This window comes from Bemisia tabaci, chromosome 10, assembly GCF_918797505.1.
Source record: "Bemisia tabaci chromosome 10, PGI_BMITA_v3".
Taxonomy (NCBI): domain Eukaryota; kingdom Metazoa; phylum Arthropoda; class Insecta; order Hemiptera; family Aleyrodidae; genus Bemisia; species Bemisia tabaci.
The window spans coordinates 9,601,044-9,657,304 of NC_092802.1; the positions used below are offsets into that span (position 1 = coordinate 9,601,044).

At 39.6% G+C, this 56,261-nt stretch overlaps 2 protein-coding genes and 1 long non-coding RNA gene across 3 annotated transcripts; 2 read left to right on the forward strand and 1 right to left on the reverse strand.

Annotated features, from left to right (window-relative positions):
* The first annotated feature begins 1,156 nt into the window (after window positions 1-1,156).
* Window positions 1,157-13,957, forward strand: LOC109038420 (uncharacterized). The gene is made up of 3 exons (XR_011900629.1): window positions 1,157-1,480; window positions 2,991-3,220; window positions 12,182-13,957. It is a non-coding gene; the product is annotated as an uncharacterized lncRNA (long non-coding RNA).
* Window positions 13,958-17,352: 3,395 nt separating this feature from the next.
* LOC109038421 (uncharacterized) lies at window positions 17,353-25,208 on the forward strand. Its single transcript, XM_019053461.2, has 3 exons — window positions 17,353-18,818; window positions 22,160-22,462; window positions 24,816-25,208. Exons 1-3 carry the CDS (start codon window positions 18,708-18,710, stop codon window positions 25,131-25,133), a joined length of 732 nt encoding a protein of 243 aa, XP_018909006.2. The 5' UTR covers window positions 17,353-18,707; the 3' UTR covers window positions 25,134-25,208.
* An 11,937-nt stretch (window positions 25,209-37,145) lies between these two features.
* LOC109038423 (uncharacterized) lies at window positions 37,146-44,461 on the reverse strand. The gene is made up of 4 exons (XM_019053463.2): window positions 44,147-44,461; window positions 41,893-42,347; window positions 39,713-40,174; window positions 37,146-38,172 (listed from the first exon to the last, which is right to left on the reverse strand). The coding sequence occupies exons 1-4, from the start codon at window positions 44,198-44,200 to the stop codon at window positions 37,692-37,694; spliced, it is 1,452 nt and encodes a 483-aa protein (XP_018909008.2). The 5' UTR covers window positions 44,201-44,461; the 3' UTR covers window positions 37,146-37,691.
* Window positions 44,462-56,261: the final 11,800 nt, after the last annotated feature.

Genomic DNA, 56,261 nt, shown 5'->3' on the forward strand with positions numbered 1-56,261 from the left:
GGCAAATTAATCGATTCTTCGCAAAATCGTGGTAAGCCCTCGGCTACGTCTTCAACTCATACCTACTGGCCTGAAAACGAAACGGTACAAACGCCTTCAATTCCGAGCGTATGCAAAGCAGACATCCATGGAGCCCGAATAGGTGCATCCGGGTGTTTTAATGGAATGTGCTCAGTTTCTATCGCATTTGACAATAATTGAATATTAAACGACGGATTATTCAACAAGCGAATTTTTTATTTCATTTTGAAGGTCCCACATTACTTACATTGTGATTAAGAGAGGTTGAAGAAGCCTTGAACTTCACGGAGAAGACAATTTTGCCGAATCTGGAGGAAAATTTGAGAGTATAACCTTAGAAATAGATCCTTGCAAGGTATCAGGATGGTTTGTAACTAAAAAATCTCAAAGTGCAAGGAAAGAAGACCATTGGGGATTTTTCAAATATTATAGTCTTACTAATTACGTTTGTAAAAATTCTGGAAGTAGCATACAGTGGCGAATCTTTTAATTCCCTTGTGAAAATCTACTTTTAAAGATAGACGCTTTAATCTAACTCCAATTTCGGGTAAATTGTCTTTTCATGATACTAGGTTAAAGCCGCCTTTTAACTTCTGATCACCATTTGGGGCCTTTTTAAGGAAATGTTCTCGGACGATTATGAATTATGGTGCCTCAAAACTTTCACATAAAAATTTAAGGTGTTGCATCTCGAAGACACAGACTGCGCAGCATCACAACGTAGTACGCTTTTATTAGTACAGCACTTAAATTTTATTAACTATATTATTCTATCTCTTCTTCTCTATTACTAATGATTACTATATGTATGTATACATTATTCTATCTCTTCTTCTCTATTACTAATGATTGTTAAATATTTTCGCCCGTAGATCCCTTTTCATTAGGTTTATCCTCATGACGTCCAGATTTTTCGTGGAGTCTGCAGAGCCGATGAGTCATTCAAGCGTCATGCACGGTTTGACGTGCCAGCTCTGAGGTTTTTTCACCCCTTTTTTGCACATAGTTGAGCTGTATTACTTACTCTATGCTATCGATACCGAATTCTGAATGGCGAGGTTTGCCTGGGTGAAAAACTCCTATTCGATCTCTGTCGTCAAAATGTAGGTAAAAAAGTCACTGCATGGTTGGTGCGTGTTACACAGATTCCTTCTAATGACGGAGGTAAAAAGATAAAAACTGTTATTGATTGTTTGCTCAGATGCATTAGTCACCCAAAGGTCAGGCTATCACGAGAAGCGTTTCCACGGTTCCTTGAATCTTCACAATCTTTTAGGTTCTAGCTCAAGAAGTGTAATTGGTTGGTGGCTGCAAAAGTGTACGTTTCGTATATTTCGTGTGTACTGCCTCTCTCCCAGTTTATTTTCTCAGTGATATGAGTAATTTTTGGCCAAATACGTTTGTGATGATTGCCTTGGTTTTAATAAGTACAGCACGATCAATTTCTCTGGGAAAATTGGTCAGAATTTTACTCTTTTTTTTGTTCATTATGCTCTTCACTGTGTTAACTTGATACTGTTAGTCGAATATTTAAGAAATAACATTTTTGGTTGAAAAATTACAATTCCATTAATTATTATGCAAAAAAAAAAAAAAAAAAAAAATCATAAAAATAATGCAGCTGCGTTCTATTCTTCCACCATGCGGATTTGACTCTTCTCTTAGTCCGATTCAGAATTGGACTACATTTTGTAATAAGGAACTAATATTTATTGCTTTTTTAAGAAACAACACTTGTGTCATTAGATTTCCTATGCAAATAGGTGGTTTTATGTATATGAGCCAGAAATAATAATTCCTTATTGCAAAATGTCGTCCAATTTACTATTAGCCTCTAGACGGAGTATGAATTTTATCAGATCTAAACGCACCATGTTTTCTCTTCGAAATTTCACTAGGAAAACGTATCACACAATATTGGTAGTCAAGCAATCAGCATCAGCTCTTAAATAGGATAATGTTGTTTCTTATTAATACATGATGCATGACAAAAATACGAGTAAAATGAAATAATTTATTTATTCTAACTTCCATTTAATGGGTCAGTTGCGCTGGTCACAGAATCGTGTTTCAATGCTTGATTCCTATGGATCAGCTAAAAATAATAAGATCCGTCCAAACAACGCAACTTTCTACCTTCAATATTAAGGGAGATATTGCGCTTTGAAACATTCGTTTTATGACGTTTTCGATGTTATGTTTATGACGGTTATTCCATATGGTAGGTCAGTTGAGTTGGTCACAGAATCGTGTTTCGATGCTTGATTCCTATGGATCAGCTAAAAATGATAAGATCCGACCAAACAGTAATTCTCTACGATCAATATTAACCGCGATATCGCCTTCGAAACATTCGGTTTATCCATCGTGCTTGGTTTCTTCCATCTTGCTTTCAACCGAGTTTTATGTTGAGTAACCATTATAAATTGCGTCTTCTAGACTGATAAAAGCAAAGTGGAAGAAACCAAGGATGTCACTACCGCGATGGACGACGACATAAACCGAATTTTTCAAAGCGCGATATCTCGACGTTGAAAGCTGCTGTTTGGACAGATCTTATTATTTTCAGCTGATCTACAAGAATCAAGCATCAAAACAAGATTCTGTGACCAGCGCAACTGACCCATTGGTGTTAGAAGGTGATAATATCTTGATTAGGAGTTGAAATCCAAGCTTCTAGCTGTGTGAATCGCTTTCTACATGAGATTATAAAGAGAGAATTTGGGACTTTTTTTCTGGATCAGACCTTATCCAGTGGCTCATTAAAACTTGGAAGGTTTTTCATTTTTCCTATTTAAATATTCATTCATGTTTCATTTTTTTTCATTCGCACCCTCTTTTTTTCATGCCGGATTTTTCATTTTGTAATTTCTACTTTGTCATGTTTTATTCTGCTTATCATTTTCATTCATTTGTTATATTTTTGGTCTTGTTTAGTTTTTTCAATTTATTGTTTATAATTATTTCAGTTTCGTCTGTCGAAAGATGTGGATGCACTGGTACAATCGCTGCTGAAGGCAGATGGTAAAGATCCTTGTATGAAATTGAGCAAGTTTTCATCAAACAAAGATTGGCAACGTAGCAATAGATGGTGCAGGAAGATGTTTTCAAAATTTGTGCAGTTACCGGAACATTTACAGTTCAACTGCCAAAATCCATCTATGCCGGCAGAGTGTAGGAAAGTCGGCAAACATAGCAGGTTTTGTTCATATTTCATAGCCATGAAATAATATCTAGCCTTAGAACAGAGGAACATTCAGTAGGTACCTACTATGTTCTGTTAAGAAATGAAAACATGTTCTTTTATTAAGTCAAAGAGAGTCTTTTCTAAATTACAAAATTGATAAAGATACATTCACGATGCAAGATTTAACAAAGAAGAAGAAAACAGCTTAGTAGAGGGGAAATGCCGATCTTAAAACACCTGAGATGTCGAAATGTAACCTAACCTAAGTTCAGCGTTGCCGTGTGACCTAACCTAAGTATAGCGTTGCCGTGTGACCTAACCTAACCTAACCTAACCCAACCTAACCTAACCTAACCTAACCTAACCAAACCTAACCTAACCTAACCTAAGTCCATTTCAGTCGCGGGTTGCGTGCCTCGCCGACGCAAGGTGCAGATATGCGGGTTGCATACCTTACGGACGGGAGGCGTCCTATGTTGGTCGCGCACCTCGCCGACGATCAGCGATAATTTGTGATGTGCATTCCTCACGAACCCATGAAATGCGGGTTGCATACCTTACGGACTGGAGGCGTTCTCATGTTGGTCGCGCACCTCGCCGGTGGTCAGGGATAATTTGTGAATCGCATTCCTTACGATCCTCCTGAAATGCGGGTTGCATACCTTACGGGAGTAAGGCGTTAACATGCGGGTTGCATACCTTACGGACTGGAGGCGTTCTCATGTTGGTCGCGCACCTCGCCGGTGGTCAGGGATAATTTGTGAATCGCATTCCTTACGATCCTCCTGAAATGCGGGTTGCATACCTTACGGGAGTAAGGCGTTAACATGCGGGTTGCATACCTTACGGAAGTAAGGCGCTAATACGCGGGTTGCATACCTTACGAGAGTACGGCGTTTACCTAGCCTAACCTCTACACCCCCCTCAAATGGATGACGTCATCCCACCCGCACTTTGATGTTCCCGCGCCGATTCAGGTGATCCTCTGTCAACTCCTCCTCCGGCCGCCGTTCAGGGTGCGACCAAGTTTAAACCGGCGTGGCCCGCTTCGCGATTTATCGATTGATCTGTCATTTAAACCTATGAAAAAAGATCGATTATCAGGGTGCTCGCAGCGAACACCTTAATAATCGATTCTTTACCATAGCTTCAAATGGCGAGATATCGACAATCGATCATTCACGCCACGCCACCGGTTTAAACCTGCATCAAAGGCGCAGAGCCGCGCTCGGATCGAACGCTGCCCGAACGAGTCTGAGCCTGCCGGGACAAGTCTGAACCGGTTCGGGTCTCTTTTCCTTCGAGCGACCGGGAACAAGTTCCGAACCTGCCCGACGTTGCCACCTCGTGACTCCTTCATCTCTGCGACGTTGCCGCTCCGTTCAGCCCCCCGGGTGTAATTTCACGGTTTTCCTAAATAAATAAAAATGAAGAAAATAGGAAATGAATAAAAAATAAATACAAATAATAAACAAGCAGAAAAATCCAACATGAATATGTTGGAAAAGCGTGCCGAATAACTAAAATGTTGGACACAAACCTACTATTTTCACGTTTTGTCATTTGCATCAATTGGTACTTTTTGCTAAATTTGGGAGAAAATATTGATTCATGAACGTTGAATGTAAATTGATTTTAAAGATTCCGTCCAATTATCTTGATTTTAAGCTGATATGCGGCATTTCGCACGACCGTGATTTGGGCGAACTGCCGTGCATCGAAATCGCGTTGAGTTAATCTCTTTGGATTTCGAACTGTAACTTCTCTCCTATTCGGCCGATTTTTACAAATGAGGTCTCTTTTTATTTGTACTTTAACGGAAAGTAAGGAAAAACTCGCTAAATAGACGGAAAACAATTTTTGTGAAAATTTGGTGGATCCTGGCGTCACGGTGAATGGTTAATCGGGCGTGGAAGATAATAGGTTCGACGAGGCGACCCTCTCCTCGCCGTCTTTTATTGCCTTGCTCGAAACCTGACACCCAAAGCTATATCGGGAGATAACTGCAGTGGTTTGAGTGGATTTCTGCAGGGGCCACGGTTAGTACATGGTATAAAGAGTCACGAGGCTCATCACAGATTGCACTTGCAGTGCAAGACGCTCATTGGCTAAACAGTTTTGGCGGGAAAGAAGGTTCTAGAGTTGAGTCCTCCGAGCGTAAGAAAGCTTCTATGAGGTTTTTGTCAAATGAAATAATACGGTTTTGACAGGAAAATGTTCTCAAGGGTTCCCAATTAGCAGTTCATTCGGTTTTTTGGTAAGAGACCATCAGGGCTTGACAGTATAATGGTTCGAAGACAAGAAAACGGGTCCGAGGAAAAAAATATTTGGACGGCCCGTTGAATAGCATTGGTTGATCGGTGTGCTGTACCATGGTACATCCGAGTGATTTCAAAAAGCGAGCCCTACTGGCACGCTTGATAGATAAAATGAAAAAAAAGAGAAAATAAACTTTTGTGTCTTAATGGACGAGACGCCGTTAAAATTCATGAATAAAATTTCAAAAACTTAAAGATAGACTCGCCCGTCTTAAGAATCGAACCCGGACCGTTCTGATAAGAACTCGATTAGAAATCCGGGCTTCTACCGACCGAGCAAGTCTATCTTCGGAAACGTAACGGTGAAAATACTCCTACAAATAATTTCCTACCCACCGGTGTTGGAGCTTTAGACACCACCCCTAACCTTATATCGACCCAGTTGAACAGATAAATAAACGTAAAAACAAAGTGTTCCGTTTGCAATTTTTATTTCTAAAACAAAAAAGATTACATGGATTTAGCTAAAAGTAAATAATAAACATTTTAAATTCTTGAAAATTATAAACTTACATTCGTTAACGTATTGAAGTCGTGAAATTATAAACTTACATTCATTAACTTATTAAAGTCTCGAAAATTATAAATTTACATTCATTAACGTATTAAAATGATAGGTACAATTGAAGATGTTATAGGTTACACGAATCCAAATAATAGTCTTTACATCAGATCTGGGAGGGATGAGAGTGACAGAGAGAGCGGTGGAGTGGAACAGCATCGTCCTACAGGAGGCTCGCGGTATAATTGTTCAGCAGCCGGTCAAATTTTACATGAATCGGGAAACCCAAGTTTAAAACCACTGAAACCAGGTTTAAAACCAATGAAACCAGGTTTTAAACCACAAAACACATTTAGGAACCACCATATTTTAGTTTAAAACCCCAAAAACTGAGTCTAAAACCGATATAACCACATTCCAAACCGGAGAATCTCTGTTCAGAACCAGGAAACTCGAGGTTAAAACCATTAAACACAATTGTCATCTCCGGAACCTTGTTAAAAACCAAACCGGGAAACCCAAGTTTAAAACCACTGAAACCAAGTTTAAAACCACTGAAACCAGGTTTAAAACCAATGAAACCAGGTTTTAAACCACAAAACACATTTAGGAACCGCCATATTTCAGTTTAAAACCCCAAAAACTGAGTCTAAAACCGATATAACCACATTCCAAACCGGAGAATCTCTGTTCAGAACCAGGAAACTCGAGGGTAAAACCCTTAAACACAATTGTCATCTCCGGAACCTTGTTAAAAACCAGAATAACCACATTGAAAATAACCAAATTTGAAACCGAAGGAACCCTGTTTCAAACCAGGAAAACCACATTGAAAACCGGGAAACCCAAGTTTAAAACCACTGAAACCAAGTTTAAAACCACTGAAACCAGGTTTAAAACCAATGAAACCAGGTTTTAAACCACAAAACACATTTAGGAACCACCATATTTCAGTTTAAAACCCAAAAAACTGAGTCTAAAACCGATATAACCACATTCCAAACCGGAGAATCTCTGTTCAGAACCAGGAAACTCGAGGGTAAAACCCTTAAACACAATTGTCATCTCCGGAACCTTGTTAAAAACCAGAATAACCACATTGAAAACCGACAAACTCCAGTTCAGAACCGAGAATACCCCCTTTGGAACCACTTTTATCCAGTTTAATCTCCAAAAACCGGGTCAAGGAGGCAAAATAACCACATTTGAAACCGAAGGAACCCTGATTCAAACCAGAAAAACCACAATTATAACCGGTAGAACTTTGTTCAAAACGAACTCAGTTTTGGGGTTTTAAACTGAAATATGGTGGTTCCTAAATGTGTTTTGTGGTTTAAAACCTGGTTTCATTGGTTTTAAACCTGGTTTCAGTGGTTTTAAACTTGGTTTCAGTGGTTTTAAACTTGGTTTCAGTGGTTTTAAACTTGGGTTTCCCGGTTTTCAATGTGGTTTTCCTGGTTTGAAACAGGGTTCCTTCGGTTTCAAATTTGGTTATTTTCAATGTGGTTATTCTGGTTTTTAACAAGGTTCCGGAGATGACAATTGTGTTTAAGGGTTTTACCCTCGAGTTTCCTGGTTCTGAACAGAGATTCTCCGGTTTGGAATGTGGTTATATCGGTTTTAGACTCAGTTTTTTGGGTTTTAAACTGAAATATGGTGGTTCCTAAATGTGTTTTGTGGTTTAAAACCTGGTTTCATTGGTTTTAAACCTGGTTTCAGTGGTTTTAAACTTGGTTTCAGTGGTTTTAAACTTGGGTTTCCCGGTTTTCAATGTGGTTTTCCTGGTTTGAAACAGGGTTCCTTCGGTTTCAAATTTGGTTATTTTCAATGTGGTTATTCTGGTTTTTAACAAGGTTCCGGAGATGACAATTGTGTTTAAGGGTTTTACCCTCGAGTTTCCTGGTTCTGAACAGAGATTCTCCGGTTTGGAATGTGGTTATATCGGTTTTAGACTCAGTTTTTGGGGTTTTAAACTGAAATATGGCGGTTCCTAAATGTGTTTTGTGGTTTAAAACCTGGTTTCATTGGTTTTAAACCTGGTTTCAGTGGTTTTAAACTTGGTTTCAGTGGTTTTAAACTTGGGTTTCCCGGTTTGGTTTTTAACAAGGTTCCGGAGATGACAATTGTGTTTAATGGTTTTAACCTCGAGTTTCCTGGTTCTGAACAGAGATTCTCCGGTTTGGAATGTGGTTATATCGGTTTTAGACTCAGTTTTTGGGGTTTTAAACTAAAATATGGTGGTTCCTAAATGTGTTTTGTGGTTTAAAACCTGGTTTCATTGGTTTTAAACCTGGTTTCAGTGGTTTTAAACTTGGGTTTCCCGATTCATGTAAAATTTGACCGGCTGCTGAACAATTATACCGCGAGCCTCCTGTAGGACGATGCTGTTCCACTCCACCGCTCTCTCTGTCACTCTCATCCCTCCCAGATCTGATGTAAAGACTATTATTTGGATTCGTGTAACCTATAACATCTTCAATTGTACCTATCATTTTAATACGTTAATGAATGTAAATTTATAATTTTCGAGACTTTAATAAGTTAATGAATGTAAGTTTATAATTTCACGACTTCAATACGTTAACGAATGTAAGTTTATAATTTTCAAGAATTTAAAATGTTTATTATTTACTTTTAGCTAAATCCATGTAATCTTTTTTGTTTTAGAAATAAAAATTGCAAACGGAACACTTTGTTTTTACGTTTATTTATCTGTTCAACTGGGTCGATATAAGGTTAGGGGTGGTGTCTAAAGCTCCAACACCGGTGGGTAGGAAATTATTTGTAGGAGTATTTTCACCGTTACGTTTCCGAAGATAGACTTGCTCGGTCGGTAGAAGCCCGGATTTCTAATCGAGTTCTTATCAGAACGGTCCGGGTTCGATTCTTAAGACGGGCGAGTCTATCTTTAAGTTTTTGAAATTTTATTCATGAATTTTAACGGCGTCTCGTCCATTAAGACACAAAAGTTTATTTTCTCTTTTTTTTCATTTTATCTATCAAGCGTGCCAGTAGGGCTCGCTTTTTGAAATCACTCGGATGTACCATGGTACAGCACACCGATCAACCAATGCTATTCAACGGGCCGTCCAAATATTTTTTTCCTCGGACCCGTTTTCTTGTCTTCGAACCATTATACTGTCAAGCCCTGATGGTCTCTTACCAAAAAACCGAATGAACTGCTAATTGGGAACCCTTGAGAACATTTTCCTGTCAAAACCGTATTATTTCATTTGACAAAAACCTCATAGAAGCTTTCTTACGCTCGGAGGACTCAACTCTAGAACCTTCTTTCCCGCCAAAACTGTTTAGCCAATGAGCGTCTTGCACTGCAAGTGCAATCTGTGATGAGCCTCGTGACTCTTTATACCATGTACTAACCGTGGCCCCTGCAGAAATCCACTCAAACCACTGCAGTTATCTCCCGATATAGCTTTGGGTGTCAGGTTTCGAGCAAGGCAATAAAAGACGGCGAGGAGAGGGTCGCCTCGTCGAACCTATTATCTTCCACGCCCGATTAACCATTCACCGTGACGCCAGGATCCACCAAATTTTCACAAAAATTGTTTTCCGTCTATTTAGCGAGTTTTTCCTTACTTTCCGTTAAAGTACAAATAAAAAGAGACCTCATTTGTAAAAATCGGCCGAATAGGAGAGAAGTTACAGTTCGAAATCCAAAGAGATTAACTCAACGCGATTTCGATGCACGGCAGTTCGCCCAAATCACGGTCGTGCGAAATGCCGCATATCAGCTTAAAATCAAGATAATTGGACGGAATCTTTAAAATCAATTTACATTCAACGTTCATGAATCAATATTTTCTCCCAAATTTAGCAAAAAGTACCAATTGATGCAAATGACAAAACGTGAAAATAGTAGGTTTGTGTCCAACATTTATATTCGGCACGCTTTTCCAACATATTCATGTTGGATTTTTCTGCTTGTTTATTATTTGTATTTATTTTTTATTCATTTCTTATTTTCTTCATTTTTATTTATTTAGGAAAACCGTGAAATTACACCCGGGGGGCTGAACGGAGCGGCAACGTCGCAGAGATGAAGGAGTCACGAGGTGGCAACGTCGGGCAGGTTCGGAACTTGTTCCCGGTCGCTCGAAGGAAAAGAGACCCGAACCGGTTCAGACTTGTCCCGGCAGGCTCAGACTCGTTCGGACAGCGTTCGATCCGAGCGCGGCTCTGCGCCTTTGATGCAGGTTTAAACCGGTGGCGTGGCGTGAATGATCGATTGTCGATATCTCGCCATTTGAAGCTATGGTAAAGAATCGATTAGTAAGGTGTTCGCTGCGAGCACCCTGATAATCGATCTTTTTTCATAGGTTTAAATGACAGATCAATCGATAAATCGCGAAGCGGGCCACGCCGGTTTAAACTTGGTCGCACCCTGAACGGCGGCCGGAGGAGGAGTTGACAGAGGATCACCTGAATCGGCGCGGGAACATCAAAGTGCGGGTGGGATGACGTCATCCATTTGAGGGGGGTGTAGAGGTTAGGCTAGGTAAACGCCGTACTCTCGTAAGGTATGCAACCCGCGTATTAGCGCCTTACTTCCGTAAGGTATGCAACCCGCATGTTAACGCCTTACTCCCGTAAGGTATGCAACCCGCATTTCAGGAGGATCGTAAGGAATGCGATTCACAAATTATCCCTGACCACCGGCGAGGTGCGCGACCAACATGAGAACGCCTCCAGTCCGTAAGGTATGCAACCCGCATGTTAACGCCTTACTCCCGTAAGGTATGCAACCCGCATTTCAGGAGGATCGTAAGGAATGCGATTCACAAATTATCCCTGACCACCGGCGAGGTGCGCGACCAACATGAGAACGCCTCCAGTCCGTAAGGTATGCAACCCGCATTTCATGGGTTCGTGAGGAATGCACATCACAAATTATCGCTGATCGTCGGCGAGGTGCGCGACCAACATAGGACGCCTCCCGTCCGTAAGGTATGCAACCCGCATATCTGCACCTTGCGTCGGCGAGGCACGCAACCCGCGACTGAAATGGACTTAGGTTAGGTTAGGTTAGGTTTGGTTAGGTTAGGTTAGGTTGGGTTAGGTTAGGTTGGGTTAGGTTAGGTTAGGTTAGGTCACACGGCAACGCTATACTTAGGTTAGGTCACACGGCAACGCTGAACTTAGGTTAGGTTACATTTCGACATCTCAGGTGTTTTAAGATCGGCATTTCCCCTCTACTCAGCTTATCTAATGTAACATTTTGCGATTTTTTTGGCATGATAATTTGTTTGCTGCAAACATGTATATGCTCAAATAAAGAAATAAAAAACAAACGAACCAACAAATAAAAAACGAAAAAGATGAGGAAAAGCGTAGGTATTCTATTTTTTATATTATATTATGACACTATAAATGATAATCAATCAAAACTGAGCATTTTTGATCAATTACGTTGGTTTCACATTTGAATAAGATTCCCGTTGCTTACTTTCATGTGAATTTCTGAGGTAATTTTAGTTAGTTAGTTAGTATATTTTAAGACATTCAGCGTCACAGGCTATTAACGTCTTTACAGAGAATTTTGAAAATGGGAGTATTTACGAAAATTTAGATTTTTAAATTAAAAGAGGTGAAGAGTTTCAGAATTTTGGTAGTAATATTGGGTTCATCGCATGTAAGTGGGTTTGTTTCACAAATGAATGAGATACATATAGATTCATTTCTGGCATTCTCAAAGTCAATGCTAGATGAAAACATTAATTCTCTAAAGTAGACTGGAAAAATTTGAATCTAGTAAAACGTTTTGCTGAAAACCCTACTTTAAATTGGTAAAATTTACCTCCTGCCTTGTGATCTATTCTGCCGTGCTAAGGACAAACGCCGTATAAACCATCAGACGTTGCCAAATTTCTTCCTACAAATCGCAAATTTTCAGGAAAATCAGTGGATATTTCTCCTTAAATTTTTCACGGATTTTGTTCATAATTCGATGTAAAAAGTCTGAAAATTTCGAGGACAAATATTCATAACTTTCCTCATAAATAAAAATTTTATCAAAGCAAACTTGGCAACGCCTAAAGGCTCATACGGCGTTCTTTCGTAGCTGCAGTATTGCCAAAATTATCATCCATGCTTTGGGTGTCTCCAAAAAATATTCATTATTTTTCCCCTGAGCAGGCGCTATTCGTGCACAATCGAGGCTGAGTTCCAGATGTTTCCTGATCCTCACAAAACTCCAATGAGGACTCACTCACAGATACAAGTCTGCATCAATTTCCTGAAACCCAATCTCAGACCTAAATTTTTGGATATTCCCATGGCATATCCCCCGAACTGGCCGCATCATTGACCAATTGAGGGAATGGATACTCCATAATAATATGTGTAAGTACAATCGAAACAAGGAGAAAGAAAAGAGCACGATGAAAATTTTGTTCAATTTTTACTTTTCGAGATGCCCTCCGAGGAGGTAACAACACCCCCAAAACGATATTGGTCTAGACCGAAAATTGGACCGAGATTTTTCCCCCAAAAATCAGCTCAGATGTATTTTACGATGCATGATTTTCTCTTATTTTTGACGTAAAACACCGTGTATAATAGAGCCTTAAACATATTCGAAACTTCTTCATCAATTAAGTAGCACTAACTTACAAAATACAATGTTGCTTACTTTTCTACCAAAAAATAGAAAAGGTAAAATTAGCTAACATGCCGTGCAGTTGAACTGATGATTGTAGTCAACGCCGTTTACAGAATATGTGGTTATATAATATGATGTTGTAGTCCAATTTTTGAATACTTAAAAGCTTATTCTTTAAAAATGTAAATAAAATTATGAAGCCATTCATACAACTGTTTTATTTCGTAATTGTATCGCTTTTCTGCTCATGCCGACATTCAGAGCTACAGATCAATGTTGAAAGTCGCAAAATACTTATATCGATTGAAATCAGATTCCTCCTTAAAATTAATCTTTTAAAAAGAAAAACGACCTACACAATGTTTTCGAATATTTACTGAATTTTCTTAACCCTGCGGAGAATTTTCCAAGAATTTCTAAAAAAAAATTCATGGGTTCCTCTTCAGAATATGGAAAAGCAGCGTAGATTTTGAAACATTATACAGGAGAGGTATATCTGTTTTTAATATACACAAAATATGGCGTCCATCGAATCACCTTAATCTATATATCTCGTGTGCAACCTCCATGACCACTTCGATCCTAGCGCCTAAAGCTCGATTTTAAACATGACAATCTCCTCTCCTACTTTTACTCCGTTCCTGAGGGACGATCAGGTCGCGAGAGGGCTAGAGGGGGGGGGGAGACGGGGAGAGTTACGGAAGGAGAGGGTGGCGGTCACGCCGGGGCCCGAAATTAAACGGGGGACTGGTTAACTTATAAGGGGGTGATCGAGGATTCGCCGCTTGGCTGACAAAGAGGCGTATCTACACATTGAGATGAGCCCGGGGAAGCATTGAGTTAAATGGACGGTAGCAGTGGCGTGGCGTGCTTTGCGATTCATCGATTGATACGCCACTCAAACCTATGGAAAAAGATCGATTATCAGGGTGTTCGCAGCGAACACCTTAGTAATCGATTCTTCGCCATAGCTTCAAATGGCGAGATATCGATAAATTGCAAAGCACGCCACGCCACTGGACGATAGAGCTCTTCGCGAAATGCAGTTAGGCCTTTGTGTCAGGAGGGCGACGGATTGTCGTAAGGATTGCACGGGATCGGATGCTGTTAAAAGGCGATTTTGAATCCGAGAAGATACTCCCAGGGTTGGAGGGGTGGTGCAAGGGTGGGGGTGGGCATTTCTGCCGATTAAAAATTCACGAGGTGCCACGCGCGGCCTGCGCGCCACGCTGCTTTTCAGTTTTGACGGCTCGATTTGCACCCCAACGGTGCCGGGTCTCGAAAAAATTTGACGAATAAATCGAAAATGGGTCTGTAACATTATTGAATCAGTGAGGATGAAAAGACACCAACTCAGTATCTCGAAAATGCTTAAGTTTCATCAAAGACAGTCAATTTTCATGAAGGTCGTTGATGTTAGCGCATCTGTTCTAACTAGGACCTTTGAAAAACATTTTTAAAAAAATGATACAATTATTAAAAAAATTTAAAAATTTCATAATTTAAAATTTTTAAAATGATTATATTAATATACAATTTAAACAAGGTGGAGAAATGGTCCTGGGTCCACACCATTTCGGGAGGAAAACAAAGCTAAGAAATTCCAAAAATTAAAATTAGAGTCAAAATTAAATTTTTTAAAATCCAAAAAAAAAAAAAAAAAAAAATTAGTTTTGACTCTAATTTTAATATTTGGAATTTCTTGGCTTTGTTTTCCCCACGAAATGGTGTGGACCCAGCACCATTTCTCCACCTTGTTTAAATTGTATATTAATATAATCATTTTAAAATTATTACATTTTTTTAATTTTGTGTGTGTCTTGAATATTTTCATTTTTCGAGTCGGTGTGTCTCCGTCCTCACTGATTCAATTTTAGTATAGTACAAAGAAGAGTTATGGCTTTATTCATTACGTCGTATCTCACAAAAAAAAGATATGGGCTATGGGTTGATAGATGATATGGGCATTTCCAATTAATGGTGGTAGTACCCCAATCAATTGTAATAATGCCGCAATTAACGGTGGTAGTACCCCAATTAGTTGTGGTAGTACCCCAGTTAATTAGGTCACTAACCCAAATGTTGCGATGTTGCCACAACTTGATCTGCGGTACTACCACAATTAATTGGCAATGCCCATATAATCCAACAAATTGGGGTAGCACCAAAGTTTTAGGAGATAACCTCTAAAACTTTTCCTTTTTTCCAAGTCATAGTCGCTCCTAAAGTAGCTAATTTCCTTAGGACGCTTCATATTCTTGACGCTGTAACTAAGGGAGATTAAAGGAGATCCTTAACATGGCCTCACAAAAAGTTTAACGAGTTAAGTTAACGTTTAAATTCAACGAGGTAACTTTGGAAATAGATAGTTTCATGGAACGCCAGTGGTTTCCCACGGCGGCCCTATCACGTCTCACACAGCTCCGGCAGGGTTGTCCGACACGTAGCCCTTGATACACCACTACGAATCAGAGAAACTAAAACAAACACAAACATGGAAACAGAGCAAAGGAAAAGATGCGCGTTGGCGTGCGTTGACGACGGCGCATAGATACAACTATTCGTACTTGACGGACGTCCGTGTTGTATCCGAAAAATTGAAGGCGCGATGGCGCGAGGCGCGCACTTGCAATCCCCCGCTTCATGTCACCAACGAAATTTCGTTCAGGTTCGGGGAAGAAGTTGAAAAAACGAGGCGCGATTACGTTTCTCTTATCCTCGACAGTGTTGCTCACGTATCCATTGAAGCTTTAATACAAATAGGACAAACAGAACGAACACCCAAAAAAATAAGAAAATAAAAAGAATAAACAGAAATTAGAAATAGAGCCAAGGAAAGGACGCGCGTTGATAACGGCGCGGAGATACAACTATTCATACTTGATGGATGGCCGTATTTCAGCCGCAAAATTGAAGGCGTGAACTTGCAGTGCTTCGCTCTTTGCGACTCGTGAGATGTAGCCCATATTCCACAGAAAAGTTATCAAAAGAGGCTCGAATACATCTCTCATATATTAGCCTGAAAGTAGAGTAAGAGAAGGCAAATTTAGAGTTACGTATTTTATGAACGGCCCCTCAGAGCAAACTATGACGAAATATGAAAATCTAGGTAGTTAGATTGCCCACGTGTACGCAACTAACCCTCAAACGAGTAGGCGATCAAGCTTACGTCAAGTTGATGGAAATGAAATTTAAGAGGACACGCTCTCACTTGCACAAAAACACCTTCTCTCATTTCCAGTATTTGCACGCACACACATTTACCCTCTCACACTTACACGTGATGACACGACGCACGGTGGCTACAGTTAATGAGAGATCTCGGACATGAATTTTTTTTTATTAAAACCGCAAATTTCCTCGTTTACTTCGTCACATTTCAAGGGGGTGCTCCGATCTAAAAATGGCCCAATTTTTCTTTATTTTTTAGTTTTTCCGCTTTTTTACTAATTATATAGAGGAACATCTACTGAAGATGATGATGTATCCACTATGTAATTATCATGATTCCAAAAACTCGAAAAAATTCGATAAAAGTGATGATCCCTTGCAGAATGATGCACTTGCACCTTGCAATTTTTCACTTATACATTTACTGATACTGCTCTCCTGAAAAATCAGTTTTTTGGAAAAAATTCATATTTTTATGAAAAAATTTAAAAAAAATACTTTTAGTCAAAAATTGATAAATCCGGCTCTGTCAGATAATAACATAAGCATTTCTTGGTACTTCAAAACTTACTTTTTAAGGTCTCTAGCTCACTCTCAGTCTGAGAATTGGTTGTCATAAGATGCCTCTTCAAAATCACTTAATTGTGTATTAAGGGGCAGGGTATGCAACCCACTCAGCGAAAATTTGGAGAAATCTTAGTTTCACGTGTACCTACCCATAGCAAAAGTTTCAAGTCAATAGGACTTGAAGGGAAAAAAGTTTTCTAGACCGGAGTATCCTCAAATTTCGAGGGGTGCTTCTGGAACCAATAAGGGATTTTACGAGGAGACCGATGGAGCCACTTTCATGACCTCGAAGTTTTGTTTGAATGGAGTTAAAAGCGTTTAAAGTTTCCAAATTTTGTCCGATTTCTCCAATTGACTCGATCCATTGTGCGACGAAGTGTCATGCGCGGGGCTCGAAATCAAAAAGATGAATCCGAACTTCATTTTTGAGAGTCGAGCCTGAAATTTTTATCAGGCGCGGCTCATTAACTGAATCTGCTCGTGAAATTTTGATGAGCCGAAAGATTTTTCTCAGCGGCGATGAGCGGCGTTGCCACTTCGCTCCCCTAATCATTCTCGGCGTAACTAAGGATTCGCGGATTTGTGATCAAAACTGGCAAAACTGCACCAGGCTCCTGCTTAATCACAGCGTAGTCGTGAAAACGGAAGTCCTTTTCACGATCCGAATATGCACGATTTTGATCCCTAGTAGAATACTGCTGTGCCAAGGAAAAACACCGTATGAGCCTTTATACGTTGCCAAATTTCCTTTGATAAAACAAAAATTTCCTGGTAAACTTATGAATTTTTTCCTTCAAGTTTTTCAGATAATTTTGATCGCAATTTCACCCAAAATTCCTGAAAATTTCTAGGAAAAATATTCATAACTTGCCTCAAAAGTAAACATTTTATCGAAGAAAATTTGGCAACTCTCGAATGTTCATACGGCGTTCTTCCTTAACACGACAGAATAGCAGTCCTCAGAATAGATTAATTAGGTGGCTACGTCATTTTTGCGTGTGGCTCGAATCAGAAAGATGGGAATAACTTCATTTCTCAATTCTGGGTGAGATAATTACGTTACTTGGTTAAAATTGTGTCGTTAGCAAGTCATAAGTCAATTAAGGGTTCACTAAACAGGAGCGCAATGTTGATTGCAAGAAACCACACCCAGTCGAGGGGGCTCAAAATTTGAAAATTGGGTACCCCTGGAACGCAATTCTTGATGTTCTACACTTAAATATCAAAAAAACGACAACGACAAAAACAAACTTTAGAATGGGAACTTTATATATGTACTTGCCCTTGCTTCCTCCATACTTACGTCACCACTGTAAAAAAAAGTCCGTGCCCTCTATCTTCCTTTCTTAAGGTTACTTTTTTTAAAACGTTTTAAAATGCTTTAAGAATAGTGTGTATTTTACCAAAGGAATACATTTCAAGAATCTGTCTCAGTCTTTCAAAAGCTACAAGGGAGAAAATGTTACGTAATTTTAACCACCCTGTGCATAAAAAAAGTCGAAACCTTTTTCCGAGTTTTAGAAATCTTTATAATTGCTTATTTTCACAGCGTAGTTCTTATTACGACAAAAATGATGGGAGCAAATGGATTAACTTTTGCGATAAGGAACCACATTTTCTGGCTTTTCCATAAAAGCACGTATCTGCATAGGGAAACCGATGGCATATACGTTGCTTCTAAAATGTGACAAAAATAATGGTTCCTTATTGCAAAATTTAATTCAAACAATGAAATTTGTTTAAATTAATGAACCGGAAACAGAAACTCGAACATGCTTAATACTCTTGATGTTAAGAAACGAAGATACTGTTTATGATGAGATTCGACAACTTGCGTCACGCTGTATTACATTGTGCGTGACATTTTGGAGGCGGAAATTTAGCTGAAATAGATTTTTATGAGTTGCAGACTATATGGATATCAGATAGCATTGACGTCAAAAAATTTTTTTTTTGCCCTCTACTTTAATAAAAATGACTCGAGGTCGGCACCAGCCTCACCGGAAAGCTTTTAAAAAGTAGTGATATTCTACCGGGCCTTGCAGTTGTTTCAAAATACAATTCAGAGATGCATCTCTGTCCCTAAAATGTATCCCTACTTTTCCTACAATCAAATCCGATCAATGGATGACACCGTTTCTTGAACTTAGACTTAAAAGCTGATATTGAACTTTTGCTATTATTCTATTCTTTTTATCGTGCGAAAAATGTAAACCCAGTGTTTTTTCCTCCCTACTGAAAGCTGCGTAAATATATTACCGTGAATTACCGATACATGCACATAGATGGACTGAGATAATCTGGACACTAAAAGGAAGTGCAATGCGGGTTGTGGAGTTCAAAATATTGTTGTGCTTGCAAATGATGCCCTTCATCTCTTCAGACTTCACCCTGACAACTAATGAGGATGCAGTTTCTGGCCCTGATAAAACGGTGAGTACATGCCTATCTTATAATGTTTACACTGTGTCTCATGCAACGCGCGTTGATGACGGCGCAGAGATACAACTATTCGTGCTTGATGGACGTCTGTGTTGCGTCTGCAAAATTGAAGGCGCGACGGTGCGAAGCATGAACTCGCAATGTTCCGCTCTATGCTGCTAATGATTTATCACTTCGATTTGCCAGGGAAGTTAAAAACAAGGGACTGCCGTGCTACGGAAGAACGCCGAATGAACATTCGAGAGTTGCCGAATTTCCCTGGATAAAACATGTATTTTTGACGAAATTTTCGTATATTTTTTCCTGCAAATTTCCAGATGTTTTAGAATAAATGGCGAACAAAATATTTTACGAAATTTGAAGAAAAATATTTAAAATTTCCCCAAGAAATTCATATTTTATCAGAGGAAATTTGGCAAAACCTGGAGATTCTTACGGCGTTCTTCTCTAGCATGGCATAATACGTCTCTCCTACGTTCGGCTATGTTGCTGACGTAGCTCTTGAAGCATCACCACAAACACGACAAACGGAACCAATACAACATGGGAATAAAGCTAGGGAAAAGGCGTGCGAAAATAACGGCGCAGAGATGCAATTATTCGTGCTTGATGGATGTCCGCGTTGTATCTGCGAAATTGAAGGCGCAATGGCGCGAGCAATGGTCTGCTCTATGCTGATGAAGATTTCTCGCTTCGATTTGCTGGGGAGGTTAAAAACAAGGTCCGAATACGTCTCTCCTACCCAGAGACAAGAGACCCTCCACTGGCCTCCTAGCGACAGGTGGAAGCTTTTACTTTCGGGGTTTCAACAATTCCTTATGGACAATTATGAGCGAGCAACAGTCATCACCCTATTTTCGGCTGTTGACTTACCTACATGGTCGATGATGAGCTTCGGATGACGTCATAAGCCAAACAACTTTCCCAAACGTCGGCCACTTTCGGCTTGTTTGCAAAACGAAACTGCCAACACGTTGTTGAACATCAACCATGTAGGTAAGTCAACAGTAGAATGCTGAAGTCCCGAAAGTAAAAGCTTCCACCATGGCCAAGTTACTAGTGGAGGGTCTCTTGTCTCTGCTCCTACCTGTATACGGCCGTGTTGCTCACGTAGCTCTTGAAGCATCAGCACCAACAGGACAAACGGAACCGGTACAACATGGGAATAAAGCCAAGGAAAAGGCGTGCGTTGATGACGGCGCAGAGATACAACTATTCGTGCTTGATGGATGTCCGCGTTGTATCTTCAAAATTGAAGGCGCGATGGCGCGAGCAATGGTCTGCTCTATGCCGCTGAAGAGTTCAGATTCGGTGACGTTGAGCTCGACGGCTGTGCGCTTTAACTCACACTGTTAAAAAAAATTAGCTCAGAGCACGACCTATATAAGGAAGTCGCTCGGAAGTCACTCATCGCTCAGGGCCAATTTCCACGGAGTTGAAAATCTCCGACGTAAGTATGGAAATGCTGAGCTAAAGTAACTCAGGCATAAGGACGGGCTGCGTCGCTGGCGACTGCCCTCCCCTTACCCCTGGCATCCGTCTCATACCCCGATCCGTTTCCCCCCTCTCCTCCCCTCCCTCTCCTCTCCTCCCCTCCCTCTCCACCCCTCCCTCTCCTCCCTCCCTCTTCTGCCTTTCCCTTCCACCTGTAACTGCAATGTATGTTCTTTTTTTTTGAAAAGATGTGAAGTTGTACTGCAAATCAAATCATGTTTGAGGAACTTTCGGGCCAATATCCCACAAATTCGGAGCCAAAGTGTTTTTTGAGTTGCAAACACGCGACGGAAAATCAATATTTGTCATAGCTGAACAGCTGTCTCCAGTAATTTCGAAAACGCTTTTAGACAAAGAAAAGTTTTATAGATATTAAGTATTTTGTGAACATAAATTCAGTGTAAGCTTAAAAAATAAATATACACGATAACAGAATTCTAACTTTACTGGACGCCACGCCATACCCATATAATCAGGCTTTGATGCCCAAAAGTATCATACGAGCTAAGAAGAATGAATGACAATTTCGTAGAATTATACTGCAAAATTTTATTCAATACACCTGAGGTTTTTCGGCATACAGTGCCATCTCCAGACGCATAACGAACCTTCACCAAGGAAACTACAGATACTTGACAAGGAAGTACAACTAAAAGCAAATAATCCATTAACGGGAGCAACATGATGGTTTTAAATAGGGAATAATCTAAATAAACTACCATGCACATGCAAATCAACAAGCGATAAGGAATGAAGCGATAAAAGAGAAAGAGATACAATTTTGCAGTATAATGGTACGAAATATGTATTTTTCCTCTTAAACCTAGTTTCATAAAACTGCTGCTCTTACCGGCGTTTTCAAAATTCCTGGAGGTAGGCTATTCTACTAGGACGAATTTGTATTTTCCGTCGTGTTAGGAACTCAGCGAACACTTTGGTATGGGATCCATTGGGTATTATCCTGGAAAGCCTTCAAACAAAATTTAATTTGCTGTACACCTTCACGAGTCGCAACTAATCACTGTTCACGCAAAAGCCACTGGCTGGAGACTGACGCCGTCTCAGTCGTGAATTCCAGAATAAGATTGTAACGGTCGGTGCGCGTCGATGATGCGCAGAAAATTATGGCTCTGTTCCTTCTTAAGTCCCTCAGATCTGAGCTGAAAGTCCTTCTCCGGAGCAATCCGGGTCTTTCCTGGAGTGATCTCATGACGCAGGGTGCTTCCCATGCCAGAGCGAGCTATCTAACTCACCGCAAAATTTTGTCACTCGATGCTCCAGGCAGGATAGCTCCATAATATTTCACTCAGGCCACTCAGGCCAGAATAATTTTTAACAGTGCATGAGCCCTATCTACAACGCCTTTGTCACATGCCCACGGCTCATGAGCTAGGATATTTTGCTATATTTTTATTAGCTTAGTTCTTTTTGAAGTCAAATCCCATTTTTGTCATTTGCTGAAAGGAATCTCGCCCTTGTTTTTCATTGTTTTGTATGCAGCTCACTACAGCACTGCCGTGCTAATGTAAAACGCCGTATGAACATTTGACAGTTGCCAAATGTCCTTTGATAAAATGTTTATTTTTGAGGAAAGTTATGAATATTTTTCCGAGAAATTGTCAAGAACTTTAGGTGAAATTGCGAACAAAATTACGTGAAAAATTGGAAGAAAAATATTCACGAATTCTCCCGAAAATTCGTGATTTACCAACGGAAATTTGGCAACGGCTGAAGGCTCATACAGCGTTTTTCCCCTCCTCTTTCCCACTCGTCTCTAGTTCCTTTTAGCGCATATTCGTCCGATTATAATATCACTTCGACAATTCTTCCTGTCACAGAATCATGCTAACCCGCCACCTATCTCGAACCCAAACACCGGTCCCGTGAAGGACGAATATCACCCACTCCGGGAGGATTTGTACGCGGCGGCAAAGAACGACCCGTGTTCAAGATTGCATTCAAAGTCCACACTCGCTGAAATCCGGGAGGCCAATCGACTTTGCGGTGTCACCCTCGAGAAGTTCAAAGGCCTACCCAAAGAGGAAACGAAAAATTGCCAGGAACCGAAGAATCCTCAATGCGTGCCTCATAAGGAAAAACGCGGTAGGAAATGGAGGACCGTGTATGACTGTTGCTATGAGGTTCGTCATTAACCTTCACTATAAAAAACATGTCTTGTTACTATTTTTTTTTTTTAGAATGGTAAATTCATAAGAGAACAATTGGATTGCATTTTGCAAAAAGGAACCAAGAGAATTCTATGTTGCCGGGATTGTGCAACATACATGCTTTGCAAAGAAATTACTAAAACAATGAAACAAATCAGATTTACAAAGATGATTTTCGTCTTGAATTCATAGTTTATCGAGAGTTAAGATAAAACTTGTATCGGTGATCGGTTTATATTTGCAGGGTGAAGAAAGTTGCACAATCTTAGCGACAGTGGAATGCTTTTGGTTCCTTTTTGCAGAATGCATTCCAATTTTAACTTATCAAACGGAAAAATTTGGATGAAAAAATGAATTTCTAACATGAAGCTTCATCGACCAATAGTACTTCCACCGAGCTACATATCGACGGTGAAACTACCAAACCACGTATCTCGGTTTGCGACGTCGCAGACTTCCTGTCATACTTTATTTTTTAAATGAAAAACTACTTAACATCCAGTCTTGAAAATTTCTGTGATTTTTCCTCTTTGTGCGGAGAAAATTCCGTGAAAATTTCAAGGAATGATATTGATTTGGTCTACTTCAAAAAAATAAAATGTGAGCGTAGATTTTTAAACACCGCAAACGAGATACGTGGTTTGGTAGTTTCACCGTCGATATCCTGTTCTGACATGCTGAGTAAAAACGCCGTATGAACATTCGCATGTTGCCAAATTCTCTCAGAAAATATTTATTTTTGAAGGAAGTTATGAATGTTTTCCCTGGAAATTCTCAGCCTTTTTAGATCAAATTACGAGCAAACCCCTCTTAAAAACGGAAGAGAAATTTTCACAAGTTTTCCTGAAAGTTTGTGATTAGTCGAAGGAAATTTGGCAAGGCTTAGTGGTTCATACGGCGCTCTTCCTTAGCACGTGGCAGTACTCTTCGCAAATCAGCTCATCCTCTTTTTTTCCGTGTTTTCTGATAACATCCATCAGCAATCAGCATGATTGGTTGGCAGAGACTACAATATTTTAGAAACCCCGTGGCACAGACTAGATGTTACCATAGAACATTTGGACCGAGTTTAACAGAAAGGAACCTAGCCACATCAGCGATTGCCAAGTTTAACTGGGCAATTATATTTTTTACGAGAGAACGGTTGTTCGGATTCCTTTGAACATTTTAAGGAATTTGTTTCGCACCACGGAGAATTTTCACTGAAATTTGCACGAAAATCCACACAACCGTTTTCATGTAAAAAATTAAATTGCCCAATTAAATTTGGCAATAGCTGATGTGGCTTGGTTCCTTTCTGTTTAACGCGGTCCATTTGGACTAAATTCTGCAATTTTAGGAACGACTTTTCCTGGATCATTTTAAAAACAACGCATGTGCCATTGATTTCTCTATGCAGACTTTTATAAATGAACCAGAGATCGTAGCTCTGAAATGCAAAAAAAGGTCAATTTAAAGGATGCTCCTGATTTCTTTTCTTTTTTCTTTTCTTTCAAGGAATTTTATTTAAATATAACGCAATTAATACAAGTATTTCCTTGTATCTATCTACATGGTTTGAAACTAAAACTAAACGAATTGCATAAAATTTACAGAGTAACGTTAAATAATACGACGATTATCTAAAAAAAGAGGAATCGTAAAATTCTCTGCCTTCTTTTTCAGAGTTATTAAAACATGAAGGTTTTTAGTTTAATGGAGATGTTGCATGGGCGAGGAATTTGTGATTTGACTGTTGATTTTAGTGTAAAAGTTCGCGGGAAACACAATGGTGCCACTAGTTTTCTCTAAAATCAACTCCCAAGCTCAAAAAAAGCTCTCAAGTTGAGGCCAAAATGGAGGGGATATCCCACCCTACCCTGAGAGTCCACCTCTACATCAAGACCAACTCTCCATGCAAAGATAGGGAGCAAATACATTAGCAGGGATGCCGTGTTTTCAGTTTTAGAGTCCCCAAATAAAGTGGCAGCCCTGTCAATGTATTTGCTCCCTATCTTTGCATGGAGAGTTGGTCTTGATGTAGAGGTGGACTCTCAGGATAGCGTGGGATATCCCCTCCATTTTGGCCTCAACTTGAGAGCTTTTTTTGAGCTTGGGAGTTGATTTCAGAGAAAACCAGTGGCACCATCGTGTTTCTTGCGAACTTTTACTTAAGACTCAACAGTCAAATCGCAAATTCCTCACACATGTAACATCTCCATTGCCTTTGACATATATAAAAACCCTATTGATTTGGATTCCAGACGACTGGACGCCTGCAACAATGCATGCAACATCTCCATTGTTTCATTCTTCCTGTTCCTAATTTTCCAATCGAATCTTACAGGTTATTTTCAAAGCATTCGAAGGCTCGATTCCAACTAAGCCCTTCAAGTCTCCGATTCGCGACTGCTTCGCGAACATCAAATGGGATTCCTTCTTTTTTGGACCACGACCCTTTGCCGCCAGTCCTGATCTTTCACGCAAGTTGAGTCGCCGATCTGTGACCCTCTCGGATCGCATGTGGATGCTCATTTTGTGCATTAAGAGTCCAAAGAAGGATGCTATTTACAACGACCCTGTATTTGAGGGCAGGATCGGGATGATTGGGAAACATTCTTTTTCATCCAAATCCTCGCGCATAACTGAGAATGACCGATTGTAAGAGCGTATTTGAACCAACATTGTCAGATCGTGCTGCTGGAACCACACATTTTCTCATTCTGCCATGCTAAGGGAAAACGCCGTATGAACTTTCAGGCGTTGCCGAATTTCCTTTCAAATGACGCGAATTTCCTGGTAAATTTATGAATATTTGCCGCCCAATTTTTCAAATAATTTAGTTTACAATTTTACCTAAAGATTCTGAAAATTTAAAGGAAAAATATTCATAACTTTCCTAAAAAATGATGTTATTGCTGGAAATTTGGCAACCCTCGAATGTTCATACGGCGCTTTTCCTTAGCATGGCAGTATTCAACTCAATATAAACTTTAATTAACCGATACTAAGTATTGCCATTGAGTAATTAGTGATTGAGTGAACCAAAGGAATGTGAATTTATAACATATAAATTACTGTTAAGGACTTCCCGACTTGACAGCCATCATCAGTGTTTCATTACATAAAACGTCACATCACTAAAACAAAATGTCCATAATGTTTTTATGGTGTTGCCAAGTTTGCTATACTTTATGTTTTTACGATGAGACAGTGATGTATGTGATAAAGCTATGATTATGATTTTCAAATCAAGAATCCTTTGGACATAAAGTCAGTTACAAATATACAGCGCCTTGGTTCATTCAATCACTTATTTCAACGTAAAATATCCATAGTTCTTCACCCAGCGAGGCAACTATGATTAGAACCAAGTTCAACAGAAAGAAATCAAATCTTATCAAGATAGAACCAAGAAGAAGAGATTTAAACATGCACCTCTCCATAAAACGCAATGTTAGAAATAAGGTTCAGTGCCTTTTTTACATTCAAAATATTTCCTTTACTTCAAAATTTTGTCACAAGGAAATAATAGTTATTTTAGCTTAAATAAACGACTCCAAACTCTTTTTTCCTAATTTTAGTTTCTCGAACTGTTCATTTTAGTGCAGTTCCTTTGAATCTTCCTTTACTGCAAAAAAGCTTGTTTGATTATTGCAACTTTGCAAGTCCCTGCCGCAGTTTCGATTTGTTTCTTTAAAAAAAATGACCGGTGCGGTTTTTACGGAAATTTTCTGCGAATCTTCTTCGTTTATTCAATTGTATATATTCCAAAGCATTTCCAGGAGATATTTTGGTTACTTTATGTCTGAGAAAAGAGAACAAGTTGGTTTTTGCAATCGCTAGCGATAGCAATATTCGTCATGGGAACTTTTGCTTCTGGGATATGAAAATTTTAAGGTACAGTTCGTTTGTAGTATCTTCAGAATTGAAGGGGCTATGTAATTTTGTGTCGACATCTCTTTTTTAACATTTTTAATTTTTTTTCTTTGCATACAAGAAAGCTGTTATTTACCAATTATTTATTTTCGTTGGATTATGTATGGTTTTTGGAAGTTAACGCATTTAACTTTCAGTTTCGTTTTTTCGGCGTAAAGTATGATATTTTTACTCTACGCATATGCCAGAATACGCATCATAACGACGGTGAAACTACCAAACCACGTATCTCGTTTGCGGTGTTTAAAAATCTCCGCTCACATTTTATTTTTTTGAAGTAGACCAAATCAATATCATTCCTTGGAATTTTCACAGAATTTTCTCCGCACGAAGAGGAAAAATCACGGAAATTTTCAAGACTGGACGTTAAGTAGCTTTTCATTTAAAAAATAAAGTATGACAGGAAGTCTGCGACGTCGCAAACCGAGATACGTGGTTTGGTAGTTTCACCGTCGATAAGTGACCTATGTGCTTCCTAAGTTGCCATTTTTTTCATTCAAATAGATGTAACCGAAATGTTAGATGTGTACTACCTATACTACTTTCATGTCATTGCTTTATTTATTTATTTACTTTTTGCGTAGGTATAAATTGTTATTTTTTGCTGAATTTTGGAGAGAATATTGTTTTAAGAACGTGGAATGTAAATTAATTTTATTGAAAAAAGAAAATACCATCATTAATTTTGGCGAACAGAGAAAATATACATCAATATTTGGGTCAACATCTCCCTGATTATATAAAGGATGAATATATTAGTATTTCTGTATCAAAAAACTTAGCTTTTGTCTTCAGAGATACGATGATTCTAGTCCCAGTCAATTTGTTTTATTGAAAAAACAAAAAAACAAAAAATAATAAAAAAAAAAAACAACTGAAATGTTAGACATACTATTTTTATGTCTTTCTATTTGTATCAATAGGTACTTTTTGCTTAACTTACGAACGTTGAATGCAAATTAACTTTATTGAAAAAAGAATAAAATAACGTCATTAATTTGGGGGAACATGTGGCTGATTATATGAAGGAGGTATATTCCAGTATTTTTGTTTAACATATTAACTCACGAGAAAATGTTCGCACATTTATCATCTACTATTAATTATTTTTTGATGATTAGTCTAAAACATTCAATACAACCATTAGTAGGGCGGATAAGCATAACAATCGTGCATTTCTGGAAGAAAGCATGAAACTTTCAGGATATCATCTTTACCTATAGAAGGTTCAATTTCGCAAGTGAGCCCAAAATTCTGAGGCCATGGGGGCCGGGGGGGCAGGGGGCCCTGATTTCGCTATGTTTTGCCGAAATTTTCGCGTTGGATCATCGTGAGAACACCGTTAACAATGTAAAATGTGATCAAAACCTGTGTAAACGTCATTAATAGGTTCTCTCAAACAGTATCCTAAAATGCTAGCACTGTCCGATCCCGAAGCACCCCTCAAAATGCCTAAAATTCAAAATGGCGCCCATAATAAGGCCTCCGGAATATCGATATTTTCACTTGTGCATATCCTGTCATGTGAGGTATCGTTTTCCATGTAATTTTGGTTGCAGATTTCATATTTGAAGTCAAAACAACCCCCCGGTCAAAATTGGTGCCCCCAATCCAAGATGGCGTCCAGATTTGAAAGGCAGAAGGGTGCATTTTTTAAACTTTTACGCGATAAGGCAAGTGATATGTCATTTCCTATGTAATTTTGGTCGTACATTTCATTACTGAAGTCAAAACAGTCCTCCGGTCAAAATTGGTGCCTCAAATCCAAGATGGCGTCCAGATTTGAAAGGCAGAAGGGTGCATTTTTTCAAATTTTTACGTGATAAGGCAAGTGATATGTCATTTCCTATGTAATTTTGGTCGTACATTTCATTATTGAAGTCAAAAAAGCCCCCGGTCAAAATTGGTGCCCGCCAAATTGGCCAATTGGTGCCAATTGGTCGGCCAAATTTGAAAGGCAGGAGTGTGAATTTTTATGAGAAAAATAATCACGCGAGTTGACAAGAGAGGTAGGTATCAATTCATACGCATTTTTAGTCAACAAAACGAATCTAAATGAAATGTAAAAAAAATCTTTTACACAAAAATGATACGAGATAATTAAGAGGGTGATCAGTTTGGTCGTCCACGGTAGGAATGATGTTAACAGGAGCATCTATAATGAGCTATTTTATTCATTTTTAGGCCCATATAATTTCTCAATAAAGATAAGGACATTTCACGCGACGCACCTGTCGTACCCTCTCCGGTCAGTATAGGAGAAAATCCTAATCAACACATGCTGATTCACATTCCCAGCGAGGCTCTTCAGGATCTTCCACCTACGGTTCTGTAAGTTTCTACAGTTGGAGTCTTCAGAACTTCTGCATGAGTCTAAGAACGAAAATATTATTTTCTTGGTGGTACAGCATGGTGTCACTCCCTTTCTTACAATTACACCGGATAATTTTAAGCGGGGATTCCGGAAGCTGGAGGCAAGTCACTTAAAATAGGATGAAGCTCCTTGTTTTTATTCATCCATCCCCAAAGACAAGCATCCAGATCACTTCATCCCATCCACAGCTGAGTATAAAAGTAGCTCCTAAATTAATGTTACCTACTTCATTGCTGATGATATCGAGGGTAATTTCTCTAATTGAATGAAGACTTTGAAAGCTGGAAATTTTTTCTTCGATGTATGATGACGGAGGTCTTCGAAAGTCACATTTTTTTGGCTACCATTGAGGAGTAATATTTCGACAGTGAAACAGCAAAAGTGCGTATTTTGGTTGCAGGATTTCAAAATATTCGCTCCTATTTTATTTTTTGAAAGGGGGCCAAACCAACATTATGGCTTGACATTTTTACAGAATATTCCTCACATAGAGAGTGAAAACAAACAAAGTTTTCAAGAAATGACTCCAGTATTTTTTAATGGAGGAACGGAAGTATGACAAGAAGTCTGCAACACCGCAAACCGAAATAGTATTTAAGCAGTTTCACCATCGATTTACTCTTTTCCAGCTCTTTATCCGTTCATGGTTTTGATTAGGTTCCAAGAACCTTTCTTTAGATTCTTGCAGGTAAGGATCACATAAAAGCGTACAGAATATTGCTGTTCCTATTTTATGGATGTGAGGGGTTGAATGGCAACCAGTAAACGCATGCAAGAACAGCTATCATCTCGGATTTTGCGCGTTTAACATCACTTTGAAAACGCAAAGAAACATTGGTGTCTGCTCATCAATTTGATGGAACAAAGGTTTGTGCAATGGATTAGTAAGTATGCCTATGCTTCGATCAAACTCGATGGAGTAGAGACCCACCAACTGAAACCGACTGAAAGTTTTCTAAATTATTTTCGGTACTTATTAATTGTTTATCCTCTGAGTCTAGGGCATCTGAAATTGAGTTCAGAGTTTTTGTGCAGTAACCAGCAAGACACCTCACTATTAGTGGCTCATCATTTTTCACTTGTCAGCCATGATGGCAATCATCTTGATTATCTCGTTTCATTTTTGTGTAAAAGATTTTTTTTACATTTCATTTAGATTCGTTTTGTTGACTAAAAATGCGTATGAATGATACCTCTTGTCATCTCACGTGATTATTTTCTCATAAAAATTCACACTCTTGCCTTTCAAATTTGGCCGACATCTTAGACTTCGGGCACCAATTTTGACCGGGGGGCTTTTTTGACTTCAGTAATGAAATGTACGACCAAATTACATAGGAAATGACATATCACTTGCCTTATCGTGTAAAAGTTTAAAAAATGCACCCTTCTGCCTTTCAAATCTGGACGCCATCTTGGATTGGGGGCACCAATTTTGACCGGGGGGTTGTTTTGACTTCAATTATGAAATCTGCAACCAAAATTACATGGAAAACGATACCTCACATGACAGGATATGCACAAGTGAAAATATCGATATTCCGGAGGCCTTATTATGGGCGCCATTTTGAATTTTAGGCATTTTGAGGGGTGCTTCGGGATCGGACAGTGCTAGCATTTTAGGATACTGTTTGAGAGAACCTATTAATGACGTTTACACAGGTTTTGATCACATTTTACATTGTTAACGGCGTTCTCACGATGATCCAACGCGAAAATTTCGGCAAAACATAGCGAAATCAGGGCCCCCTGCCCCCCCGGCCCCCATGGCCTCAGAATTTTGGGCTCACTTGCGAAATTGAACCTTCTATAGGTAAAGATGATATCCTGAAAGTTTCATGCTTTCTTCCAGAAATGCACGATTCTGGGAACTTTTTCCCCTTATCCGCCCTACTACATTAAAAAGTAGTTCCCATCGGCGGGTATCGAACTCCCGATCGCCGGGTGCCCGCACCTAATCAAAAATACGAGGCGGATTAGTCAACTAGACTATAACGGATCCACGTGGGCGAGAGTAAAAATAGCATTTAAAAGACTCGGGCAATGGGCGGGACTTATCACAAGAGACCTTGACTGCTTTTGAAGCGCATTGCTGTAGGAGCCATGGTTCGCACTGTTTTAATGCGTCTCGAGGTTCATCCTAGTATGCATTCCGATCGCGGCAGTTGAGCTAAGGCAATATTTGCGTATCCATGAGTTAAATCAATCAATCGAGCTCTGATTTTGACTTCTTTATCCGTAACGAGTCCTCCAGAAAAATTTTCCACCTTGTACGATGGTTATTATTTCTTTACTTCTATTTTTCAAATTTGAGGTGGGATAATGGCGGCTTCTCAAGAACACCGAGGTAGGCGATCTTTTGCACCAACGAACAGAAAACTGATGGCGAAAAATAACCAATCAGAACCTCCCAAAAAAAAGAATTTGCCTAAAAACGGAACTTCGTGGTTCTGCGCAGATTTACCAGTCAGACACGACATCTCAAAGTGGAAAAAAACTCGCTGAAAGCGAATTTTAGCAATCAACACAACTTGACGTAGAGACATGATTGGCTAAAAAATACAACGGTTTTTGATACATCGGAAAATCAACCAAAAATCGGAGACTGGGCGAAACGCTCAAGGTCGCAGAGGTATAGGGAATCCCATAGCGAAAGCAACGGAACGATTCTAATATCATGGGGAACTCCGTTCCCATGACAACATATTATTGGAAATAACCCAACGTTGTAATGAAGACTTGCACTAGATGCATCTAACCATCGGTATTCATATTCTTAGCTTTACATTGGAGAAAAAAACACATTGGATCTAGAGTCCAGACTCTTGAAAACACTGACAAGAAAAAGGACTCTTGATTCAAGCAGATTTAAGCTTAAATTAAAAGGAAATCCGCTCAAAATAAGAGGCTTGTTTCTTGATTTAAGCTTAAATCTGATTAGATCAAGAGTAATTTTTTCTTGTCGATATTTTTAAGAGCCTGGACTCTAGATCCAATGTGTTTTTTTTTCCCGTGTACCTTTAAAATCCAAAATTCTGAGCTTTGATCTTGGTTTACTCATTCCAACGCAAGAATTGAATTTCGATTTTTTTTTTAAAGTTTCAAACACACTGCTAAATAAGAGAGAATACTGAAGACAGCACACGGTGTGTACACTTAGTCCAGCAATAAAAACATTGAAACCCGGTGCAGTGGGAGGGGAGGGGGGCTAAAATATCCCGCATGGTTTAGCAAGCTTCAACCATTTCACCGATATGAACATGAGCGTCGTAAGTTGAGGCTTTTCCGGTTGACCGTTGAATAATCTCTTCCGATAAGCATGCGCCATTTCCGGCGGAAATCCAATTAACATTCGGGACTCGAACTGCTCCAAGTTCGTCTCGTCGCGCGAAGATCGATCTAGCCTTCAGCGCGATATATCGTTTCGATGTGACTATATGAATGGACCACGTTTTGCGATAAGGAACCACTATTTCTGGCGCATTTTAGAAACAACACATATGCCATTGTTTTCCTCTGTAGAAAGGCGCTTTTATGAAAGAGCGAGAGATGGTGGTTCCTCATTGCAATCCAAATAACAAAGAATATATCGAAGAGTAAGGTCGGAAAATGCGCGATGTTGTATTAGTCTCCTTTTTTTTGAGGAAAACCAAATCAACAGTTTGCATGATCCTGCTGCAAATTATGAAAACTCATCATCATCATCATCATCATCATCTTCTTCTTCTTCTTCTTCTTCTTCTTCTTCTTCTTCTTCTTCTTCTTCTTCTTCTTCTTCTTCTTCTTCTTCTTCTTCTTTTTCTTCTTCTTCTACTTCTTCTTCAGATGACTAGTGCACTTTTTGTTTGTCAGGCCATCCAAAAACGAGCACATTAAATTATAAATATTATATGTATAAAAACAAAAAATCGGTGAATACCAAGGACAATCAATAAAAAATCAATAAAACCAGCAACAAAATTTTCAATCATCCTCAGGAGAAGAAAGCCAGCCTTTTGCCCATCTCTTAGGCGGTCGTCCAGCGGGCTGATTGTTGGAATTGTTAGGAAAAACGATAGACAAAGAAGACAAAGAGGATACGGAGAGATCCTATCGGTGGAGGCGGGTGGTTGCAATGGACAAAGGAGATAAGGTATATAATAATAGACTAACTAACGACAACCCACGAGAGACCCTTTGTTTAGTCCATAATTTTCCCCTTAGTCCATGAGAACCATCCATTTTAACCAATAAGTTCGCTCCATACTCCTAGAGTCTTCCTTGTCTAGCCCTTTGTCTATCCATTTCAACAATCAGCCTGCTCGTAATCTTTACACTAAGGTTTGTCCAGTCCTACAGATTTCCGCTATAGTCTCTTTTCATCCATTCGGTGAACGACCAAGAAACCTATTTCTCAAACATGCACCACCCTCACTGAAAAAAAATTCTCGGCGTTTTTACCAAGGTCCGTTGGTACTTTTACCACTTCACTTTTCTTACCAATTATTGGTAATTTTACCAAGACAGACCGGTAAGATTACCTAAAACCCGGTATTTTTACTGTTTTTTCAGGTTAGAATACCACTTTTATTGGTAATCAATTCCCGGTAACTTTGCCATTTTATCTCGGTAATCCTACCACAGTCGATAAAAAATATTGGCGTTTTTACCGGGGTCCAGTAAAATTACCGAAAAAGTCAATAATTTTACCGAGATTTCTCGGTAAAATTACCAATTCTATAAATGGTAACTGTACCAAGAAAAAACTGGGATCAAATAGAACCCTGAATTCTTGGTAATTTTACCCTTCTCTTAGTAAATACACAGAGATTTTTTTTCAGTGCAGGTTTGTCAACCGCATATTCGAGGGCATCGAGCACCCCGCGTAGCACCTCCAACACCAATATCGAGTCATATCGAATCGAGATCGCGGTGGAGGAGGGGGTGGGGGAGGGGGAGGGGGAGGGGTGGGGGAGGGGAGGGGACGCATCCTCGGATAGCTACTTACCAACGTGACGTGGCTGGATTTGCCGGGGGCAGAAAATTGAAGGGCCGCAACGAGGAGCGACGCCGGCGTCCCTAAATCCCTTCATAACAGATCAGAGGGCAAGGGCAGAGGGCACAAGGCAATGATAATCAGAGTATCAACTCGGAGGCTAACCCTTCCCGCCGCCGAGAGGGATGCATGGGCTTTTCCACCGAATGATAATAGCACTTGAATATTTCACAACAAGATGTTAACTCCTCGTTGCTGGCGCGTAGATTATCATTACCCTCCCCCCCCGCCCCACCCCCCGAAAGCCGACCCCTCGCGAGCACAGCCACCTCCCTCCTCGCCCCCGCCCGCAATCCGAAGCAGTTTATTACTCGTTTTTAGTTAAATGTTCCATTTTCAGAGCGAATTTTCGTTAGGTCGGAAAGGTTAAAAAGGGTTTCGGCGGAGGGCGGGGTGGGGGTGGGGGGGGGGTTTGAGGGGCGGAGGCCCCGGAGGAGGCTCTCTCCGCCTAACTACCAATTAAACCGTACGCCAAAGTTGATGATGCGTCGTTGTTTCCACCCTCGAAAATTAAGCTTTTGTTTATTAGTTATTTATTTTGTGGAAATATATTTCGGGGCGGGGAGAGCCTGCGTTGAGAGGTTCGAGCCGTCACGCATGTATTATATGGAGCGGGCTTGTTGATGAGTGGAAAGGTACCGGAGAAATTCGCTTACGTTGAATTTGTGTTTCTGCATTTGAGTCGTGAAAAAAGTCACGGCGGTACTGCGAAGCAGCCTACATGCCAGCAAAAAATTCACACCGATTTCTTGGGGGAAAAATGATTATACAGCTTCAATGCGTCATTTTCCAGGCTGAAGAGATAACTCAATTCCAAGGTTGCAAAATGGATTAAAAGATTCCATTTTTTTAATAAAAATATGACAGTGTAAATTTAATATGTTGCTGATTTTTTCATTTTTATCAGGATTCATATCAGTAATTTTGTTTAAAAGAATGTCACATTTTCTCCTGATTTCCAAGTTCTTTTCTTTCTCTTTAGACGATGGCCATCCACAGACCATTCAGGAGAAAAGGTAACATTTTCTAAAAAATATTAGTGTAAATTCCGTCCGCAATTTCGCTAAATTTTTGGTGTAATCAGAGGAAAAAGTTTTCAACTTTTCAAATACAATGACCCAATATTCTCCTTGTGAAAAAATGATTCATGAGTGGGAAACTGGCAACATAGATGTACCTATGTGGCTAGATCTTTTGTCTTGAAATTGACGAATAAAATTTCGCCAATACGACCGAAGCTTTTAAAATTTGAAAACTCGACAGGTCGCAGTTTTTGATTCGTAGAAAATCGACGAGACACGTAGTTTTCCAGACTCAACATTAATGTTATGCGCTGTATACTTGGGGTACACGTCAGAAAAGCAATTATCTTTTCCATATGAGAAAAAAAATATCAGAAAATTCTTCACTAAGGAATGAATTATGGAGAAAATTACACGCAATTGGGAACCTTCATGAATCGTAATTTTAATGCGGCAAAATCGCTGACTCATTTTGCCAAAATTGGACGTATTTCTGCCAAACGGAACTATGTGCATTGAGACATGAGCCCTGGGACCCATAATAATATATGCATAACAGGGCTCATGTCATAATGCACATACACATAGTTCCGTTTGGCAGAAATACGTCCAATAGAGAATTTGCAGATGTCTTCAATTTTGCGAATTCCATCCTAAAAATGATTCTTCTAGGAAAACTGGGCACAAAGATATCGTTGGTTTCTAAATTGAAGAATTATTGGACAAAATATGACAAAATAACCTAATCTGCTAAAATACATGTGTTTAAATGGAAAATGCCGCCAGATGACGTCGTATGGCGGCACATTTTCTCACTTTTAAATCTATTTTTCTCCAGTTTCCCAAGTCAAAAAAAAAAAAATATGAAAAATACTGTGAACTTAGCTCATGAAGCACTCTCAGATAAAGCAATACAATTTTTGTATGCAAATTCTCTACTGTCGATTAGACAGTTTGTTCCTTTGCCCTCGATATGCACTGGAAAAAAAAACACATTGGATCTAGAGTCCAGACTCTTAAAAACATTGACAAGAAAAAATACTCTTGATACAATCAGATTTAAGCTTAAATCAAGAACCAAGCCTCTTAATTTAAGCGGATTTCGTTTTGATTTAAGCAAAAATTCGATTGAATCAAGAGTATTTTTTCTTGTCAATGTTTTCAAGAGTCTGGATTCTAGATCCAATGTGTTTTTTTTTCCAGTGTATTATTCCTTTGCCCTCGATATGGGCTCACAACATTGATATTTTCCGCAGAGGACACCCTGTATACCCGGCTAAAATATTCCCATAGAAATCCCTTTGTACGCTTCTGGAAACACAAGCGCGTCGAGAGCACAACGATGATCTCCTCTTCCCGAAGTTCTGGAGTCCGATTCGAAAGCTCCGAGTGTCAAAGGCCAAAGTGGAGTAGAAAGAGGAAAAGCAGGAGCACAAAAGGAACGGGGGGGGGGGATTCGGGAAAGCAACCGCGGGTCGAAATCAAAAAGGAGCGGATGTAGGTTTATATTCGGGCCCGAGCGAGAGAAACGGGGAATAAAGTAATTTTAGACGTCAATTAAAGTAGCTATCAGTTTGGGGGGTAATAATTGGTGCACTGTTAAAGTCAGTGCTGACATTTCACGAAGAACAGAAAATCTTGTTAATAATTCACGCTGATTCTGTCACCCTTCTCCCGAGCGGCGAGCCCGAGCACACGGCTGTCAACCGATCACCGGGGAGAGAAAGGTACCGCTGTTGGGGTTGGGGGTCGGGGGGCACTACTTTCTCGTCAGTGCCATTGTGGCATTGCGTCGCTGTGCCTCCGCTGTCGAGAAAGAGATTGTGGCCCTGCTGCCGAAATAGGCGCTTCAACCTTTGAAATCGTGAAATTTCGAACGAGGGAGAATCTACAGTGTCTGAATTTTGTGAATTTCATCTTTAAGACCATAGGTGGTTTCGAAGGGGGGGGGGGTGTACACTGTAAAGGGCGTATGCCCCTCTCCAATTTGCTAGAAAAAAAGTAAAAAGAAGAAGGGAGGAAAGAAGAAAGGAGGACGCTTATATTTTGGGATTATTCGTGACGCAATTTACTCAAACTGCATGTTAAATGCTTCAAAATTTCTGGGGGAAAATAATGTTGCATAAGATGGACATGTATTATTGTATCACGCTCCTTAGAATTTTATTCGATTTACTACAAAAAAAAAACAAAATTGTGAATTTTGGCATACGTAGGTGTTAAATGTCCTACCCGAGCAACATATTCGAGTTATTTCAACTGCTAATCATGTTGATTAATTATAATGAAAAAAACTAAAGACGGGAATTAATTAAATCTTAATTATATTGTGTGAAAAATGATTCCCTTGGTTTATAGAGCTATTAAACACAGTCTTTTCATATGAAACAAAAAATATCCAATTAAAAAATGGCATACTTATAAGTGGATCGAATTTAGCAAAAAGGAACCAGCACAATTATAGGGTTGTAAAATGTTGCTTCTTCATAATTATCGGAAAAATCTCTCAAAATAGCAAATACTTGTTGCTTCCTACCAAACAATTTTTAATTATGAAGGAATAGAATCGTGTAAATTTTAATGCCTCACTTCTATTGAGTATTGCTTAAAAAAAAGAAGAACTTGGATGATTTTGAAAAAACTTCGATCGCGCTGGTTCCTTTTTGCTAAATACGATCCAAATAATGCTCCAATGCCGTTTAAATAGACCACCACCGCTTCTTCCCAGAGCTCTTTTGAGCCAAATTCTCATCCAAATACAATAGATACAAATAACTTTGGCTCAAAGAACTACTAAACACTGTCTTTCATTTGAAAAGAAATTAAATTAAAAAAGCCAAACCTCGATGCTAATCAAACAAACCACCACTGTTTTTCCTCAGCGCTCTTTTGATCCGAATTCTCATCCAAATACTGAACGAGCCTTTTCCTGACTTCGTACGTCGGGATAACGGTCTCGATGTATCCTTTGAAGACCACCTTCTCCTTCACGTGAAAGTACCCGTGGTCCAGTAGGTACTTGAGAAGGAGGTTCTTGACGTACACATTCTTCTCCGCCTTGGTGGGGTTTTCCAACGCGTTCTTCAGGATCCTGATGTTACGGGAGTTGAAGCTGTACGGTCCATCGACGACTTTCATTTTCGTGTTGTTCGTCGTCAGAGATCCCTCGATGTCCGTCTTCAAGAGGCCCTCCGCGAAGAAGGGCCTCAGGAGTTGCTGCACCTGCCCGGCGTCCTTCCAGTGGGTCTGGAGTTTACCGGTTTCGAAGTACTTCAGGATCGAGATCATATTGTAGAGTGTCATGTTGGAGTCTTGGACCGGGTAGCCACCGTACCTACAGAGAAGAAAAGTGGTTATATCGGTGGCTATTGTGCGAAACCACCAGTGCTTCTAACCCATGTCCGTCAAAAGTTCCGAGAATCGGAAGTTTTTTGTTCCAATTTCTCCCACCGTCAATAGTTCCAGAATTCCTTTTACACTGGGAAAAGAAACACCTGGGATCTACAGTCCAGACTCTTAAAAACATCGACAAGAAAAAATACTCTTGATTCAATCAGATTTAAGCTTAAATCAAGAACCAAGCCTCTTTAATTTGAGCAGAATTCCTTTTGATTAAAGCTTAAATCTGATTGAATCAAGAGTATTTTTTCTTGTCGATGTTTTCAAGAAGTCTGGACTCTAGATCCAACGTGTGTTTTTTTTCCAGTGTAGATGTCTTCAAAAGCTCCGAGGAAGTTCCGGAAAATGCAAAAGATCCAGAACATTTCGGGAATTTTAAAAGTTCCGTAAATAAAAATTCAGGAAAATCTCATAAGGTCTGGAGTTCGGAACTATAGTTTCGGGAAAGGGGAGCACTGGAAACCACACATCTCTATGCGGTGTTTCAAAATTTCCACTCCTATTTTATTTTTCGGATTTTGGCTCTCTTCTTCTGAGGATTTTTGAATATTGTATTGCTGTTTGTATTCATTTGACGAGTTCTTTATATTTATCGATTTTAATTTTTACAATATTTATGATTTAATGTGCTCCGCTTTAAATGACCTGACAGAGCTCATCCCCAGTCGATCGTCGAGGAAGAATTTCATTTTTCCGAGGAAAAACAATTAAAATTTCTATTTATAGCTCGGGATTCATACAAAATATTCCGCTGACAGAGAAGAAAAATTAAGGGGGTTTTCAAGGAATTGTGTTGCTCAGAATTCGAGGAAAATAATAAAATATGACAGGAGGTCTGCAACGTCGCAAATGGCGAAGTGTAGTTTCGCACTTCGGTCATTGATATATAAAATATACAGGATGAGATAAGACTCATTCTACTGAGAAATGATGCATGATCTTTTTTGCGGGACGTAAGCCATATTTTTTTCTTTCTTTTTTGCTTCTGCAAAACCTGAGGTTTAGGAATCACGTTCATGATATAACTCCGCGCTGAAAAGGACTTTTTCGGTTCTCAAGCAAATTTCCTTTAAAAAGAAACACGCGAATGGACTTGCCATACGGGTACTCTACGTACTTATGGACTGCTCTGCCCTCAGATATCTCCAATCACAGATCTACTACCCTACAATCAACAGGAATACAAACCCACTTACATGCGATGAACCCAATATTACTACCAAAATTCTGAAACTCTTCACCTCTCTTAATTTAAAAATCTAAATTTTCGTATATACTCCCATTTTCAAAATTCTCTGTAAAGACATTAATAGCCCGTGACGCTGAATGTCTCTAATATACTAACTAACTAACTAACTAACTAACTAACTAACTAACGACGCTGAATGTCTCTAATATACTAACTAACTAACTAACTAACTAACTAACTAACGAACTAACTAACTAACTAACTAACTCTACTCTAAGTAACATACCATTCCCGGATCTGCGACATCTCCGCCTCCTTCCCATATCTCTTGGCCAACTCGAGCACATCCCCCTCCGTAAATCCGTAACACGCAGCGATCTTGGGGTTCTCAGCGAAGTTGACGGTGAGGAGGCTGTTGGCCTCGGTGACGCGCGAGTTGACGTCCGGCGGGATGAGCCGGGCCGAGGCCGTGATGAGGGACTTATGGTGGAAGAAGTTGACTTTCACCAGGTTCACGACGAAGCCCTTGAGGAAGTCGTGGATCTTCTCGACGTCGTCGGCGGCCAGGCGCCGGTCGCCGAGCATCTGCCGGAGAGGGGCGTCGAAGTCGTCGACGAGGACGATGCTTCGGCGGTCCAGGTGGGAGTGGAGCAGGTGGGTCAGGTCCTTCCCGCGCTGGGTCAGCCAACCGGATTCGTTCTTCGCGGCGACACGGGTGTAGTCGGATCTCTGACAGGCGTCCAGTCGTCTGGAATCCAAATCAATAGGGTTTTTATATATGTCAAAGGCAATGGAGATGTTACATGTGTGAGGAATTTGCGATTTGACTGTTGATTCTTATGCAAAAGTTTGCGAAAAAAACGATAGTGCCTCTGGTTTTCTCTGAAATCAACTCCCAAGCTCAAAAAAGCTCTCAAGTTGAGGCCAAAATGGAGGAGATATCCCACGCTATCCTGAGAGTCCACCTCTACATCAAGACAAACTCTCCATGCAAAGATAGGGAGCAAATACATTAGCAGGGTTGCCGTGTTTTCAGTTTTAGAGTCCCCAATTAAAGTGGCAGCCCCGTCAATGTATTTGCTCCCTATCTTTGCATGGAGAGTTGGTCTTGATGTAGAGGTGGACTCTCAGGATAGCGTGGGATATCCCCTCCATATTGGCCTCAACTTGAGAGCTTTTTTTTGAGCTTGGGAGTTGATTTCAGAGAAAATCAGTGGCACCATCGTGTTTCTCGCGAACTGTTACACAAGAATCAGCAGTCAAATCGCAAATTCCTCATACATGCAACATCTGCATTAGCAATCGTTTGCAATTTGTAAGCGGTTCACATATTGTTTCAATATATCGCAATAATACGCATCGGCATAATGCAATTTTTAAGGGTTATATAGTTTTCTAACGTATGGGCTTGGCTTGAATGTGCCTTCATTTTTTGTGATACTCTACACTTTACCACGATGTTAAGTTCGTTGTCTGTCCGATCTCAACCCAAGTAACGTCACTGAGTTCACTGCACGCTCTCCTGAGTGTCAGGGCCGGATTCACCTAAATTCCGCCCATGGGCCGCCTGTATTTTGCCGCCCCCTTCTCATTCGTTTTGAAACATCAGTAAAAACCATCAAGTGAACGTGCCAGGGGGAGGGATGCATGAGACGCGTTTACTCGTGTTGAACACATTTTTTGGGAAAGTCCTGTCAACACTACTAGCAAAAGGTCACGGAACTTTGCGCGAAAGTCAAGTTTCGTAAACCTATCTCTAATGGAGAAGGCCTTCCATTTATAAGAAATGAACGATAAAATTATGTAAGTACAAACACAAAAGGTTTAATGATTTTAACTTCCGCCGCCGCGCCGCGCCGACCGCACCTTGTTTGGCGCAATGCATGAAGTATTCACGCAGTCTTGTAGGCGCTATGCGTTTCACGCTGACCGCACTGCGTTTGGCGCAATGCGTGAAGTATTCATGCATTCTTGTAGGCGCTAACCGTTTCACGCTGACCACAATAACCGCACTGTGTTTGATGCAATGCGTGAAGTATTTGTGCAGTCTTGTAGGCGCTAATATGTGTTACATGCCGATTACCGCGCCGAGGGCTTCTCCTTTTCATCTCAAGTGTTCGTCATCATTTCTCCCGAAGTCGCGCCGTTCCAGGCCAAATTGCGTGTTTGGTTTCTTTCTTAACTCGACTAATTAAATGTGCTGTCTCTTGTATCAATGAAAGACGACAAAATTAGAAATTACTATACTCTCAGGAAATGAGAGATTTTGTAGCCTTTTCTCGTTTACAATTTTTTTTTTTTTTAAATCCGATTTTTTTTATACCTATATTTAAAAAAAATTGCAAAATTTCCGTGTTATCGTGAAACTCCCCATTAGTCTCTATCAATTATTTCTCTTTCTTTTCTATACGAAAAAGTAACTGGCCATCCTAGATTTACAACGAGCAAATGAAATAATCTACTCACGAGGAATCAGCCAAGTAGCTGTGCTCAAGGTAAGCTTCACTAAGAACTTCCTGGAACGATTTGATAAAATCCGAATACCCTCTTCCGACGTCCAACCTATCAAAGCGGAAATGCACAACCGGATACAGACCGAAGTACTTGAACAAGAACTTTTCGTCTTTCATGACGCCGAGCTTGTGGTCGGAGAGGAGTTTCCTATTGCTGGTGGAGTTCCGATCCAGGGGTGTCCCATCAGCGTCAACTTGGACTTGGCAGAAAGTCTTCAACATGTTCATGATGCTCGTTTTGCCGAACCCCCGCGGCGCCGTGACGTACATCGTGTAGTCGCTGTATTCCATGCTCTCGAAGAACAGGTTCACGAACGCACTTTTGTCGACGAACGACTTGGAGCGTAGCAGGGCAGGGAAACTGTCTCGGTTGGGATCGAATGGTGATCTTGGCGGTGCCTGAGAGCTCTGTGAAAGGAAACGCAGAAGAGGCTGTTACGCACATTTTGTCGCTCCTGAACACTGAAAAAAAATCTCAGTGTATTTACTAAGAAAAGGTAAATTGCCAAGAATCAGGTTCTATTGATAACAGTTTTTACTTAGTAAGATTACATTTATGGAATTGGCAATTTACAGAAATCTCGGTTTAAATTATTGAACATTCTCGTAATTTTACTGGACCTTGTAAAACGCCATATCTTTACGACTGTGGTAGAATTCCGAGTAAATGCATAGATACCGGAATTGATTACCATAAAGTGGTATTTCTTACCTGAAAAAACAGTACAAATACGGTTTTTAGGTAAGTTACCAGTCTGTCTTGTAAAATTCCAATATGGTTAAAAAAGTGAGATGGTATAGGTACCACGGACTTGGTAAAACGCCGAGAATTTTTTTTCAGTGATGCGACGTATAAGCTGCCGTGCTGAGGAAGAACCATACAGGGTGGTATGAAACGTAAGAACAACTGAAAGATTGGAAATTTCAGTGAAATTTTTCATGAAATTTCACGAGGTTGTGAAATATTTCATATTTTTCAGGGAAAGAGTATGCAACCCGCACTCAAAAACACAAAAATAAAAGGAAGTCACAATTTCCAAATTTTGCGAAACATGAAAAGGAACCGAGATATTTTTCAATATCTTTCATAAATTTCTGAAATTTCATGAAATATTTCACGTGAAATTTCAAGATTTTATTTTTCATGAAATTTTGTCACCCTGGCCGTATGAGACTTCAGACGTTGCCATATTTCCTTCAATAAAAACTGAATTTACTGGAAATTGTCACAATTTTTCTTTCAATTTTTCAGAAAATTCTGTCCGCAATTTAACCTAAAATATCTGAAAATTTCATAGAGAAATACGCATTACTTTCCTTACAAATACCTGTTTTACATATCAGGAGAAATTCGGCATTTCTTGAATGTTTATACGGCGTTTTTTCGTAGTACGGCAGTAAGGGTGTATTGGACGAAGTGAGTTTTGGACGAAGTGACTTTTGAAGAGTGTATTGGACTCAATTGGACGTATTTCTATCAAACGGAACTATTTACATTATGACGTGAGCCTCGTTATGCACATATTTTTATGGGTCTCGGGGTTCATGTCTTAATGCACATAGTTCCGTTTGATAGAAATACGTCCAATTTTTTCATGAATCAATGCTTTCCAGGTCTCATGTGAAATAGACTTACGCGCTTCCGACAGAGGAGCAATGATTTGTGCACGTCCTTCTCGAAACGCGACCGTTGAAAGGGACTTTTCGAAAACTTATGCAAATACATGTATTGTAAAGAATAATGTGTAAAAAACGGTTTTTTTGTATAATTTACTATAATATAAATTAAATATTTTAAAAAAGAACATATTTGTTAGGAATTTTTCAAAAATTTTCCAGAAGTTTTACGTAAGTGTTAAAATGCTACAGTAGCGTATACTTACAGTAGTGTTTATTAAGAGCAATTATTTTAAGTATATCAGTAAATTAGGTGTCATTACAGGTTTAATACATCCACATAATATCTCTCTGCGTTGAAACAAAAATACGATACACACAATAGTATGTCTAATGAGGAACGTGAATTCAACACAATGACGTAAAATATAAGTTCCTTTTGAAGCATTTCAAGAAGCGATTATTCAAAATTTTTGAGAAGTGGTGCTTATTTGCATTTCTCGTTACAGAATGTTCTTGAGCTATCTAAACGACAAATAATTCAAATGTTAATAAGTAGCTTTGAGCTTTCAAGATAAGTGTTTACTTACTTGGCACATGGTAATTGGTAAAGTTAAAACCGCCATTACAATGCAACATTTCATTTCTAAATGTCAAGGTATTCGGCCAATCTACTGAAAAACTCCTTTGAGTATTTGTTGTACAAAAGGAAATACCACATGGAACCAAAAATTTGCATTTCCAAACACCACTTCAAGAATAGCATTTTTTTTTTTCAAGACAAAAAATTCGGGGCGATCTCGATTCAACAGTTTAGTTGCAGAAATAACTTATACTGAGCGACCGGGCTTTTAACGAGGCTGAAATACTGTGTGAAGAGAAAGTAAGCTAAGCAAAAGGCTCACGCTTGTTTATCTGTGTGTTGCCAGGCTTTGTACCAATATCAATTGAAGTATGATAAGCATCCGTGATACGTCAATAAGATTTCATTTGATAATTCAGAATTTGGAACTGAGCGAAGAAGAGGAAGGTAAAAATTAGTAGAACCATGTGAGAAAGCTTCAATTAAACTCTTTAGTGGGTTGCGTAAGCGCTTGCATGCTCCTCAATTTGTTTGAGTATGATGCGTTTTTTAAATTGAAAAAATGAGTAAAAGCCTTCATGATAGTGATGACGTCATTCTTAAAGTCTTCGGATGATAATCTAAATCTGACTGAAAAATGAATACAAATGATTGATTTTTATTTTCCAAAAAGGGACCACTATTTATTTTCTAGCTCATTTTAGAAACAACATATGTGGCATATGCTACCCATGTAGATACGCCGTGCTTTTAGAATGAAGCAGAGGTATTGTTTCCGTACCACTAAATCTAGTCCAAATGGAATTTTACAAACTTTCATACTCAATTTTGATGTGACGATCAAAGTAGACGGTAAGAGTGACAAAAGCAAATCAAACAAGCACCAAAAACGAAATGAATATAATCGAAGACAGACTAAACAAAACCATAGATGCCAATGGTTTTACCTCATTAAAATGATAACGTCATCATATCCAATGGTTTCATATTGGAAATGATAATGATTATTTTATGCAATTCACGCTCAATTCGAACAATAGTTCGGATAAGAGTTTTTTTCCATCTCATGGGTTGAAGTAGGGTTGAGATACAAAAATAGTGGCCAAAAACTATGGGTTATTTAATACGTGTCTTCAGTGAGGTCGGTATGAATTTTTTCAACGAAAATTACATTAAACGCCATCGAACATATTTTAAATACGAGAGTTATATTCGGAGCTGTGGTCGCAAAATGAAACTTGTTCGAGTCCACATTGTCATTATATGTTGAGCTAACCGGATTTTTTTTTTTTTACGAATTTCACAAATTTACCCCGTGTATAACCAAAACGGATGGACATATTCACCGCAGGAAGGATGTATCTGCCATTGTTACCAATTTGGTAAAATCGCTAGAAATTCTAAAAGTTGACGTGAAATACATATTTTGAACTCGAAACTGGGCAACCCCGTTGATTTACTTCGCCATTTAGTTTTTCTTTCAATTACTGCAAATTTGATTTCGGCCGTGTACTCGTATGACGGTGATGCGGAACGATTTGAAAAATTGAATTAAGCAGTTGGCCTAAACGAATGGAAAAAACCTCTCATTGATGCTTCGATGAATTTAAGCTTTTTTATTGGTTTATTTTTAACCAAGACCGAGGTATTTTTGTCGGACTCTTTTTTCCAATCGAGTTAAAATCAGAGTTGATTAGGCCGGTGTATACCGAGCGGGTGAAATGAATTTAAAAATGAATAACGTCCTTTTGAAATGCAGGTATATTTTAACCACTCTCGGATCTAAACTACGAACTAATAGTGTCTATTCTCCTAGTTTTTTCCGAGTAGATAATATTTCTATTTAACGTTTTCTACGTAAGATTTTGGGGAGAAATCATTTTAATGACCGAATATCGAAACCATATATCTTTGTTTGCAATGTTGCAGACTTCCTGTCTTACTTTATTTTTTCTTTGGAAAACTTTTTTTCTCTGTAAACAGAATATTCTGTGCATATTCAGCTATGAAGCTGGCTTGTTTTTCCTCAAAAAAATATAAAATAGGACTGACAATTTTGAAATATCGCAGTGGAGGTACTTAGTTTTGCATTTTGGTCATCGATGTGACTTTTTCCAGTTAAGACTTTGTCTAGTGGCTCATTGTATTAATGTTAAAATAGTATAATTTTATAGACTCTTTAAACAACATATCGATGGCCTACGCGCGAAACCACGTATCTTTGTTTAACTTGGCGACGTTGCAGACTTCCTGTTAAAATTTATTTTTTCTTTTGAAAACCAATCATGCTTGAAATGAAAACTTTTTTCATTTTTCCTCTCTAATAGCAGAATATTCCGTATAAATTAATTTCAAGCTCTAAAGTTGGCTTGTTTTGCTTCGAAAATGTAAAATAGGAACGGAAATTTTAAAAAACTGCAATGAAGATAGTGGTTTCACATTTAGGCGCGTCTATGTAAAAATTATATACATCACTATTTCAATATGTACATTTTACGTAACTGCGGCTTAATTATTGAAATCGATAGACAAAGCTATTGACAGAGGAGACAAGAGGGAAATTAAGCGAGCCTATTTGTAGAAGTAGGTAGTTGCAATGCCCAAAGGAGGTAATTAACAGACTAACTAACGATAAACCCTCAAGGAATTCTAGTTACTTCATAATTTTACCCCTCAGTTTATAAAAAAAACCACCCGTTTCGACTATGGGGATAGCTTCATTTTCCCTTTGTCTTCTTTGTCTTTAGCTTTGTCTATCAGTTTCAGAAATGAACCCGCAGAAAAGAGAATGCGCCATCACAGCACATTCCTCGGCTCATTTGAATGCGAATCTTTATACGTATGCTGCCGTGCTAAGGATAAACGTTGTAAGAACCTTCAGGCGTTGCCAAATTTCTTTTGGCAAATTATTAATTTCCAGGAAATTTTTGAATAATTTTCCGTTAATTTCTCATATAATTATGTTTGTAATTTGATCTAACGTGTCTGAAAAGTTCAGGAAAATATATTCATAGCTTCCCTAATAAATAAACATTTTATCGAAAAAGAATTTTGGCAACTCTCAAATGTTCATACGGCGTTTTTATACAGCACGGAAGTTTGATACTTTTACTTCTCTCGTCAGACATTTTTTAGATAACCTGGCAATCTTCGTCGAAGTCACAGCTACAAAGCGAGAGGGATAGCTGCAACAGGAAATGTACGATCCTCCCCTCCCGGAAAATATATAATGGCTCCAATAAGTGAGGGAGGGCTCTAAATGGAATTTATGGAGGGTCTTCTTAAACTTTCTTCAATTTCTTCACCCTAAAAAGTTTAGACCGCATTTTATGGCGGGGGTGTCTTCTCAATTGGGATGCGCGCCCTCTAATTTGAAATTACTCCTGCAATTCGTATCAAACTTGCGTGCGTTCTAGTGACCTGAATCGTCGTCGTTGAGCTCGGCTGTTTTTCCCTGTTTTTAAGGCTGTTTCAGGTCTTTAAGATAATTTGTATGAATTCACGTTTTCATCGTTTGGAATGTCTTCCTTATTCTCACTTTTTATGGTACCAAAAGGGCTATTTCAGATGGATAATTCTGAAATTTCAAGGCAGTCTTTCCAGTTTTATTTCCATTCTTGAAAATAAGCGTTTTCTGATAAATTCCCGTCTATTAAAGCACGGTTATCTCGATTAAAAATTCCATTATTTATCATTATGCATGAAAAAATGAAAATACGTTGAAAGGAAAAGACATAAATTTGAAAATAAAAATAAAATTCATTGTAATTAATTTTAAAAGTTGTAATACGACTCTGCCGTTATAGCGAAGAGAGCAGTAAGCGCAAAAATAAAGTTTTGAAAAAAAACGGGCTCAGAAGCTTCTGACTGGGAAAGTTCATTGAAAGAAGCCTCTGTTCTTAGTCAAATTGCCACTAATTGTCCGAAAGACTCCTAGAAATTGTTCAGATGATTTAAATAAACAGATTTAATTTCAATTACATAAAAAAGGTACTTTTCATGTTCATGCTAGGTTATTGTTAGGCAAGGCAGCCGTAAGTGCTATCTCCTGCATGCTTTTGTGGTTGCGTTTTGGACACACAACAAATACATTTTCAGGTTAGAAATTCGCAGAAGAAGGCGGCACTTTACTTGAAAGCACTGTTTTCATTGGCTCTCTGGAGTAATATTGTCATTTACTGCTGTCTGCCTAATACTACGTCATTTTTTGCGTAATTATGGCTTTTGCATATGTCTCGTTTTTATAGAATTAAGACGAATTTCGCTGTTTTAGCTATTTAGTGATTCCATCCAAAAGAGTTTAGACGAATTTTGAAGGAAACTTGATTTCGAACATTTGACACTTGCTGCTCTCTTCGCTATCACGCCAGGATTGGTTTGCCCAGATCATTCTTTTGCACACACGACCGATCAGACACTAATATCACATTAATTTACAGGGTTAACAGAATTGGCACCAGTGAAGATTGGAAGATTAGTTCACTGCTCGGAACAGTAGCAGCATTTTAAGCCTCTTCACTACGAGGCTAATTGAGGTATCGCTCAGGCTTTGTGGAGGGGCCGGCGCGACATACCCTAATCCGCGACAGAAAATTGACTGATAACAACAGGTCACCGAAACTGTCCTCGCACTTGACAGAAAGGCAGGCTTTTTGGCCTGCCCGTTGAAAGAAATATGAGCTACGATCTTTTGAGTTGTGTGAAACGTGACCGCGTGAAATCATGCTCTGAGTTGGAAAGTTCCCATCAATTAGTGGACCACGGAGTCTCTGGCCCTTGATATATTTGAGTGATTGGGCCTGGATTGCTGCCATATTTAGACCGTATTCAGCACGAAGAGCAGATTTTCTTTGGAATCTTTGTTCTTCAGAATTCACTGTTCACATAGTTCGCAACGCTTTAAGGGTAGAGGAGGGTTGAAGAGTGCGCCATTTTGTTTTTACGTGTTAATAGATGAGGAACTTTTTTTTTTTCCAAAATAAATAATTTATTCAATATAAGTACTTCAATCACCATTTCATCATTTTAAGTACCTATGAGTATAGTTTGAGTTTAATATCAAGGGACTAACTGTGCTTAACGTATGATAAGCTTATAAATTAATCCTATCATACAATAGCCTCATGGTGCATGATGACAATAACCGTTTAGTAACACATAATATATACATTAGTAGGATAAGATGGTGAACTGGGTTACAAAAGCATTATAAAGTGGGTAAGGGTTAGTGAGTCAAAATCAGAAATTTATTTTTGAATGGCCTCTTATTATAGAAAAACGTGTGACTACTACACAGTATACATAAGTTGGATAAGATGGGGAACTTGGTGACAAAAGCATTATAAAGTGGGTGAGGGTAGTAAGTCAAAATACAAAATTTATTTTGTGAATGGCCTCTTATTATAGAAAAGCGTGACCACTACACAACTACGGATTGTGTTGTATACATGTTAATGTTTAAAATGATAAGATAATTGTAATAACATTGCAAAATTACATTACATACCTCACGATCTAGATTGAGATGGGACTATGAATCCACGATTATTTGAATCAGTTCAGATTAAAGGAGATTAAGGTAAGGTGAAGGACGTGAGTTGAAAACGGCGCGGAGATACAACTATTCGTACTTGATGGATGGCCGTGTTGCAGCTGCAAAACTGAAGGCGCGATGGCGCTAAGCGTGAACTCGCAATGTTCCGCTTAATGCTGCCATACTGAAGCATTACTCATATTTGGGGAAAAGTTGAGAAACGAGGCTCGATTTGATCTCTTGAATCTTCGGCTGTATTGCTCACGTAACCTAAGAGGCACCACTACAAATAAGACAAACGGAAAGAAACGCAATATGGAAATAAAGCCAAGAAATGGACGCGCGTTCATAACGGCGCAGAAATACAACTATTCGTACTTGATGGATGGCCGTGTTGCAGCTGCAAAATTGAAGGCGCGATGCACTGAACGCGTATCCTTGCTACCGATGACATGTAGCTCATATTCAACAGAAAAGTTAACAAACGAGGCTCGAATACGTCTCTCATAATTATGTTCGCTTGTATAAAATTCAGTTTTTTTCTGATTCTTTCTACGATGTATTTGTAGAACTATATGTAAAGCTCGTATGCCTGGCCCTATACAACCCTCGAGGCATGTGTTTTTAGCACGCCTCTCGTCAATTGACCCGGCTTGGACACTTATAGGCCAAATGGAAATATAATCAATAGCAATTCTTGAGAACTGGATTGTATTTCCTTATTTTTGAATACTTCAAGGAATAAAATTATAACAAACTAGCCGCTGTGGCTCGCTTCGCTCGCCTCGCGTCTAGCCGGGGGCTCCGCCCCCTGGACCCCCGGTCACTCGCTTCGCGAGTGACTTACGGCTCGCGAGCGAGCCGTATTCCGTGCCGTAAATGCAAAAATAGAATAGAATAGAATAGAATACATGAATACGAGAGGCATTCCTTCCTAAATTAGTTTACCTGTTTTCAGTTCCGTAATGATCTTCCTTGTAAAGAGGTTGTTCCAAAAACGCCGATTTTGGCCCCCCCCCCCCTGGATTTGGCCCAAACTTTGCTCAGATGTTGTACTAAGTGTCCCCGATGCTTGGGCAAAATTTCAGCCCCCTCGGATAATTAGGGGGGAGGGGGCAGGGGGGCAAAGTTGCAATTTTTTCAAAACTTTAAAAATCGATATCTCGCGAACGGTTTGAGTGTAAGTGTTGCGGTTTGCGCTAAAAAACGTCAAAAAATATTCTCTAAAAGATTATTAATGCTGTTTGCATGGTTGCCTAATTTATTGCGGTCATAAATCGATTTTTTCGATTTTGAAGGTTCGACTTTTTCTCGTTTTTCGGCTCTCCTCTCCAGGCGATCGTTGCTACGTGAATAAAAACCTGTTGATGTGATTTTCCATAAAATTCTGCATCTACCACACTTTGTTTGACCTTGGGGAAACGATTCGTTCGTGAGTTATAGCGATTTTTCTGCGCGTTACCGGTTACGCGCGGGCGGCATATCGGCGGCGCTCCATCCCGCGCGGGCAAGGCAGGGGTTGTTTCACCTCTAGGGCCTTATATTCATGCTGTAGGCTGTAATTATCGATATTTTCTCCTCCCCCCACCCTTCCCCTCCAATAAATATTTTAATAATACTTCGTTATACAGGGTATCCCAGACCACCCGTAACAGGTCTTTTTCTCGGTTGGTTTAGGTAGTACGAAGTGGGGGACCGCGGGGTTGAATCGGGAATTGACCCCAAGGTATCCGAATTTCACGGTCCCGAGGCCCCCCATGCCCCCTTGGTAGGTAAAGAAGGGGTCACGATCCCCAAAGTCGGGAGACATTGTGCCTCCCCCTTTTACCCCCCGAGGGTCGCTAGGGGAGCCTCGGGACCGTGAAATTCGGATTCCTTGGGGTCAATTCCCTATTCAACCCCGCGGTCCCCCACTTCGTACTACCTAAACCAACCGAGAAAAAGACCTGTTACGGGTGGTCTGGGATACCCTGTATAACGAAGTATTATTAAATATTTATTGGAGGGGAAGGGTGGGGGGAGGAGAAAATATCGATAATTACAGCCTACAGCATGAATATAAGGCCCTAGAGGTGAAACAACCCCTGCCTTGCCCGCGCGGGATGGAGCGCCGCCGATATGCCGCCCGCGCGTAACCGGTAACGCGCAGAAAAATCGCTATAACTCACGAACGAATCGTTTCCCCAAGGTCAAACAAAGTGTGGTAGATGCAGAATTTTATGGAAAATCACATCAACAGGTTTTTATTCACGTAGCAACGATCGCCTGGAGAGGAGAGCCGAAAAACGAGAAAAAGTCGAACCTTCAAAATCGAAAAAATCGATTTATGACCGCAATAAATTAGGCAACCATGCAAACAGCATTAATAATCTTTTAGAGAATATTTTTTGACGTTTTTTAGCGCAAACCGCAACACTTACACTCAAACCGTTCGCGAGATATCGATTTTTAAAGTTTTGAAAAAATTGCAACTTTGCCCCCCTGCCCCCTCCCCCCTAATTATCCGAGGGGGCTGAAATTTTGCCCAAGCATCGGGGACACTTAGTACAACATCTGAGCAAAGTTTGGGCCAAATCCAGGGGGGGGCCAAAATCGGCATTTTTGGAACAACCTCTTTTTAAAAGAAAAACGAAATTACGCGAAATTGCCAAGAAGCATTATGGATAGTTTTCCTGTAAGGGATTTTTCTTCGGGGGGGGGGGGGGGGCATTAACTGTGAGTTAAATAAGGCGAAGTCCCTCCGGAATATGACAATGTAAGCCCTGCGCACTTGGTATTGGCCAGGAGGAGTAGCTCACTGGCGTCCTCCAGGACTCCAGCCAACACCACGCCAAAGCCACAGACTTAAACAATCATACGTCGGGTGGCGCCAGTAGTAGAAAAGTTTAGGACTTAAGAAAAGAGACAATTTCGAATATTACATTAAAAAAAAAGCATCTCATGCATTTGGTCATCATGTAAATGAATGTATTTTCAAATGAATTTCGCGCAAATGTATGAACGAACGGGGTACAAAACGTATTACCTTATAAAAGAAGGATTTTCGGTTACTCGGCACTGACCCGCAAAATACATGTAAATTTGGAGTTACTCCTCCTAGTCGTTAGCTACCTACTCAATCAAGGAACATTCTGCGTAAAAAATTCGAGTGAATTGTTTGAAAGTGCAAATTATTAGACTCATACTAATTAATGAGTCTAAATGGCACTAAAAAGAGACAAACTTCATGCACAGGACGCAACAATCTCGCACATTTGCACCCAGAAAATATTAGTAGAAATTGTGTAGAACGTTTCTGGCGAAAACAGGTGTACAGTAGCCTCGCACTGGGTTGGACACTAAAAAACCGAGGATATTCCGTAAAAAAAAAGAAAGGAAAGAAAGTATGAATAGAAATTGCTAAATATCCATTCATCGACTGGCGCGGCCGCAAAAGAACGTATCTCGCGAATACAGAGGCAAAATAGTATCACTGAGTATCGGACACTCACAAATCGGAACTGTTCCGTGAAAAAAGAAAGAAAAATTGAGCAGATATTGTTAAGTACCCATTGATCAACTAACATAACCGTAAAAGAACGTATCCGACGAAAGCAGATGAGCGATGGGCAACCTCTCAAAAAGTCGCGAGATTTCGAAATCTAATCAGTGTTGCTCTCGAGATGCAGGATGCAGCTAAGTTGGCAGCGTACACGAATAGACTGATTTTCGGAGCAACTCAGAGGAAGCAATTCAGTCCTGAAAACATTTTGTTTCCTGTTTTTTCCCACGGTTTTCCTTTGCTCTTCGATAAGATGGCTGATGTAGGGGTAACGGGAGGGACGAACATAATTCTGCAGTGGTAAGGAAGAACGCCGTATGAGTCTTCAGACGTTGCCAAATTTCCCCTGGAAAACCACTAAATTTCAGGAAAATTTTTGAAAATTTTGGATACTTTTGTTTTTAATTTGATCTAAAACGTCTGAAAATTTCATGGGGAAAATATTCATAATTTTCCTCAAAAATAAACATTTTATCAAACCCGAATGTTCATATGTCGTTCTTCCTTAGCAGGGCAGAATTGCAAACACTGCGCTTTAAAAAAGAGACCATTTTCGGTTTTCTTCAAAGTATTCGGACATAACTCCAATAAAAATACAATGAGAGGATTAGCGCGAGGTTTGGATGTCGCTCCCTGGTCGGAAAATCATGTTTTGACTCGTCTGCCGACAAAATCTCGTCAAAGCGTTCAAGAACAGCTGGGCCTGGACACGAGTCAGGAGACCAGGCGGCAGCAATAGATCTCAATTCGTCATCCTTTTTTCCCCCCTGCTCGGCCTAGTGGAGCTCCAAAAAAATTGATGAAATTTCTCTCATCGGGTTCGATTTCAACTTTCTCAGTACGCTCTGCTAAAAAAGTATATTACAATGAACTAAATTTCGTCGTGATATGTTGATAAGTAACGGAAATATCGTTCAGCAAGTTATAAATGCAGCAGTTGTGGTATCGATCTTAGTGTACCGTAGAATCATGTATTTTCATTAGTTTGACCACCATTCTGCTCAAAATTTCACCGCGAATCGAAAAATATACACTGTAAAAACAATTTCCGAATGATAGAAAAAATTGCATTTTTACTGTCTTTAAATTTTGAGGGTCAGATTTTGTTTGGCATATGAGACAATAGGGCTGCGATCCCGTAGCGAGCAGTCTCGGGCTCGAGGGTTGTTAGACAAAAGGACGGGAAAACCCATGTCATCGCACCGCTTCGACAGTTTTATGGAACCACGTATCTGGGGCGGCTTCCTTTTATTCAGACAGAGCAGTGCTGAGACTGAGTCCGAGTTTGACCTTCGGCGTTGGGTGAAGGCTGTGTAGTAGTAATATGGAGAGGGGTCTATTTGCATCTCTCAGCGGTTTACACAGATGTGGCTGAAAAATTGGAAATTCTCATAGTTTTGCGAGCATCTAGGAGCTAGAAGCTTTCAATCGACCCAAAAATCGTAAAAATCGCCCCGGTAGATCTCTCAAAATAGGCGTTACAACAGGAACATAACCAATTCCCGGGAACTTAAGGCCGGAGGGGGGTGGATTTGGCTTTAAGAGCGTCTCAGGAAGAAGAGTCTGAAAAATTTGGAAGTCTGACAATTTTGCGAGCATCTAGAAGCTAGGAGCTTGCGGTCGACCCAAAAATCGTAAAAATCCTCCCGGTAGATCTCTCAAATTAGGCGTTACAACGGAAACATACCGCAACTCTCCGAAACTTAAGGTCGGAGGGGGGTGGATTTGGCTTTAAAAGCGTCTCAAGCGAAAGGGGCTGAAAAATTTGGAAGTCTGAAAATTTTGCGGACATCGGGACGTCAAGGGCTTTAACCAGAGTCAAGCATCGTCGAAATCGGTCCGGTAGAACTCCAGAAATAAGCGTTACAGTGAAACCCCCAACGATTTTATTTATATAGATTAAACAGAGGATAACAAGGCTAATTTTTACATGTTACCACCAAAACGTTTCGGCTGAAATCTCAGCCTTCCTCAGTTGGATAAAAAAAGTATATAATTAATAAATTAAAGAACAGACCCGTGCGTCCACCGCGATTAGTTTGAGTATAAAATTGTAAAAATCTACAAATGTAGTACTTGGCTGTGCCTTTCAAAGCGAGAAAAATGTTGTTATGCCAACAACATTAACTGATTGACATTTATGATTGTTAGCATAACAATATTTTCCTCGTTTTGAAAGATATAGCCAAGGACTACGTTTTTCAATTTTTTACAGTTTTTATCCAACTGAGGAAGACTGAGTTTTCAGCCGAAACGTTTTGAAGGTATTTATGTAAAAAATAGCCTTGTTACCTTTTGTTTAATTTGTTATTATTGTATACCTTGTCACGGGCTGTGGAACATCAAACATATATCATTACTTCAAGGAATGACGTTAGTTTGTTCTCTTTTAAGAAAAATGGAATAGGATCAGCAATTTCAAAATATTGCAAACGAGATAAATGGTTTGGGAGTCCCACCGTTGATATAATACCAGTGACGCGCTCTGCGATCTATGGATATTTTTCCATTAGAAGCTGCGGTAAATAATCGATCATTAAGGTGTTCCCTGTTTATCGATACTTTTCCACAGGTTTAAATGACAGATCAATCTATGTATCGCAAAGCGCGCCACGCATCTGCATTATACAAACTAAACTGTTTGGCATGGCAACGCTTTTTGCTCGAGTCGCTGAGGAAAGAGACTATGAATGGTGAAATGCAGCCTTGTTTAGGTGCAGCGGGTAATTAGTGGTAGTTTTAAGTGCTGGGTCAACGGGGGAGACAACTATAATAACTCAACGATGATAACATGGATAGTTTCTTGGTCATCAGTACGAACCTGTGGTGTTGTCTCAGCGATATCTTTAGTTGTGATCAGAAACCTCACGATGATAAGCACTGAGGGGAAACGTGTTCTTTGTTTGTCTTTTTCCTTGCGGCCTCGCACGCTGCCCTCCGATATTGACTAGCTGAGGAAAAACGCCGTATGAGCCTTCAGACGTTGCAATATCTCTCGTGGTAAACAACAAATTTACTGGGAAAATTTTTAATATTTTTCTTTGAATT

What these genes read in the sequence shown, in the direction of transcription:
- LOC109038423 (XM_019053463.2), bottom strand. Translation starts at nt 44,200, where the DNA reads ATGAAATGTTGCATTGTAATGGCGGTTTTAACTTTACCAATTACCATG. An exon ending in AGCTACTTGGCTGATTCCTC is followed by an intron (nt 40,175 to 41,892) that starts GTGAGTAGATTA and finishes TTTGGATTCCAG; the next exon opens with ACGACTGGACGCCTGTCAGA. An exon ending in ATGTCGCAGATCCGGGAATG is followed by an intron (nt 38,173 to 39,712) that starts GTATGTTACTTA and finishes TCTTCTCTGTAG; the next exon opens with GTACGGTGGCTACCCGGTCC.
- LOC109038421 (XM_019053461.2), top strand. Translation starts at nt 18,708, where the DNA reads ATGCGGGTTGTGGAGTTCAAAATATTGTTGTGCTTGCAAATGATGCCC. An exon ending in TTTCTGGCCCTGATAAAACG is followed by an intron (nt 18,819 to 22,159) that starts GTGAGTACATGC and finishes TTCCTGTCACAG; the next exon opens with AATCATGCTAACCCGCCACC. An exon ending in TGTATGACTGTTGCTATGAG is followed by an intron (nt 22,463 to 24,815) that starts GTTCGTCATTAA and finishes CGAATCTTACAG; the next exon opens with GTTATTTTCAAAGCATTCGA.